General features: G+C 29.3%; 10 protein-coding genes across 12 annotated transcripts in view; 3 read left to right on the forward strand and 7 right to left on the reverse strand.

The window, feature by feature from the left end:
- The window catches only part of LOC105851843 (NADH dehydrogenase [ubiquinone] iron-sulfur protein 5-B), a 3,851-nt gene extending 387 nt beyond the window's left edge, over positions 1 to 3,464 (reverse strand). Inside the window, exon 1 of the mRNA XM_012714177.3 lies at positions 3,259 to 3,464. Coding sequence (XP_012569631.1) covers positions 3,259 to 3,408 — 150 coding nt within the window. The 5' untranslated portion in view covers positions 3,409 to 3,464. The remainder of the gene's footprint in view (positions 1 to 3,258) is intronic.
- Positions 3,465 to 9,460: 5,996 nt separating this feature from the next.
- LOC101513776 (pectinesterase inhibitor 6-like) lies at positions 9,461 to 10,637 on the forward strand. Its single transcript, XM_004494319.4, has one exon. It carries the CDS (start codon positions 9,576 to 9,578, stop codon positions 10,200 to 10,202), a length of 627 nt encoding a protein of 208 aa, XP_004494376.1. The 5' UTR covers positions 9,461 to 9,575; the 3' UTR covers positions 10,203 to 10,637.
- A 190-nt stretch (positions 10,638 to 10,827) lies between these two features.
- Positions 10,828 to 16,530, reverse strand: LOC101514116 (caffeoylshikimate esterase-like). Of its 2 annotated transcripts, XM_004494320.4 has the most exons (8): positions 16,205 to 16,530; positions 15,964 to 16,054; positions 15,828 to 15,860; positions 12,983 to 13,129; positions 12,778 to 12,908; positions 12,421 to 12,558; positions 12,185 to 12,283; positions 10,828 to 11,415 (listed from the first exon to the last, which is right to left on the reverse strand). In XM_004494320.4, the coding sequence occupies exons 1-8, from the start codon at positions 16,229 to 16,231 to the stop codon at positions 11,032 to 11,034; spliced, it is 1,050 nt and encodes a 349-aa protein (XP_004494377.1). In that variant the 5' UTR covers positions 16,232 to 16,530; the 3' UTR covers positions 10,828 to 11,031. The 2 variants fall into 2 exon arrangements, with proteins under 2 accessions (XP_004494377.1, XP_004494378.1); XM_004494321.4 differs by lacking the exon at positions 16,205 to 16,530 and having other exon boundaries at positions 12,421 to 12,562.
- A 5,331-nt stretch (positions 16,531 to 21,861) lies between these two features.
- On the reverse strand, positions 21,862 to 27,938 carry LOC101491846 (uncharacterized protein C57A7.06). The gene is made up of 11 exons (XM_004494870.4): positions 27,521 to 27,938; positions 26,678 to 26,819; positions 26,082 to 26,566; positions 25,364 to 25,585; positions 24,953 to 25,276; positions 24,286 to 24,642; positions 24,112 to 24,192; positions 23,924 to 24,001; positions 23,461 to 23,844; positions 22,608 to 22,739; positions 21,862 to 22,393 (listed from the first exon to the last, which is right to left on the reverse strand). Exons 1-11 carry the CDS (start codon positions 27,788 to 27,790, stop codon positions 22,235 to 22,237), a joined length of 2,634 nt encoding a protein of 877 aa, XP_004494927.2. The 5' UTR covers positions 27,791 to 27,938; the 3' UTR covers positions 21,862 to 22,234.
- A 5,917-nt stretch (positions 27,939 to 33,855) lies between these two features.
- On the reverse strand, positions 33,856 to 37,722 carry LOC101514663 (U1 small nuclear ribonucleoprotein A). Of its 2 annotated transcripts, none has more exons than XM_012714111.3 (5): positions 37,480 to 37,722; positions 37,219 to 37,391; positions 35,348 to 35,441; positions 34,750 to 34,838; positions 33,856 to 34,392 (listed from the first exon to the last, which is right to left on the reverse strand). In XM_012714111.3, exons 1-5 carry the CDS (start codon positions 37,562 to 37,564, stop codon positions 34,099 to 34,101), a joined length of 735 nt encoding a protein of 244 aa, XP_012569565.1. In that variant the 5' UTR covers positions 37,565 to 37,722; the 3' UTR covers positions 33,856 to 34,098. The 2 variants fall into 2 exon arrangements, with proteins under 2 accessions (XP_012569565.1, XP_004494379.1); XM_004494322.4 differs by having other exon boundaries at positions 33,856 to 34,383; positions 37,480 to 37,720.
- Positions 37,723 to 45,488: 7,766 nt separating this feature from the next.
- Positions 45,489 to 46,291, forward strand: LOC101514990 (indole-3-acetic acid-induced protein ARG2). Its single transcript, XM_004494323.3, has 2 exons — positions 45,489 to 45,671; positions 45,770 to 46,291. The coding sequence occupies exons 1-2, from the start codon at positions 45,598 to 45,600 to the stop codon at positions 45,984 to 45,986; spliced, it is 291 nt and encodes a 96-aa protein (XP_004494380.1). The 5' UTR covers positions 45,489 to 45,597; the 3' UTR covers positions 45,987 to 46,291.
- Positions 46,292 to 49,288: 2,997 nt separating this feature from the next.
- Positions 49,289 to 49,979, reverse strand: LOC101515317 (uncharacterized protein At5g01610-like). Its single transcript, XM_012714113.3, has one exon. It carries the CDS (start codon positions 49,933 to 49,935, stop codon positions 49,420 to 49,422), a length of 516 nt encoding a protein of 171 aa, XP_012569567.1. The 5' UTR covers positions 49,936 to 49,979; the 3' UTR covers positions 49,289 to 49,419.
- A 1,415-nt stretch (positions 49,980 to 51,394) lies between these two features.
- On the reverse strand, positions 51,395 to 54,132 carry LOC101515642 (exocyst complex component SEC15B). Its single transcript, XM_012714107.3, has one exon. It carries the CDS (start codon positions 54,017 to 54,019, stop codon positions 51,602 to 51,604), a length of 2,418 nt encoding a protein of 805 aa, XP_012569561.1. The 5' UTR covers positions 54,020 to 54,132; the 3' UTR covers positions 51,395 to 51,601.
- A 9,943-nt stretch (positions 54,133 to 64,075) lies between these two features.
- LOC101488396 (large ribosomal subunit protein eL18) lies at positions 64,076 to 66,195 on the forward strand. The gene is made up of 5 exons (XM_004494326.4): positions 64,076 to 64,229; positions 64,325 to 64,414; positions 64,496 to 64,624; positions 65,131 to 65,313; positions 65,831 to 66,195. Exons 1-5 carry the CDS (start codon positions 64,227 to 64,229, stop codon positions 65,987 to 65,989), a joined length of 564 nt encoding a protein of 187 aa, XP_004494383.1. The 5' UTR covers positions 64,076 to 64,226; the 3' UTR covers positions 65,990 to 66,195.
- Positions 66,196 to 69,596: 3,401 nt separating this feature from the next.
- The window catches only part of LOC101488724 (epoxide hydrolase 3), a 2,941-nt gene continuing 448 nt past the window's right edge, over positions 69,597 to 72,089 (reverse strand). Inside the window, exons 1-3 of the mRNA XM_004494327.4 lie at positions 71,947 to 72,089; positions 70,376 to 70,617; positions 69,597 to 70,088 (exon numbers count right to left, since the gene is read on the reverse strand). The exon at positions 71,947 to 72,089 is cut by the window's right edge and continues 448 nt beyond it. Of these exons, the coding sequence (XP_004494384.1) occupies positions 69,842 to 70,088; positions 70,376 to 70,617; positions 71,947 to 72,089 (632 nt within the window). The 3' untranslated portion in view covers positions 69,597 to 69,841. The remainder of the gene's footprint in view (positions 70,089 to 70,375; positions 70,618 to 71,946) is intronic.

Genomic DNA, 72,089 nt, shown 5'->3' on the forward strand with positions numbered 1-72,089 from the left:
TGGGTAGTACAATGAAACAATTTGTTCTCTTCCACATAACAATATCTAAAAGTAGAAAATACCCAACACTATATTTCTTTCTCGAAGCCTCCTTGGTCAACACGCCTTAATAGACACAACTCACACAACAAAACCATCCTGCTCGTACCTCAAAACTGATAGTGCTAAACATTGGACATCGTATAATAGACAAGACAAAAAACCATATATTGAAACTCAACTACTCATTAAGTTGTGTTACTTGCCTTTTCTTCAAGGCTCAAGGTGCATCAAAAGCACTGGTGCTGTAATAGTTTGCAAAGGAGTGTGAAACAAGCTTGATATATACATTAATTTTCTCCACAAACATTAAATTTATTTTAACTAAGAAGCTACCATCTGCCAAAAGCTCATCCACAGTGGGAAGTATATATGGCATTCTCTACTGCTTTTAAGGCCCGGACTAAAATACCAGGATATAATTTTGTCACCAAAGTAAACTTCATGGATAACATATCAAGGATGTCTAGGCAATCATGAATTCTTGATACATCAAAGCTAAATACTCCAGTCATTTTCAACCCTTCCCATACAGGTTTTAGTTTACCAAACAAGCAGGTACCTTATACCCCCTGATTTGACTCCTACCAAAAGCATTATTTCCGACTCTCAATTGCTCTCAAGGGGAAGGGAAAACTAAAAGATTTTTCGTAAAAAAAAAAAGTGCAGTTTGAGAGTATTATTATCTACAACTTGTTCCCAGAGATATATTAATTGTTAACTTAATTAGAGAAAGAAAGAGAGGAATTGCCTAAAATGGACCCAAATAACCTGATTATAAGATTAGCATACAAAATGATAAGCTTGACAAAACAAGGTAAAAGACCTTCAACCAGATAAAAGAAACGAGAAAAAAATACAAATCCCATATTACTCTTGTCATTTCCATAGCTAATATTTTTGTCAGATACATAGCCATCATGTTTATGTTGTGTGTTTGACTGAAAAGGATGATTATCTACTCATTTTTCAGCAGATGTTTGGATGCACTAGAGTAGACTAACTATTTGAAGTCCAACAGTCCACATGAAAATTTCCAACCTCTAAATTAAACAGCATTGCAATACCAAATGCCTGAAACTAACCACCATATTATTAATATCACCCACAGGACTTTACATCCTTAAAACTGTGCCATGACCATGACTATAAGTTATTGATTTGTGCCAAATATCAAACAGGTAACAACTGATGACCCATTATCCGTGGGTAATTAATTATAATAATCACTGTATAAACTACAAAATGATGTATAAATAAAATATATTGTGAAAGCAAGAGAAGACATTAACATAAGAAGCTTAAAAAAATCTATAGTTAAATTAAACATTTAAGGTCTAGCAGCAATTGAAAATGTACAGTAATCCATAGCCTAATTCTGCTGGGTTCTAAATTGTGCTCTCCCACTCTATAAAAGTTTCTGTAGACAGGAATAAAAGGAAGCGTGTAAGAAATGAGAGTCTTGTTACAGAATGTTAATTCTGTCAGCGTATGTTACTTGGTTAGGAAGTTAGTTAATTCTGATTGTATTATCCAATAAGCTCTATAAGTAGACCACCGTAAATCTTTTTTCTGTATCTTTGAACATGATTCCATTTGAGAATTTCTTTTCCCTTCCCAGCTTTCAAGCTTGTTTGTTCTTTTCCCCGCTTCCGGTTTACTAACCAGTCTCAAGAAATCAGAACAAACCTTGGGTTGTTTTCAGTGGTCGACTGATAGACTGAAATGGAATGCGGGTTAAGCAATGATTGCTACAGGGAGAAGACATCACTTTTTAGAAAAATAGAAGGGGGTGTTGGGAGGAGAGAAATTAGATACACATAAATTTTTCACCCATTTATCGTGGAAAAAAATCAAAGACCAAAAAAACTAATATGGGACTCATGTAAAAGTTTTCTCTCCTCAAGTGGAGAAAAAACAGTACTTTGAGGCGATCCACTCTTTTCAATTACAACCATCAAATTATCTCATGACTAATATGGGCTCTGCTAGCTTTTCTCATCTTATCAAAGTTAAAGCACTTTACATCCATCATTCATTTTGTTTTCTTCTTTTTTTTCACTTTTTCATCCAACAAAACAACTGGAGAGAAATAAATGCTTTCATCAATTTCTATCCATCCAAACAATATACAAAATTTGTCCATTTTCTCCTATTTGCTTCTTGCTCATTTTCTTCCCACAGTTAAATAAAATAAAGTTTGGTAATAAAGAAATGTCATTCCTGCACTTCACTCACTGATATGTCCTTATGGTTTCAATTGTTAGCGACAAACATGGGTCGAATAGAGTGAGTGGATGGAATGAAATTAGCAACGCATTAGCATTTTATATATTACTATCATATTCTTTCATTCATTCCACAGCCGCATCGTCACTCCCATTTTTACAATTCATTTGTCTCATGATACCACTTTTACAATTTCCAGTCAGTCGGCTAAACATTTAACAAGCACTTAAAACTACATAAAATTATCTTACAAGGACTAGAGTCTTCTAAATAATAGTATCCCAGTTCCCACATAACCTCCCTTGTTGATCTTTTAAGGGCTTTTATGTTGCAACATGCAAGTTAGGAATGTAATACTTATTCAATTGACAAGCTTCCACAAGCTAGAAGCTAATCCAAACCGGACACAATTAAACAACTAGACAATATGCCCAAAAATCAAAGATAACAATGGGTTGTTACTGTGTCTCTAATCTCCAGCTAACAGAAAACGAGTGCTTATTTGATCGAAACAAGATGCCTTTCATTTCTTATGAGCAAAAAAATAATAATAATTAAAAAATAATCAAATTCAACTAGTTTTAGGCTTTTAGCTATGCAGAAAATTTAGACAACAGATAATGAGCAGTGGCTGAATGCAATCATAAGCATTATGCATTCACAATTTCACAATACTTCTAATTCTTAAACCCTGCATTTGTGTCCATTTTCTTTTCCTCGAGATCCAAAAGCATATCATAAATTATTGTCCATAGAACTAATACATTGAACCGATCATTAATAATAGTAAACAATACTATAAATAATAATAAATAAATAAATAAATAAATAAAGGAATTGAAAATGAGACAATGGAAGCAGATAGGGTTTGTAAAGAAGATGATTAGAATATTTAGGATTTCTAAAAAATGAAATCGAGTGGATGTAAGATTGATGAATTAGGGTATTTAAAACTGAAATCGAATGAATGAAAGGGGGAATTGGACAAACCTCTTTGGAATGGTGAAGGCACTCGAAGTAATCTTCACGGAGGAGAACACAGTCTTTGGGTTCTCTGCAGGTAGACATACACTCGCTGAAGTCGACCCAGAAATCGTAGCAACGACCTTTGTTTCCAGAGATTCCCCAACCTGACGCCATTTTCTCGACCTGCAACTAATTTCTTCCGCTTCGCCGATCTCACTGATTTTTGCTTCCAAGTTCTAAGTTCATAACCACATTCAGTCAATGCTATATTACCATACTGCCATCACTCTTTTCCTTTTTTCCAAATATATCCTCGGTTTAATCCCTAAATATAACACTGTTGATAAGTGTTTGCAAAACACTTTTTAATACATATAATTTTTTTTTTATTCATTAAAATTTTAACTCAGTTTAGTCCTATTGAATTATGTGAATCCTCTTTAAATTTAGTGGCACACATCTGAATTTCAATTTATAAAATAAAAAAATAAATTAATATCATTATTTAACTCTTTTATTTCTTAAAAAAAAAAAATACAACTATGTTTTCATTTTATTTGTTGATGTAGGTAGAGCCAGTTTTTTAATTAGAAGAAGAGGGATTTATCTTTTTATTATCAATATGCATAATGTTATCAAATAAAACAGAAATTCAATCAAAAAATATAAATTCAAAGGACACACGTACTTTATTTTGTTAGAAAATCCGCAATACCATTAATTTCATGAAAGTTGGAGACATGTTGGGGTTGATGACACACATCTAACCATATTAATTATATGCATGTGTTTTCAAATATAATATTTTTAAGTACATATTCTAAGCTACTTTGATAAAATAAAAGAGAGCATAAACTTATGCAAAACGAACATTTTTAGAGTTTAGGTTACTATAGTAGCTGATTTATTATCATCGCAAATGAGCCCAACAAAAGAGAAATTTTGGGTAGTAGATTGAAAGACACCGTCAACATTCATCTTATAATAGTTATATGGAGATTCTTTCAAGTAGTCTCAATATTAATGTTCTTGTGTTTCTAAAACTTATGAGTTTACTAGTCTCTTTAAAAATGTGATGATCGATAAATTTGTTGCTAGGTTTTAATATTGAAATCCGTGTAAATTTAGAATAATTCAAAAACACTATTGATAAGACTACAATCGATATTATCATTAGAGAATAATTCTCTATAATGCTATTTCAAAATTTGAAAATTACTATATTTTTTTTTTGCATATAAAAGTAAATAGTTATTAAAGTAAATGAAATTTGTCACGGTAAACAATTTAAAATAATGTGTCATTAATTTCTAATATCTTAATATTAAAAAATAATTTTAATAGTAGATACTGTAATATTTTTTTTGAAACTACAGTGATAAATTTTATTACATAAAAAGTGATTTTATAAGAATTATTTAAATATAAAATCATACAGCAAATGATAGTTAAATACTAAATTGAGGATTTATTTATTTTCTTTTGTCAATTTTTTATTTACTAATTACCCAAAACATTTTTCACTTAGATATTTAACTCAAAAAACATTACTGCAATGATTTCACTCACATCTTAACGTGTAGTATACATTTGTATTTGGATGGATTTTGTTGTGGGACTTGATTGGTCCAATATGCCGTGTAGTTGAAAATCAAATCTTTTACGGTGAAATAATGTATGAGATCACATCGTGGTAAATCACAAAATCACTATAAATATGTTAAACTAAATATTTGTAATACATATATCTATAATATTAAAGGTGTTAAAAGCAATGGATCGAAAAAAATCTGTGAATCTAAAATAAACGAATGTAACAATAAAATTAAAAATTAAACAATGAAAGAAAAAACTATTTAGAGATGTATTTAAAAAAAAACATAAATTATCTATATACGGTGGATGAAAAATACGAGAGATATAAAGAATTAGAATGTGACACTTAGATCTAAGAAGAGAGGTGTAAATTTCATATTATTCATATTTTATCAACTTAAAGCTCTTCGTAAACTGATTGAATTTGAACTATTTCAAGTTTAATGGCCTTGAATGACCATTTTGTAAGTGTCAGTGGCTTCTTACTTTTTATGGTAGAATTTATAGGCAACACACCGATTACATAGGAGAAAGCGAGATCTTATAACAACTAATTGCTACATATTTATTGATTTTTATTAATTCTTTTCTTAGAGAAATGTAGAAACAAACATAACTTTTGACACATCTCCCTCCATAGGAATGTGTTTTGCAGAAATTTTATTTCCCACAAACTCATAACTATTTAACTATCGATTCACATTCATTAGGTACTTCTAAAATTAATATAGGACAATTAGTCTATCATCACCAGAAACTTTGCACACAATAAACTAAAAACAAAAGCAAATCATATAGTTTTATATATGGATCGATTAAGTCTTGGAGAATTCATCATTCGATTTTTTATCTATCTCTTTTATGATACACTAAAATTATCAAATAATAAAAATAAAAATACAATTTTGGATAATTCATCATGTGGTAATCTACTAAGAACTTGTTTGGTTTTACAATAAAATTAACAAAATCAAGCTGAACCACAATAATTTTGTAAAAATTACATGTACATTTAATTTCATAGAGAGATAAAAAAAAACATGTTGAATGAAATGAAATAGCTTCTATTTTCACCGTAATTTTATAAATATTACTATAAAAGAAACATATTTTACGTATATACTTTTACAAAATTATAACGAATCACTGTAATTTTGCGAATCATATTACAAAATTAAACACACATAATACAAACCATATATTGACATGAAGAATGATATATATATATATATATATCAATTCAACACTTCCTTTTATCTATATCAAAATATTACATACATTATATAAGTTTGTTTTATGTGTATGACTCACAAGATGTACATACTCATTACTCAATGACCAAACACTTTTCTACCGGCATAATGTGCCTATGGCATAGGGTGCCACCATGCCCTAGTAGTGAATCTAGTTTTTGGCCTTTCATATGGAAGTAAGTGTCTACTTCTTCTTCTTATCCTCTCATTTGTCTAAAAGAGGCATGAATGAGAGAGACACCTCGTGTAATCAAGTCAACATGAGATATACTAGTATGTGCCAATCAAGCTAAATAATTAAGTTCTCATTCGCCACCCATCTTGCCGTGATGGTTTCATTTTTTTCATTAACATATTTGGTCTCTGGCATTAAATGGTTAATTGGACACAAATTAAGTTCAACTATAATACCAACAAGACATACAATTAAAGATGGATGGATATAAACTATACATTATCGATACGGATCAATTACTTAGCTAAAAGTTTTTTAATATCTCAAAATGTGACAATAAAGATCTACAAAACGCTAACAATTGGTGTAATGTCCGTTATGTTTTTCATTTCACTTTACAATCGTGGATAGTTATGGATAATTATGATAGTTATGGATATTAATCATCATTGATTCCCATTGATTGAATCATCGCGAGCTATATCAACATACAAGGAAGAAATATTCACGATACTACTAGAAAATTAAATAATTGATATATTATCTCCGATCCTTATTACTACTATTTTTAAAATTCTTGCTAATAAATATTTTAAGGACATTTTTCTATGGATTCTAAACAATAAAAAAGTTACTTATTAAAACAATTAAGTACTTTAATTTCCAATGCATTGATTATTCAACTTCCGACCCGATCAGGACTATTATCTTAGATTTATTAAGCAATATTTTTAGGATACTCATTATTATTTGTCGTAAAATAATTGTTGGTGTATTTTTTGTGTCTTAAATTATAAGAAAAAAAAATCATTTTAAGATATATTAGTAGTATTATTAGTATTTTATTTTTAGAATTAAATTTTATATTCTACATTTTGACTTCTACCCCTCATTTTACCATTTTGGTATGTAAAATTTTCTCCATCGTTTTTTGACAACCAGAAATTTTAATTATTCAAAAATTTTGGTATGTAGAATTTTTCTAATATTTCTTTTTGAATACTAGAAATTTTCAGTAGATAACATTTTTTCTCTGTATTTTTACATATTAATTTGAAATTTTTACTATATCAATTTCTAAACCGAATTTTTGAAGGAAAAAAGTTCATACAAAAAATTTCGTGATTTTGTGGGGTAAGATGGGGAAAAAATTCAATGAGAAGGGATGAAAATAATTGGAGTAAAATTGAATTTTTGTAAAATTATAAGGGTAGAAGTCAAATTAAGGAGGTATAAAATTTAATTTTCAATTTTGTATTCTCCTATTTAATGTGAAACATATACTAATTAATATTTACATAAATTTAGTCAATTTTTTTTTCATCATAATTTGTAAATATTAACATCAGTGTAATGAGATAAAATCTTCTTAAGCTTTTCTTTTTCATTTATAATCAATTTGGACTTACTTTACTTAGCCGTGAGACTAACCTCAAAATCAATCATAAATAAAGAGAAAAAAAATTAGAAATATTCAATTGTTTGTGAGACATGTATAAATCTACCGCAACATGACTTCTTTTTAATAAAAGATATATCAGACATTTTTTTTTCTTTTCTAAAAAATATTTCAGATCTTTCATATACTTAATAACTTTATATAGTATATTACATTGTGTAAAAAATATTATATAATATACATTGTATAAAACAAAAATATTTCAATACGAATTAGTAATTACTTTTGAGAGGACAGAGTTAGCTGATAATAATTTCATATTATATATATGCATTGTGTAAAATAAAAATGACTTTATATATAATATTTTCGCACACATTAATACTTAACACAAAACAACGTTTTGGTTCTCTTTTCCAAGTTGCAAGGATCAAATATCAATTCTTAATATGAGGTTTTTTCTTTCGACTTCTTTTAAGAAATTATGATACTCTCTTGATATTTTGGATCACTTGTTCACTAGAAAACTTTTTCCTCTACTCTCATTCAAATTTTTTTTGTCCCACTAAATTAGAAAAGTATTTAAAAAAGTTTAAATTTTGAATTTTTTAAAATATATTCGTGTTCTAAAAATCTTTTATAAATTTTTTTTAATGATTTTTTTAATAAAAGAATAAAATACATGTTTTAAATAGAATATAACGTAAAAATTTAATGTGGTAATAGAAAGTAAAATATTTTAAGTATTTCGATAATAAAAATTGTTTAACGAACATACACTCTCAGTATAAATTGTATTACACTAATACTAAATAAAAATCGATGATTTTATAAATTTTAAAATGATAATTATCAATCATGAAGTATAATGATAAAATCAAAAACAGTTATTACCAATTGTGCATGATTTATTTCCTCTTACGATAAAAACTACTTAGGCCTAAAGTTTTTGGTTAGTGGCCTCTTTGATCTATGCTGGCTTGACACTAGAACCACAAATATTGTATGTTATATTTTAAATACAATTTTAATTTTGTAAAAGAAGATATACGTGCCTTGATTTTGAAAAGAAAAATTTGTAATTTTTTGTCACACATTTTGGTTTCACGTGTTACTACTCACTTTCCCCACCTATTTATTTGAGTCACCCACATCACAACCTCTCTTTAATTGCATTTAGTAGCTTCTTGCCTATATGCAACAATGCAATACACCCTACCTTTCTTTAATTGAACTTAGTAGCGACTTGCCCACAACAAAGCTCCAAAAAGTGAGACACAAACATGTTGCTTTTTTTAACCCTACTTCGTAAGCTAAACATGTGATCGTGGTGTCTACAATATTATCAACAATTTCATATTTTATCTCTATAATCAACAACGTACAAATATTTTTAAAGAGATAAACATATCATAATTCAATTTTAAAAAACAATTAACTCATAATGCAAAAAAAAACATATATTTGTATTTTAAAATTAATACATATTATGGAAAATAGTAAACTAAATTGTATTTTAAAATTAATACATATTATGTAAAATAGTAAACTAAATCAAATATCGAATAATATAGATCAAATTTTACATTTTAAACTCAATTCATTGTAGAATTAAAAATTCTTAAATTATCTATACAACACAAAAGTTGTCGATTTTATTAGAATTTACATAAACTCATAAAAAAAAATTATTCAAAATTAAATAATTTTTGTTATTTAAAAACGTAAATTTGTAAGAAAAATTCAGAAGTTAACTAAAATTTTTGAAGCATTCTGAAACACACTTCTCAAATTCCACTAAAACACAGCAACTATATATTTCATCCCTAACTCCACTTCTCTTCTTAACATTATTACAACCAAATTAAAGTTCATTTCATCTTCTCTCAACATCTTAGTCATCATTCTATACATAAAAATGACCATTACATTTCCCCTTATGTCACTATTAGTATTTTTCACATTCCTTTCACTCTCAACAAACACAAATCAAATGACATATGCAAAAGAAAACAACAACAACAACAACAATGTTAAGGAAGCTTGTAGTGTGACAAGGTACAAAAACTTATGCTTCCACACACTCTCACAATTCTCCAACACAGCAGGAAGAAATCCAAGCAAATGGGCACGTGCAGGGGTGTCAGTAGCAATAGGGGAGGTTATAAATGTTCAACAATATCTTACAACATTAAAACGTTACGGGAACATGAAAGGAAGAAACAGAGTTGCGCTTTTGGATTGTATTGAAACTTTTGATTATGCAGCTGATGAGCTTCATAGATCACTTGTTGTGCTTAGGAAGCTAAGCAAAAGCACGTTTAGTACACAATTGGGGGATATTAATACATGGATTAGTGCAGCACTTAGTGATGAAGATACTTGTATTGATGGATTTGAAGGGAACAATGAAAGGGAAATTAAATTTTTGCAACATAAGGTTCAAAATGTGTCTTGCATAACTAGTAATGCTCTTGCTCTTGTTAATAAGCTTGCTGCTATGGGTATTGGAAGTATCATTGATCCACAGAACTTCTCGGATTAATGGGTAAATGAAATATTATCTTACTCTAAATTAAGGTTACATAAATAAATAAGATCTGAGAAAGCGTTCTATTGATCGAGATCAGACGGTTTAGATTCAAGATCGATATTATATCTTATAAAATTAAAATTTGTATTTAAACTGACTGGTCTCGATTGAACAGCTCACAGAAGAAATTTGAATTCTTATGTGTGTGACTTTATATCGAATATGTATATATATTTTGTTTTTTTTTTTTTTATCATGATCCAAAAATGTGAATGTGGGAAAGAATATTTAATAAACAAAGTCTAGCAGTTGTGTGATAATTCTAGTAAAAAATGAAAAACATATGTCTGAATGGTGATTTTTGTTCAATTGTGGGTTGGAATTTGGATGCTGTTTGCTCTCTGTACATATGATGGCATGCAATCCTAAAATCTTATTATAGTTTCACCTCCTCTCCTCTCTAGTCTCTAAACTTATAATTTATACATATGTTATATGATAAACATTTTTCCTATAAAAGACTAATTAAACTGTTTATTAAAACATGAGCTAAGTGTTTGATTAAGCTCTAGATATCTATCACTTTATATTATGCCGGTTATTTCCCTTGATAGCTATATATTGTTAGACAGTCATGAAATGCATAAGAAACATTTCGTAGAGAAACTCTTGTAGGATAATGTTTCTGTATGAAAGATCTTAAAAAAAAGGCCTAACAATCAATTATTGAGTAGTGATGCAAAAGGCAATAAAACAAAGTTAAAAAGTGAATAACACGACAGCTTATACTCAAAGTGAAAATTTGAAAAGGCACACTTTATATATGGAGCATTGCAACTGTCTAATTTGCTGAGAGGTTTGTGAAACGGCTTCCTTTCAATCCACAAAGATAGCTTCTTCTTCTTCTGTTTGTTTGCTTTACTATCTTTTCCAGTGTTGCAACTGGTATCAATTTCTCAATGTCATTGTCATAAATCTCAACAATTGGTTGTGAAGATTCATTATAAGCATCATTGTTGGCGTGTTTATCAAGCCATGTTATGATATCTGCAAACACTTTTTCGATGTTATCATCAGGCTCACCAGATGTTAAACCATGCCACATTCCAGGGTACAATTTTATTGTCTTATCTTTGCTACTTGCTCGTTCATATAATGCTCTGCTTACTTCTGGGTCTGTTACTGTATCTGTTTCTCCATGTAATACAAAAAAAGGCAGGGTCACCTGCTCAAAATTGAGCCACAAGGACCAAACAAATTAGGTATGATATGATTAGTAGTTACATTTAAAAAGTGTTAGTTTGAATATTTGTTGGTAAACATAAAAAGGAGAACTTGCTTTTTTAGAATTTGGGTTGCATCAACCTTAACTCCTACAAAACAGACTTGTAAAATGAAAAGTGTATCTCATTTATAAACACATTTTTTGTTCATATTTGATCGAATATGGAACTTTTAACACACTTTCTACGCAAGTATGGATATTTGGAGTGTGACCCAAGTGGTCCGATAACAACAACTTGATAACACGCAGTCAACTGATCTTGGATAGACTCTAATACTATCTTATAATTTACCTTGAGACGAACTCAAGCCATACAAAATCATCTTGTAAGATGAGAAGTGTCACCAATTTATAAACACATGTTCATATCATATCTCATTTCATGTTAGACTCTTAACATGATTAAGATCGAGTTTGGATAAACAACTTAATTAAGAGTTTATAACTCAAATGTTTATCATACAAATGTTTATATATAAATTATTTGTATAACAAAAGATAAAATAAATTCAAATTATTTTCATATAAACTATGGTTATCTTCAATTTTCATAAGTTATGTCAAAAAGACTATTCTAAAAAGTTATGGAAATAAGTTGAAACAACTTTATTTATTTATAATAATAGTTTCTCAAATGTTTTTGTTAATAGTATAAATGAAAGAAGTGAATCCAAATATTGAATAGATGTAAGCATAGATAGATAATAACCTTGTATAAGGTGTCTTCAAGACTCATGCTGACTCTTAACATTTCTAATGCTGTTTTTAACCTTGGTTTGTCCTGGTATATCAACTTGTTTCTCCTTATCTGCAACCACCGTCAAAGGAAGAGTCATATATCAAATCAATTCACACTTGGGGCTATATGTTTCATGTCATTTTAAGATATAGTATAAATAAACTTGAGATATATTTATATGAAATTAGGAGATAAGGAAGCCTCACCCTATCTCTTTTGGCTGGGTCTTTGAAGGCTGAATTGATGACATCTTTTGTGGGAACAATCTTCCACTTTGGTATGATATCTTCTACTTTAGTCAACATGTTGATCACTACAGGGTGTGGCTTCACCTTCTCTGATATCTGGCTTATTTGTTTCAACATTTGCATAAAGCCATGTTTACATTTTTGAAAAAATATTAAAACTTTATGATATTTTATTACATAATTTCAAATGAACTTATAATAAAAATTTAAATTTATTTAAAAGTTTGTATGTTAGATTATTAATATAATAAAAAAAAACTTATTTTGATGGTACTAAGTAATAAATTGATAGATAAAATGGGGTTGTGTAGGTACCTTACACATGGGGGCGACAAGAACGGCACCATCCCAAAATGAAGGGTCCTTTTGATGCAAAAGTAGGGAAACTGCTCCACCCATGGACTCTCCGTACAAGAACCTAGCCTTTCCCTTATACTCTTCGAGCACTAAAATTAATGAAGTTAGTTGTTAGCAGTTGAATGTGATATATAATTAAATAAAGTTTTGAATGTGTACTTACCACTAATTGATTTGAAAAAATCATAACAGTCATTAACAATGTTATCGAACTTTTTAATGTAACAACGAACACCTTCAGAACCTCCATGTCCTTCATAATCCACACCATACACTCCATATCTCGCACAAGCTAGACGCACTCCACATTCTGCACCCACCCATCATGCAATCTTATTATTAAAATATATTTTAGTAACACCTATACTCAAAATAGACACATTAAATTTACTCTATATGCCTCTGCACCCCTGACTTTTAAATATTTGTATATGTCACTAATCTTCTAAATTTTATTATGTTAAACACACTCACTTTTTAGTTTTGCACCATGAAAAAGAGGGAGTAGTAGACATTAAGAAATTAAATTTTACCAATTAATACATTTTAAACTTTCAATTTTAAAAAAATACAACTTAAAAAATGATTAATTGAATATATTTATATTTAGTTGCTTAACAAATATCTCAAATCACTAGAAAGTATTTGCTTTATTTTATTTATATAGAATTAAATGCAATTTAATACATATGTTCATGTAATTGACCACACGAAGATAAAATTATTTTGTTTTATCGGAATGAGAAATCTACTGTACATATATAACCGTAACTTTAATTATAGATGGTTTAGATTTTGTATTTCTCTCTCTGATTTAATTTTGTTTAAAATTTTAAACAATGATTACTTGTTGAAAATCTCTAATGACTCGTGTCATGAATATTGAATAGACTCTTCTAAATAAAGTTAATAAAATAATTAATAAATAATTCATAATTGGATTAAGTTATAAGTTTATTTTATAATCGATTATTGGATTAAGTTAGCGAGATATGAAGTCTCTTAGCCGTCATATCATGATGCCAAAAGCCATGATACCATTATAATGCAAAATGACAGTTGAAATGTACTATTATAATGCAACAATCCATGGTATTAATTACTCCGTAAAAAAGCATACCAACCAACTCATTATAGATCTCGATTTCCCAGGTTTCGTTTTTGAGGACTGACCAAGTTCCACAAAAACAAACTGATGTTGACACTTAAGATTTTTGGTCCACAATTGCTTCTCTTTTCGTCGCTTATAAACAATTATATTTTATATACTTATATTTTCTCCATCTCTAAATTTCATTTTTATTAACAAAATAGTTAATACGTAGAATTTATATATGGTTAAATTTCATGAGTTTTGTCAGGTTTAATTTGGATGTTTGTTTCAATGTGGCTGAAATACGATTTTTAATCATTTGGTTGGTTATAGTCCATTTGAAAATCAAAGAACAAAGTAGATTTTGATAATCAAATATAAAACATCAATCATTGTCTTAAGAGCATTCATTTATCATCTTGAATTCTTGAGGATTTGAGAACACGTATAAAGGGTCATGTTTTAAATTTTACCTGTTGTGTAGTTAACAAAGAAGTGTTTTGATTTGGTACGGTGTTAAAAGTGATGTGATTGTTTTTTTTTCCTTCATTATTTTGTAATCTTTTACACATTCTCCTTTGAGTAGTCTATTTTGAATGAATCGTATTTGATTTTTATTTTTTATATATATAGATCTTCATTATTAAATTAAAGAACTAATAATATTCTGGTACTCATTTAATTCATATTATAAGCAAGTTTAATGTGAAGATGTTTTTAAAATACATTATTTTCGTGAATGTATCTAATTTATGTTTTTATCTTTCAAAATATATAAATATATAATAAAAAGTATGTTTTAAAAAATGAATGCATAATTTATATCCAGGATATATTTGTTGGATTTAAATGAGAGTGATTAGATTTTATATTGAATACGAATTATTTAAATATTAGATATATATAAAACAGATAATTCATATATTTAATAAATCTCTTTGTAGTACTAAGGTGTTTGGTTCGTTGTTGCTCTCATATTTCTTTAAACTCTCCACTTAGTGGCATCAAAACTTTGACATTGATTGGTGAAGAAGTAGAAGTAGGTTCTTATATATTGAAAAATTGTTTTCCATATCCCACTAGTAACGACGTTGATACAAATATAGCGTGTTAGAGAAGAGAAATTATAAAATTCATACGTGAGTGACAAAATATCATACTCATGACGAACACATTAAATATAAAAAATATAATGCGAGTGACAAAATATCATTCTCATAACGAACTACAATATTGCCAAATATAAGCTTATAATTAGTTTATAAATTTTAATTTGTGAGGTATAGTATGTGTTAATTATGTAGTGAATTTTTTCTAATAGCTGGTTTAACCTAACGCATTAGTATTCATGTGTTTTCTTTTCTCGCTAGAAGGTTCAACCGTTCAACCACCTGCTACAAAAATGACAAAATCCTAGATAGAAAGGAAAAAAACATGTAATGATCCCACTCACAAGCTATACAGATTTAAGTCTATGTCAAATCAAGTTAGATATTGGTTCATATATCATAATACAAAACTTTTTGAATTTTTTTTTAACTTTTCATACTCTTTAATAAGATCATTTTTGGCTGATATATTCATCAATAGCCTTAACCTTTAAGTGTATATATTTAAATTACTTTTTTGTAAACAACAAAATTCTTATACCATTCCAACTTTACCAAACAATAAAATTTATACTTTTTTATAAATAAATAAAATTAATTCATATTATATCATAAATTAATACAATATTTTTTTTGGTGCAGCAAATTAACACTAGATTAACACGATTGATATTGCGATTTGCCAATATCACCACAAAAGCATTTCACAATAAATTTTATGTATTTAATTTTTTTACTTTAAACCGACTCCAAATTAATTAACACAATAAAAAAAGATAAACAAGTTATGGAAGAACATTTATTACCTCTCATGAAACGACTGCATTCCATGCCATATCCTGCAATAAATATTTATTAAAGCAAAAGTAAAATCACAATTACTAAGAAAGAGAAGGAAAAAAAGTGATCAAGGAATAATTAACATAAAGTAAATTAATTAACCATGGCAGAGGAAAACCAGAGCCTTTGGAGAAGACAAAGGTAACCATTTGCAAGTGAAAAGTTGCACTCCCCTTGAATTTCTCCAAAACTCCTGATGCATGTCATGTACATAGAACATTAATCTCCATAACATCAACATTAACTTTTTTTTGACAAAAATATTAGCAAATAATAACAACATAGCATACTATATAATTATATAATTAAAGAAAAATGAATGTGTATGAAAAAAAATACTTACTTCTTGATATTGAAACTCTAAATCCATAGAAACCAATAAATGGATCCGGTCGAGATGTTAAACTAATAAAATTTAGTAACCTTTGAGCAAGTGATGGATCTACAAAGTGAAAGGGACACTTAATCTAGCTCTTAATAAAGGTTTATGAAGAATTTAGTGCATGTGAAGTTGATGGTGAAAGTTGTTAATTTTATGAGGAAATGAAGCTACAAAAGTTTTGTTTAGTGGAGAGGAGAGGAGATGAAGAGAGGAAAAGATTGATGATAAGAAAGCTTTAATAGAAAAAAGAAGAGATAGAGAAGAGTTTGTCCTAAAAAAGAAGAGAGAAGAGTGTGAGTAAATAAAAGTACCATGTTCTTTTAAAAGAGAGGGTGTAGGTGTGTTTCTTAAATTGTGAGTCAAAAGAAAATTCCAATTTAATTCATATAAAATTATAAATAATTATTTAATATTTATTTTTATGGGTTCTCGATGTAAAATTATTTTAAGTGTATAATTTTATATATATATATTTGAAATAAAATTATGGGATGGTTGAATAGTCTATTAATTCTAAGTCCGAACTATCTGATCCGATTATAAGTTGAATTGTATGGCTAAAATAAAATCCTCTATGCTAATGGTTAATTTTTCTCAATTTTTTTAAGGTTTTTAACAACTTTACAAACATGTTTATTTGTATGATGAAAATAAAATTATTTAACAGTTGTCGTTTATTTTTACGAGTATATAAAGTTTTTTGAGATGTTATTTTATTATCGTTTGAGTTCATTATTTTAGATCAAAAATTATTTTTTAAATTTTATCTACTATATATTAATCTATTTCCGCTATTTTATGGGACATTTGCTATGTAGCCTAATCTTATAATTTGATTTAATTCGATGGATACGTAAAATAGAATTATACAATCCCCACATATAAATTAATATCACATCAATATATAGAAAATATAAATAATATTAATCTATCCCTTTTTTTATAAGTACCGATTACATATTTTATATATGTTAAAAAAATTAATAATATAATTAACATGTATATTTTATGTATAAATATTATTAAATTATCAATATAAATATATATAATGTTGATGTTGACTTTTGATTTTCAAATAAATTTTAAAAATGAATAATAAATGTATTTAGTAAATAACTCTCTCTGTTCTATAATAATCTACTATTTTGTAAAATTAATTGTCCTAAAATAAACGACCCTTTTAATTTTAAATATTTTTTTTAGTTGTACTATTTAATTAATATTATTTTTATCATTTTCAATACAATATATTCTGTTATGCATTTATAATATTGATTTATTCAATAACTAATAATAATAATTTGACAAAAAAATAATATTAATTTTATTTTTTAATAATTTTTTTAATATATTTAAAATGATAAAATAGTTTAATTATTTTGAAATGGAGGGCTGTAAATTATGAAACAGCCTGTATATATTTTTAGAACCTATATTTAGAGAGAGAGAAAATGTCTAGAGGGAGCTCATAACTATAAAGAGATAAAAGTGATCCATATATTATATTTTGATGCACAAGTCGGTGCTTATGTTTTTTTAAGGGGAAAAACGTAGGTGATCCAATTATGAAAAAATGATATTACATTAGGTGGGAAATATAGAAGTGCTTTTCATTATTAAAAAAATAATTTATTTTTTAGTATATGAACTTTTGAATTATTTATCGATAATATTTTAATTTTAATGGTGAACTGCTTGCTTCTTTTATTGACTGGATATCAATGCATATACGCAGATTCCCCATACTTTCTTCACATTTATTTTGACTATTTTTTAATAAAAATCAAAATATTCAATGTATCCAAAAATTAAAAATAGTATTTGGAGTATAAAATAGTTTTACATTTCAATTATGTATTAATAATGACCAGTTCGCCGGTATTGCGGTTGAAGCACCCGCTCTGGTGATGTTCATTAAGAAAACAGTAAATGTGTTTTAAGTACAATAAATAAATATCAGAGTTCGATGCTATCCGATTCTGCATACTCCCAAACATTATTAAGGGTTCATTTCATACTAGGATAAATGAGACTTTAATTTCATAGGATAAGACCATCTCTAATTGGGGTGTCTTAAATCACTAGATTTCAATTATTAAAATATTAAATACATTTATTTTTGTTTTTTTCTCTTTCTCTCACCCAAATAAATCCTTAAATATTTGAGGTGTTTTCAAACTTTCATATGTGTATAAAAAAATAATAGATTTAAGTTGATTTTTTTAACTAAAAGCAAAATTATCATATTTTTTAGTTATTAAGAATAAAAAGAATTATTAATCATTAATTATATTTTAAAATAAAATGACCAACAAATCGAATATTCCCGTTGAAAGAAACTGAATTGTTTTTTAAGTATTCTAAAAATACGATTTCTTCGAAGATACATATAAGATACGGTTTCTTCGTCTTAAATAAATCATTTATTCTGTCAATGAACCGCCAATCACCAACTTTTGAGTATACAAAAATTATTAATTTATTAACGTAGGATTTTTAAGGCTCCATTTGGTATTTCACGGAAAGTGTCTGAAAAATACGAAAGAGGAAAGAGAGAGTGAATCAAATGTAGTCAGTCTCCTAAATTGGGGGAGCTCAACAAATAAATACATTGGAGCAGGAGTTTTAAGTGTTTTGGAGGAATGATTCAAATTCTTCAAATTATTTTCTCTCTTTTAAATAATTTCAAATTCAAAAATTTATTAATAATATATATACATCTTGCTCTCATTTTCTACAAAAATTCCTATATTATCTCATTATCACTATCCACCTCTTCTTAAAGTTCATACATTCTCTCTCCTCTAAAATCTCAAATAAATTTAAGAATTAGATTTACTAACAAGTGTTTAAAGTTTAAAGGTATATGTTAATAAATTAAAAATATTAATTATTTTAAAAATATTAATTTATAAATTTGTAAAAAGTTAAATACACAAATTTTGAAACACTATTTTTATATTTAATTCCTACTTTATATATATTTGAGTAAATTATGTTTGAATTGCTTAAATGCAATGTGTAATCATAGAGATTATTTATTAAACTAATTTTAGATTATTTTTATGTGTTATTAGAAATACTCTCAATTATCCCATTTTATCTTATAAAAATAATTAATGAACATCCGTACAGTTAATATATTAATTAAAAGAAAAAATAATTGATAAATTAATATGATAAATTTGATATATTAGTGATATAAAAAATAAATAAATTAACCTGATAGATGTAATATATTAGTGATTTTAAGGAAAATAAAAAATGTAAAATGTTAATTGAGTATTTAAAAATTTAAATGTGCACATATCATCCCTCATTGTTTGAATGCACTTTTTGATGATTAGAGATTACCGCTTCTCAAAACAAAAAAGAAAATCATTAACCTACTCCTAATTGCAGATCACCAAACACCAGCTACCTTTGGCTGATTTCTTGCACGGGCTGATTATAAAATTCGTAACGTGTTTCATATAAGTTTTTTAATCGTATGAAAATTTCAAAGCTGTGCAAAACTTGCTAACAGCTTGACAGCTTTAGATTCTATCTGTTTATAAAAAATATAGATATATAATTAGATATTTGACAATTATTCAAAAGAATAACAATTTGCTCTTTACGACATAAAAAATCTCTAAATAATTTATTATACATTAGTCCTTGTCAACTACTATAATTTTATTTTATTCACTTAGTTCTTTTAAACGAAATTTTAGTTAATAAATGTAATTAAGTAATGTTTATTTTACAATCAAATGAGTTATTTATAGAATTCTTTTATAGTAATTTTTTAAATTATTATCTAAGACTTAATTGTCTTATTTTAATTATTGTTAATAATTTAATTATTTCTTTATGACGATTTTTGAAGTAGGAATTAAGTTGTCCAAATCTATTTTTCTCTAGATTTAAAAAATATTTTTATGTTTCTCAAGTATTTAGGAACAAACATGAAAAAGTATTTAATTTTTATTTTATTTAAAAAAATTGGAGATGGGAAAATTATTGATCATGAAAGTGGACATTTTACAATTGTCTTAAAAAGGGATTTGAATTTTGTCAATAAAAATTAGAATATCATACTTTTACCATTTGAGAGAATTTCGTGAAAACCTCTCATTAGCCAAGCATTATTCCCATGACAAAATACCCTATGAAATAGAATAGTTAACGAGTGAATTTATAAAGAGGTTGAAACTTCTATCCACAATTCATACCTCCATTATATAACACTAACAACATATTGAACAAATTAACATTTATCAATCCAAACTTGCAACTGTGGGATCGATAAATTTCCTATCCTCCTCGGCGTAAACAATAGCAAAAATTAGGTGACTTTCATTAACAAATAATAATAGCAACAGCATATCTATAATCTAGAAGGGATAAGTTAAGTAGATGAATTGCTAATGTTCTTCTAATCAAAATATATATTCATGATGTATTTTTATTTAGAAACAGGAATTAATCCTTAGCGGTGAAATTCACAATAATCATAAAGAACGAATCTGAAATTTGAATTTACGCTCAAAATATAAAATATCTCAAGCTTTCATCTCATAATGACTTTATTTGACTTAAAAATCATTGATGTTATTTGCTAACAATATTTCAATAATGTTTCTGCATGAATTTGAAAACAAATTTAGAGTAATAACTGGACAAGGCTTTGTTTATCATGCACAATCATTTTAAGTGGTGCACCTTACACTAGTTTTATTAACCGTTAAATTTTGAAGTTCCATTAGATTTTATTATACTTTTCTATACGAGACAAATATATAAAACTACTATTGTGAATTTAAGAACCAAGTTCCAAACAAATATGAGACATGGGATGTTGAACTAAAATATTTAGGTGATTAACTTTTTAAAATTTTAATAGATAAATAAAAAAAAATATAATATTTTACTTTATATTTGAATTTTAAGTTGTAAATTTACAAAAATATTTTGAAGAGAGGTAGTGAATCAATTTTGGTTGTAATTTTTAATAATTAAAAATCAATTGAAATTTAAGTTGAAAAATTTATTTTATTTTATAGTAGTTGTTATTGTAATTTTTTTTTATACATCTAAATTATAATTTGATCTATAAAAATTAATATATTTAGTTCAGAGTCTACACATACAAATCTACATTATGCAATGAAGATCTACACATATAAATATAGTTCACATGTGAATTAAGGGTCTACCCTGTATTAACAAATGGTAGGAAAGCCAACGAGTTCACAGCATGTGTTATTTCTTCTTTGTTTTACATTTATTTATTTTTTTCAAGCACATTCAACAATTTATCAAACGTCCCCAAAATCCATGGCATTTGTGTTTTGAAACGGGGACCATTTTTTAAAAATCCAAACCAGATTTGTTAAAACATTTGTTATGAAATGGACTCAAGGTGTAGGCTTCATTGAGGGAGAGGAGGGGAGAATGATGTGTGAGAAATAAATCAAGTGTGACAGATCACGCTGTTATCCTAAGGAGCATTTTAAACCCACGTTAAAATTTGATTTTGCACCGTGCACCACATGTCTCACTTTTAACATTAGCATCGGCATGGGACAATTGTGAAATTGGTAGCGATGATGATAGACATTTTGATAATCTCATAGTTTAAAACAATCTGATACAAGATTAAAAATCACATTTTTGTTAAACATTCATTGCCACTAACTTAGCAGCTTAAACACTAAGAAATAAAATAACATTTTTGTTAAACATAAATCAAATAACAACCTTCAGAAAAATACTTATAATATTAATTAAATAACATTGGTCATAAAAAAAAAAATTAACAATTTAACATGTGAATACCTATAATACACAAGGGAAGCTCAAGCTCCCCTCCCTTGTTCTATTATTTCTATTGGATGCAAAAATCTACCACCCTCAGCAAAAGCTTCCGTCTGCAAAAATCTGTTTTTCTCCTTTTTCTTTCAACCTCCAAAGTACACTGGATCATTAGCAAAATTCACTGTCCTACTAACTTTTTCCCTTGACCTTAGACTTTTTAATGGCTTTGCTATCACTGCCTTTGGCTTTCTTCGACTTGTTCTTAACAGTCCGTTGCTCAGGTTTATCATGAGGATTCACTTCCTCAAACTCCACTGGTTTTATAATAACACCTGGTTTCTTCACCACCTGCACATACAAGAATATATTTACATGACAGTTTATAATAAAAAAATGCAGGTGCATATCATGATGTATTTCAGCCAAGTAGTTTCATTTGGTACAAGAACCCACCAAAACCCATTAGAAGTATTCAAAATTCAAGAAAGGCTACGGCATGATGATATTTAAACACAATTTCAACGATAGCCAGTTCCCAAAGGAACTGTTCTGAAAAACTTACTTCAGGTCGATTAAGAGATCCAATTGCAATAGCTGGGTTAAATTCAGGTCCAATGGGCATACGCATGCTCTGATCATAGACCTCTTTCGATGTAAAAGGATAAGGCAGCGATTTTGTATGGAGTTTCTCAGCCTGTCATATTCAAAATAATAAACTTAAAACCTGCTCAATTACATGACTGAGAAGAAAAATAACCAGTGCATAAAACAAAATAGTAAGTACTGTATTAGCCAGAAGATAATAAAGGAAAAAATGGTGGTTGGCAACATGATTAAAGCCCACTAAATTAAAAAACTCAAATTGTGTATCAAAATTCAGTTCTCCCATCCAAACGGCATTAGACCAAACCAAAGCAACCACACACAGGTATACAATACGGCAATGTTTTGCCCTAAGATGAGCAACATATAAACTTTCAAAATATATGAAAATATAAAGAAAAAAAATATGAAACATAGATTATATTATTATTTTTAAAATTATTATAAAGTTTGGTAAAGAAAATCCTAGTAATAAACAAGAATTGTTGACCGAAGTCTTAAACTGGTGTAAGATGCTCCTAGTAATAAACAAAAATCATATTATATTCAAAAAATTAATGGTGTAAGATGCCGAAGTCTTAAACTGGTATAAGTCGATTCCTCACCAAAACAATAGATAATAATAGAAATATTAATATTAACAATACTCTAAACCTTAATAATGTTGACTGCAAAGCCCGAAGTTAAAACATTCAATCAAGAATAACTCCTCAAATTTCTTACCGGAAACAAATTATCGCAGGCAACTATGTTGATGTCTATAATTCGGATGCATATGAAAGGTCCCAAACCTTGTATGTAATATTACTAACCTTCTTACTTAGTTTCTCGGAGATGATCACATTTTTTAGCTGAGCATCCTTTCTCTTCTTGAGAGCTTCTTCCCTTTTTCTCTGGTCGTCTTCGTGTTTTTTGAGCATCCAGGATGGTAAGCCTTTCTTTTGCTGTACATGAGTCCATTGGCCCCAGCCCGGAAGTAATAGAGGCTTTTCTGGCTCAGGATTTTCTTCATTGAGGATTTCCTGCTTATCCTTTTCAAAATCATTCTCTACATCATCCGCAGCAAAAGCTTGTCGAATGAGCTCCTCTTGAGATGGAAGTTCATAAGATGGCTTAGATGCAGAAGTCAAAATTCCATCCACCATCTGTCCTTCATTATCTGTATCGCTATCCTCTTCCAATTCTTTTTCAGTGTTCTATGACATAAAAGGAAAACATAATAAGGCAAAACTAACAATACAGTTTATATTCAAGGAAAATTCAAGGAGTTCATACCTTTATATTGTGACTAACAGGCTCTGTAAACTTCGGAGATTTCTTGATGTCTGTGTCTATACCACTTCTGTTTTTTGCCTGCTCATTATCAGACAAACAAAAACCCCCATTTATATGAAAGATATAAAGATATTTTTTTTATAAAAGGAAGAGATAAAAGATATAAAAAACAAAGCAATATATTACACCTTTTTCCATGTATCTGAGGCAAATATGGAAACTTCATATGTAGTTTTCGGCCCAGGGTTTTCTACAATCTCATCAAAGTTCTGTGATCAAGATTCAAGAAATGCATAAAATGTGTTATACTCATCAAACAAAATATAAACGTCTGAAGAAACTCCAAGAAAAGAGGAAATTACCTTAAAAACAGATTGTTTGCGTGTATCAACAACTTCTTGATTTAAGACCGAATTGTTGACGACGTCCGTTTGTGCTAGATCACTTCCCCCATTCTCAAAGTTACCACTTTTGCGGGCATCCAAGTCATCCTCACTATCACTGTTGTCATAAAATTTATCTAATTTCACCTTATTATTACCAGCATCAATTGTCTTGGCTTTAGCCATTCCAAATACTCTCCTGCCACTGGTAGATGCATCTTTTGGATCCTCTGAGCCACCAGAATCCTCCAGCTTCTTCATGGAATCTTCATATTCTTGAAGAGTAAGGTTGACGTCCTCAATAGTTTCTGCTCTTCTTTTCTCCAATCCACGCCTCTACACCAGAACAAATCAGATGGAGGTCGTAAACTACTAGCAAAAAAAATCTTTTGACAAATTACAAGCTCCAAATTGGATCCCAGAGTAAATATTTAAGAAACCATAGATATGTAAAAGAAGTCTTCCTCGTAGTTGGAGATACCCCTTTCGAATACCAAGAGAACAAATCATTTAAAAAGATAATAGTTCATATAAAATATTTGAAGTCTTTTTAGATATTAGGAACATATAAACACCATCAGAGGTTCGGTAACTATTATTTCTTTCAGGAAAACAATATAACAAGAGAGGAAGAATAGATAACTACCATAAAAGGTAAAGATAGCAATCCCGACTGGGGAATTTCCTCGTCTTCCTCCAACACTTTCATCGTCTTTTGTTTTGCTTTTATCAGAAGCTTGTTAGCCTTATCCAGATCAGAATCAACGGTGTTCTCATCGTCATCATCGTCACTGGTATCTTCGCTGCTGCTGCTGCTATTGTACATAGAATGTTGTTTTCTAGTCAACTCACTACGTATTTGACCAAGCTCTTTCACGGCAGCAAGAGTTCCTTCATCTTGCTTATCTAAACCACGGTGCTTAATATGCTGAAACCACTTATTATTTTTGTGTCTCAGAGTCATGCGCTCCTAAAAACAAATTGGAAAATGAGAAAAGGATTAATAAGAACAATAATCTTCGTTTATTCAACAAGACGTGTGTGTGTGTGTGTATACCTCCACCCTCTGGCGATCTCGTTTTATGGCATATTCCTTAGCAGCTTCATTATCCATTTCCAATTGAGAAGACTCTGCCTTCAATCTATCTTTCTTTAACAAACGATGATAAGTCCTGGACTTTATCTTTTTAACGTGTTTTGCCTTCATTTCATGACGAAAAAGAAGGCTCCGCATCTTTGCAATCCGGTTTTGCCGATCGGTCTCATCTTCTATAGAAACCTATCAAGAATCATTATAACAAAAAATAAATGGAAATTCAGCAATGATAATGAAAACTTTGTAAACAGATTTTTAGGAATGTAGTTGTTGCTATTAAATTTGGAGATAAATAATTGAGTATAGAATTTTCCCAAGGCATTCTATTATGCTATTGATCAATGTTATTATATACTTCCACATAGTTTAATAAGAGGAAGAAGAACAAAAATACTGACAAGAGGAGGGAGGAGGACTAAAAAGATGACATTTCAATTCAATAATTTGTTAAGACATTATCGAAACCCAAACTAAAAATCATTTTAGAATATATGTCATGTTGTTGAACAACAATATCTAACAATCATTATTAACTTAACCCACAAATTCTCAAGTTTGAGTTTTGAAATCATGGGAACAAAAAAAAAGACAATCGGATTCCACATTTGACAATCCACTAATGTAAAATTTGATTATCATAAATATAATAAAATATAAATTATAAACAACATATCCATACCTTATTCAACTCAAGAAGCCTAGAACCATCATTCTTATGAGCTTCCATAACTTTGTCATCATGAACTAGTGCAGCCATTTTCTTCTCAAAATCAGTTCTGGGTTCAAATTCAGAAGCTATTGCTCCTATAGTTGAAAACCCTAGATTTATTTGATCATCAAAGTATATAGTAGGTGCCTCTCTGTTTCTCTGAATAATGGGTTGCCACTTTGTGACTTGTTTCTTCGATATTTCATATGCTACCTTCCTATCTACCTTTGCTTGATCTGCCATTGGTAGTGGTGCATAAACAGTTCTAGCATTATTCTCAATTTGTTGACTTCTCTTCCGAAGTTTGTGATAATCAGGGTTTTCACGAAGGGAATTAAGGAGGTCCTCAATGCTAACGTGTCCATCACCATCCAGAACATCACGACTGGGATTATATTCGGACTCTGGATATAGCTCTGGAACAGCAGTATTCTTCATCATCGTCTTCTTATTCCCTGTATTATTATAAAAATTAAAAGTGTGTCACAGTTCTGATAACAAAATAGAACGGTAAGATTCACTATGGAAACTGTTGATATGCCAAAATCGAACATTAAACTTCTTACCTTCAAAAGTCTCAGTTGGCATACCAGTAATTCCCTGTAGCATCCTTACATGTCTCCCATCATCTTCTTCTCCAGAACCATCGTCCAGGGCATTTTCATCGTCATCATCCCCAATTTCATCATCAGATTGCACATCCTCATCCTATAATACAAATGGACACAGAAGGAAATAGAAGGGATGAGCTGATACATGAATTTAACAAAAGGAAGCAAATACATTTGAACAATGACGTCAAAGAAATTAAGGAAAAAAACATAGATACACACCGTTTAATCAATGTCATGGTTAGAAAATAACAGGGATTCAGATAAAATAAACACACTTACACGTTCACCGAAATATTATTTGATCTAGGCAGGTTTGAATTGTCTTATTTGAATTTATCCAGTGACATAAACACACTTGTGATACTATTTAGGAGAACTTACACAAACAATTCACCACATGTCCAGTATTCAGCTTATTTGCACAAGCCTCCAGGTTAAACACATTTGTGATACCGATTAAGAGAGTGTATGAATACTTCCGACATGTTCATTAGCTGTTTTCAGTTTATTTTCCCAAACTTTCCAAGTTATCTTGAGAAAACAGCTTATAAGCCATCTACCAAAACATGGCCTTTTGACATAGAAAATAACAGCACTTACATGATAACATATACATATAAACACTTATATGATAAGTGTTAACGCAATAAGAGATTGATTAAGTTTATTATCGAAACATGGCCTTGTAACATAGAAAATAACATATAGAAATAATGCATGATAAGAAATACGGTTCATGAAACTAATATACAACTAGAAACTCGATAAAAAGCGTAAAAGTAAGGAATGGAAAACCTCGAAATCAGAATCAAGGTCGTCATTGACAGAGACAGGGTCGTATCGCTTATTCTTCTTTGACTCTTCTTCAGGCAGATCTTCTTCATATTCGTACACATCACTGTCGACATCATCGATATCAACATTATTAGGGTTTAAAGTTTGAATCTCTTTTTTCAAAGACGAAGGTAAACGGGGACCGGTCTTCTTGAGTCGAATGTCTGAACTCTTCGACTTCTTTTTTGCGCGATTGGCGTTGGGTCTCTCCTTCCGCTTCTTGTCAGCCATGTCTGATTATGGCAGCGCGGTTGAGAATAGCAACTCAAATCAAATCGGTGCAAGCGCCGTTAGGTTTAGAGCCAGAGAAGGGTTTAGAGCAACAGATTCGACTGAGGGAATGAGATGGTATCCTACTTACCTACAAATAAAATATTTTATTATTGTAACATTTTCTTCACGAATATCTCTTTTATTTTATTTTTACACCAAAATACTCCGCTCTTAATTTTATATTCAAGATTATTTTACTTTTTCGGCCTAATAAAAAGTCACTGGCTCAGAGTGCTAGGCCCAATAGAAAGTCACTGGTCCAGAGTGCTAGACAAAACTGAAATGGACCGAGGTCGCTGGCCCAGAGGCAATCTCACACTAGAGTTTAAAATTTTTTTTTATCATTTTATGCATTATTATATTAATTTAATACATTAATAAATAATTAAATTAATAAATAATAATAATTATTATTATTATTAAAAATTATTATAATTAAAAATAAAACTAAATTATATTTGCGGTCCCTTAACTTAATTTCAGGTAACGTGTTAGTCCTTTATATTTTTTTTTCCCGAGTTGGTTTTTTATTTTAACTTTAAATGACAATTTGACATTTTATATTTTAAAATGTCAATAATATTGTCCTTTTTTTTACAAAAAAATCATCAAATTTTTCAAACAAAACCCATAAAATTCATTATCATCTTCAATAAAATATAAATTTAATCAAATTCATAACTTAAATCTTGAAATAAACTCATATTTTCATTCTTTATTTGATGTTGTTGGAGATGAAAATATGAGTGTATTTGAATATTTGAGTTATGAATTTGATAAAATTAGAATTATATTGAAGATGATTATTAATTTTATGGGTTTTGATTGAAAATTTTGATGATTTTTTTTTTGAAATTTTGTATAAAAAAAAAAAGATAACATTGTTGAAATTTTAAAACATAAAATATCAAATTGTCACTTAAAATTAAAATAAATGACCAATTTGGAAAGAAAAAAAAAAGATAAAGGACTAAAACGTTACTTGAAATTAAGTTAAGATGCCACAGATGTAATTTAACCTAAAAATAATTATAATTAAAAATAGTAAATTATATTATAAATTTAAAAGTAAATACATTAAAAATACAATTGGACAATTGTTTATTTAATAAATTAAAATTAATTATAATATTATAAAAAAAAACAAAATACTAATAAATAATCATATTATTTGCTACTTATCAAATTGTACAATTTATCATTACTCAGTTTGCTAAAATTAATTTGATACTTACTAAATTAGACAATTTACAATTAATCAATTTGTTACTTGCCAAATTATATAATAGATTAATTTTCTCATTTAATGGTTAAATTAATCATTAATCACAAATTTCTAAAATTAATTTTCTCATTAAATATAATTTAGTAAATTGATTAATTTTCTCATTAATTTATAAATTGATTTGTGTGATTTAAAAAAGTAATAAAAGTAAAAAATGAACCTAATCTAATCATTTTATATATAGATATTTTTAAAATACCTTTGAAAGATTAATATATTTATTTTGATTTTATCTTTTGAAATAAATAAACAATATATTAGTATAAAATATATTACCTGATTTTATCTCATTATATCAAAAAAATTGATTCGTGTGATTGGTATGATTTTTTTTTTTCTGGAATATTTTTTTTCTTGTAATACCAAAATACCTCACTCTCACTTTTATATACGAGATTGTCCTATTTTTTGGGCTCAATAGGAAGTCGTTGGCCTAAGGTGCGACCAGCTGAAAACCACTCTGACCTTAGGTTACTAAGGTTTAATTTTTTTTTTATTTTTTTTTTTATGCATTATTATATGAATTTAATATATGCACTTAGTTGGAAATCGCTGACCCAAAAACGAACTCTTACTAGGTTTAATTTTTTATTTTTTTTCATTTTATGCATTATTATATGAATTTAATATATTAATAATAATAATTAAATTAATAAATAATAATAATAATAAATAATACATTAAATAATAATAATATAATAATAACAATAATAAATAATATATTAATAAATAACAATAAACTCATAAGCTACTTGAATAGCTTATCAGAAAGTGCTATAAACTCATGAGTGATTATTAACAAACACAATTTATACCTTACAAACTTGTATCTTGGTATTGTCAAATAAAATCTTAAAGCAGCTCATCATTTGAAGTAATATTTAAATTAATTTCAAATTCTAGTTTTTTTTTTTAAAGATATAACACAGATGATAATTCTTAAAAATATTTTTTTAAATAAGTTATAGCAGACGAATATAAATTTAAATTTTCAAATGACGGTTGATAACAAAAATTGATTATGTCGTAAAAGGTAATGTACAATATTTTTTATTTGAGTATTATGAATGGATAAAATGTGGTTGAGAGATAAATCCACTAAAGATAACTCACAAGGTTTTTTTGATATAGATTATCGACAAAGTTAATTGCTACTTTACAACATGGTTAATAAAAAATCCACATTTAATTTTGCATTCAAAGTAATTAGAACTAGTAATGTTTGCATAAACACTTTAATTAAACAGTTATAATGCAAGTGTTTTTGTATACATTATTTATAAAATAAAAAAATAAATAAAGTCAAATTATATTCATATAAACGATTAATTATTGTCCTTGTTGGACTGTATAATGGATATTGTGTCTACATCGTCAACTAAAGATAGATCCACAAAAACAATCGGCTTAAACCTCATAATTTTTTTTTTAATATAAGTTTTATGTGGTCAAACAATAAGTTATTGACTTTAGAAATGAAAGTGATTTTAAAACTAAAATTAATAAAAATTTATTGGTCTAAATTTTGTTTGAATAAATTGACATTGTTATTGAGTAGAAAATAAATATTAAACAAATTAACTATAATAATTTAATAAAAGATTTTGCATTTGTCTTTAAAACCTAATTCAATTATTAAAATATCAATAATTTTAGATTAAACATAGTATATCATATTTAAAATTGAGATTTCGTACTTGCGTAAGTTTCTAATAGTAATTATATAATTCATTCATAAAAAAAGAAAATAAATTTGCATTCTGAAAATAAAATTATATTACCATATTATTATGGACATAAAAGAATGTCTCACCTTAAAATTCAAATATGTGTCTGTACATATTGGGCTGAAGTGCATGTGCATAAAACAAACATAAAAGACAAAGATCGAGTTGGAATATATTGTTGATAATAATTACAGGAAGTAATAAAAAATTGAAACAATTGTCGTTGAATTGTTTATAAATGAGACAAGGAGATAAACCACATCGAAACGAGATAAGAATATAAGTGGAAAAACTATTTAATGTTTGATTAAGGATATAGTATTATTATCAAACAAGAAACAAATTAATTTCGCTAAAACATCCTACAATATACTTATAAGATAGAGAGAACGTGAGAAAAATAAATATTGTAAACATGAAAATAAAGAGAGAGACGAGTAATTAAAATTCCAGCAAGTGAGAGAAAAGGAGAGAAACCCATCTTGGAGATACAGAACACATGCAAATGATTAAGCATTTGAGTCCCAACAGATTTGCACGTGTCCTGCTTCTCCAACAAGGAGTTCTCAGCCTATAAACACCATTCACACCAATTGAGTTTGGTGAAAGTGGAAGTGCAAGTTGAACTACATGCAGGGAAAATGGGCACTATATATAATCGATGCAATTTTAGAGAGAGAATAGACATAATGGATTTTTATGTAATTAAGGAGCACTTTTTGCTGTTTATGTTTTGGTCTCAAAAAAGGAAACACTATTCCTGACCATGCCATTACCTCATGCAAGTACACACACAAAATTCAAAGTTGCAATGTTGAAGGAAACCCAAAAGGAATCATAACCAATTAGTAGCAATTAATGATTCAAATTGCCGATTCAACGTCATTATTTTAATGAACTTAATTTATGCACTTTGAGTGTAATGTTTGTAGACAAGCATCCAATTACAACACCACATGTAGATAAATTAATGTTAATATTCCTTTTATTTATTTGTGCTGGTAATATTTTTTCAATTAAATATATTAATTTTTATTGATTGATATGTATTTTTTTTTCTCTTACAAAAATGATAAGAGGTAGTATATAATATTGACATTACTCTTTCATTTCTAAATATAAGTCTCGTTTAACAAAAGCTTGTTTCTAAATATAAGTTTACTCTAAAATTATCAGATACATTTATGTCTTCTTTTTCAAATAAATCTCTAATTAACATCAGTGAGTATCTTAGAATATAAAAAATCAAAACTAATTATATATAAATATAAAAAATATTTTAAGAGACGGATAGAATATTTTTTATTAGAGCTGAAAATCAAACTCGAACATTTCTTGTCACATCATTTTCTAACTCATACAAAATCTAAATAGTTGATCGTGATAATGTGAAACTTGTCATAGTAATGTTAGAAGCTGTTAATTTGAGGTTGATTGTAAGAAGGAAAAAAGCAGAAATGATTTATGGGTCCCACGTGCTTACGAGGTATTGTGTAGTGGGTTAGCACCGTTTTGGATTGCGTAGAATTGTTGAATTGGAGGGTGGGAGAAGAATAATGTATGAGTGCACGTTGGGTTTGCGTGTTGGGCGCAAGTTTTTGAGTATGGCATATGCATATGCGTGCGCCTCTATAAGTTTTAGAGCAAAAAGTTCCAACGCTCCATTACCTTTTCCCCCAAAGTTTACGGTGGTTGTACTTACTAGCATACATCAATTTCAAACACACTAATAATACTCGACAACATCTAAAGTAAACAATGAAAACACTCTGCGAAGGACATATTACTTCCACTTTATGTCGCGCTTGCTACTCACCCAGCAAGCATAAATAACAACGGTTGGTCAAGCATATAAGTTTTTTTAGTTAAATTAGTTGAAGTTCTTCATACATTTTAATTATAAACTATTGTTTAGATATTGGACTATTTGAACTATTCGGCTCCATGAATTGTTTGCTACCATATTAAGAGTGAATGTTTGGTTTAACGGTGAACAACTATAATCATAAATTTAAAATTCTCCCACTATTATTTTTAGAAGTTATAATGTGTATTCCACAAAGAGTTTATGTAAAATATAAAGAGTATTTTCTAGTGTCGTTTTGATTTATTATCTCTTTAAGATGGTCATCCTATTTTGTCATACTTTTAGGTTGTTTGTGCAAGAATAGAGGGTAGATTATTGATGAGGTCATTATCAAATCAAAGGACTTAAAGCAATAAATATTGGCGTGTGCATCTTGTATGAAGCAAAACCTTTATGCGGTGATGTACATGTTCTCATTATTCAAAGGCTTTTGAAAACTTAAGCATGCTCCCCAAAACAGCGAAAGATCTACGGCATTGGATGTGTGTTTTTTACCGTGCCATTTGCCAGAGAAAGGAACATCAACCCACAAAAAGATAGTCCCTTTGTTGTCCATTATATTTGGGAATTGATAAATTTTCCAATTCATTTGCTCGGATCCAAAACCAAGTCCCGTGAAAATGCAATATAACACTTTTTTTAGGAGAAGAAAGTGTTTTTATTAAAATAAAAAAAAACAGAGGGAATTCAGTTAAAAAAAAACATTTATAAAATGGATAATATGATCTACCCCATTTTGAATAATAACACTAGGATCTATAAACAGTTGCACACTATGCCTTCGACTCAAGTATGGAATTCCACAATTAATAAGCTATACATAGTAATTTTGATTATAAATCCTCAATGAAGTTAATAGTTCTTGCTAACCTAGCATGAGGTGCATCTCCCTGTTCTAAATTTTATCATTATGTGGGATTAGAGTTTATGATAAACTCTGAAAAATCTGATTTTTATTCTATTTTTGGCCAATGTAAATAGAAAACATACAAGAGGATAGCAGTTCAATGAGGATAACTAAATAATTGTAACAAAAACGGAAATCATGATCAATTCATCGACTTTTCATCCAGCAAAAAATTATGGGGAGTCTTCATCAAACAAGAAGAATGCATGACAAATCTAGATAAGTTAAACAAATATGTGATGGATAAACTCGAACCAGATAGTAATTTACCATAATAAAAAAGATAGTAATTTTTCAAATACAGATTTTTATAATAAAAATGTAAAAGTTCCTACCCTAACTACAATCATACACAACCCAAGGCTGCCAAGGATAAACACCAAATAAGAAGATAAACTATTCCATTAGATGATTTAACAACTCTATGCAAAAATATATGATTCTTGCCCTTCTTACACCATAAGTTGGAGAAATTGCGGTCTATTTCTTGGCATAAGTTATCAACATAGGGTTTTGTGGGGTTATCTTGAAACCTTGCAGTGCCTGCATAGCCACTGTGGATTGCATCTCATCTCCATATTCCACAAAAGCAATTCCTGGCTTCGTTTCAACCATTCTAACTTCCTTGAACCCAGGATATTGAAGAAAGAGCATTTGAAGCATCATGGGAGTGGTTTCATTGGGAAGATTCTGAATAAAGAGAATATTATTGGGAGGTGCCGGAGCCTCAGGTACCATGGATTTTGCACCACCTGGATAAGGTATCTGGGATAGCTGCATTATTAGAAAGGGCGTGTAACAAATGCAGAATCAAAATTGTTTGTGCTTCTGTGTATTTGAATAATTTGCTTTGAAACAGATAGTGTCATCTCATCTTAATTTTATGTTGATGATATAATATCTTCCAACTATCTCATTTTTTAGAACAAAAACATTTTCTTTTATTAGAAATTCAAAAAATATTTTTCAAAGGCAAACCGATGAATTAAAAAAAAAACTTTGCAGTCCGAGAAATATCATAACTCTAAGAATTAAGAAGGTGCTAGATTAAAATGAAACAAAATACTAGCATATTAAGATGCCTCTAACATGACCATTGACTAAAACAATTACAACAGCAGAGAAACTTACAGCAGGTGTTGCACCATAAGCACCGGGATAAGAAGGATTTAAGCCCATTCCAGCTAAATTAGCATCGTGTTGGTCCTTCCGTTTTTTGCCTGCCACAAAATGTAATTTCACTATGTATATTTATACGGCGTATATTATGCAGCTTTTCATTTTTAAAAGAGTTGCATCCATACTAAATGCTAAAAAGTGAAAAGTATAGTGTGACTGTGTAAGTATTTTCTTTGCCATTGGGTGCATAAAAAATATAACAATTTTCTCAAGGTCAATAAACACACTTCCCTAATTCCCTTAGCCCTCAGGTGCCTAGAGGCAGGCATGAGTCGGAAATTACATTTATTAGAAGTTTTCTTCTTCAATATTATCAGTTACAGAATGCATGGCCCAAAAGCCTCCTCGTTGCCAAACCAGAAAAAAACACCACCACCACCAAAAAAGAGAAAATCTATGGGCCGTTTTTTGCCATAACTAAACATTCAGTTACTTGGGCCCTCATTTTCAAGAAGAAATGAGCTTAGTTTAGTTTGCTTATGATCCCCTATGGGTTTAAACTTACAGTGCAATATCCTTAAAAAAGAACAGAGAGTTTAGAGATTTATACCTTTGTCATCGTGCCTCTTCCGTTTTTCCCGAGGAACAAAAGTACCATCTGCTTTTGCTATTATATCAGATTTAGTCCTGGCATACTGTATTCTCTGCATTTATTGCAATATCCAATTCAATTTCTTGCAAGAGAATATGTTCTGTCTATGGAAATGATATAAACTAACAACAAGGAGAAAGGAGACGAGGTACAACAATGAGCAAGTTGTTTACTATACCCCAAGATGTGTGATTATAATCAAATTCATTTCTCAAAAAATATTCTATTTTTTTACTGACTGAGCTGTATATTAAATACATCTACTTTACCATTTAGAAAATAGAAAAATGGATACATATAAGAGTGGAAATTTATGAAATTATGCTAGAGATTTGAAACAAAAATTAACAGATATATCCAGCACGACCAAATAAGGAACCATATCACAGATTAGCAAGACAACCATGTATATCACCAATTAAAATAAAGCTCCAACAGCACATAACAAACAACTTTCATTGCAGCACACAATGATATAAAACACCTTTTATAGCCAGGAAACATTCAGATAGAACTAATTGCAAATTTTGTCATGCCACGCATGAAGTCAGACCATGCATCACCGAAAATAGTTTTATTTTGGTGTGTCACATAAATCTAAAATATATAATTTCATTTACACACTTGTGATAAAGCTAGCTCAATTGAACCTAATAGTGGTTGTTCACAACAGAAGTGGACTGTGACTTCAAGCAAATTTTACCCACAATGTCAGAGAGTTAAATCTTGGAGTTGAAACTTCTAGTATGTTTTCCCCCAACTACCATCAGGGGTCAGTGCAATGCCGGAGCTTGGATGATATTATTGAGAAGGTCAAATAAATAAGCTACATAATAATGTTAATGGGTTCTTGACATAGTGGTTGTTATGATATTTTGGACCCTCATGTACTGGGTTCAAACCTTGTCAGTGCATGTTGGAATTGATCCCAAAACCTCTGAGAAGAAAAATATATTGGGGTGGACATTACATTTCCCTGTCCATGAGAAGATCCACCTCTGGATCAATGGTCGATCTCATGGCTATGCTTGCAGGATACTCAATCAAAGACAAAACAAGAAGCTAATTCAACTAAATTATAGTGAAGGAAGCCAATCTCATGGCTATTCTTACAGGATACCATTAAATTACATTTATACTGAAGGCCTATGACGTAGTTAACTTATCTCAAAACGGTAAACCACTGACAAGAATGTGTTTAATTAATCACAATTGACAATTGTATTTGATGAATCCTTGACATTGTAAGACAAGTTGTACTCGGCCAGTCCTTGGCATCAGTTTTACTACTTCCTAGTGTCCTAGACTATTTCTTTCTAATATCCATTATCCTTCCAAGATAAAGATTTTCCTACTTTGTTCAGCGAGGATAGGGGAGGAGGGACTCGGAGCATATATGATAAAGAATTTATTCCACAAACAACATAGCAAACACGATAGCCACTATTGCTTCCCGTCACAAGACAAGTGCAATTCCATGCAACATTTGACATGTTTTGGGTTCTTCCTTCCGCACTTTTCCATTAATAAGCATTACTCTATAACATTCTTCTTTGTTTTCTCTAATCTAATGGACGTTAATTATGCTAAATTTCCAAACAAGTTTCTGCCAGAGAAACTTCTGTCAAGTTAAAGATTGTTACACATTCCATTCCATGTTTAATAACTAGCATTATAATCAATTAGAACAAAATTACACCCAAAAACTCTAACTAGAAAACTAAATCCTAATCAAAACGAAACCTAAACACCTCAAATTAAAATGAAAATACAAAGTAAATGTAAAACAAAAAATTGAAGAGTTGAAAAGTGAAATTGAAGATATGTACCATGGGCTTATCGTAGAAAGGGAAACCTTGCATTTGCCTAAGTGCATTAGAAGCAGAAGATACATCCTCAAAAATCACCCAAGCTTGACCCTTATGTTTCAGAGTTTTGAAAGCCAACACCTCAAGTATCTTCCCAAATTGGCTGAAAACAGCGTGCAAGGACTTCTTCAACTCTGCATCCACATTAACATAATTAATAAAGAGTATATAAATGTAGCTATTGAAATTGTTGTAACGGAAAAATTGAAATGATTAATGAACCTTCAATCTTGATTTTTTCGTTGAGGTTGTTGATGTAGATGGTCATGTTTTGAGGGGTTTCGGAGACTGCATTTGTTTCGGACATCTTTTAGTTGCGATTTCAAAAATGGAAGAGTGAGCTTCTTCTTCTCCACGACCGAGGGTAAGTGAAACCCTATAAGCCACTGCCGGAGACGCTGCACCGTGAAAGCAGAGTGTTTTTTCAAAGCGAATGGGCTTTAGGCCTTCTTATTGTTTGGGCCTGAAAAATTATTCTCAACTATTCAAAGCCATTTCAATTCAGATAAATTGGATTTATACCCCAATACCCTCGCAACTATGAAAAAAAATTCAATTTTCGATATGAAATTTTATTTTTTTAAGAATCTTTTTTAGAAATTTGCGTATCTGATATTTTAAATTTAAAATTTTTGACATTTTAAAATATGAAAAAAAGATTATATATTAAAATTTCGTTTTCAAAATTTTCTACATGGTAAATAAACCGAGAAAAGAAATTTCATACTGAAATTTTTTAAAACCCCTAAAATTAAATTTAACATATTGAAAATTTTGAATAAACTTTAACATATTGGAAATTTTGAAAATTAAATTTTCGATATGTAAAAAACATAGATGTGAGGTTATAAAAACAAACTGATTTTCTTAAAAAAAATTGTATTTTCTACAATATTATTTTTGAATGTTTATACTAAAAATGATAAAATGTGAAGGTATGAGTTATAAGTGGAATATGAAATCCAATTCTCTAGTTTAGGTCATCTTTCATTTGGCATAAATTTTAATTTCAATTAAGAGTGTGTTTGTTATAGACTTTTTGTTGTACAATAATTATTTTTGAAAGTCTGTTACGATTTTTTAAAAATCATTTATAAATTATAAAATACCAAAATTTCTAAAAAATAATTCTAAATTATGGAATATCAGATTTCAAAAAATATATATGCAACAAATAGGCTCTAAGACGGAGAAAAAATATTTTATGTTTGAAAGGGTGATTACGGACCACGTAAAAACTTGGCTTTTTCAATATGTATTTCTGAAGTGTTTTTAGAGGGTGAGATAAAAATCATCCCTTATAATTCGTCCTCCGATAACACTTGATTGGCCCAGTAAAAAATGTTGAGAATCTGTTAAAATGTTTGAAAAAACCAAGAGAAATGTTTAATTTTTTTAAAAAAATCATCCCAAAATCACTTTAGGTGGGTACAAAGTCTCACGCACATCGAAGTCCATTTTCATTTTTCCCTTCTAGTTGTGGTCGTCCACTTGTTGCAACTTGCAACGAATTGAACTGGGAAGGTTCTCCGTATGTATGTCAACACCTGTCGATCAAACAATTATTATTGTCCACCCACAATTCATACTTCATTCCAAGACCGTCTATAAGAATTTGGATGTTATATATAAGTATAAATTTAATATCTTATTTTTTTATATATTTTTTATTATTTTTATGAATCACCTAATACTAATAAATTTTTCATTTTTAAATGATATTAATTAAATGAGGCATATTCTGTATTAAGGGAGGAGTTTTTTTGCTAGTATCAATGCACCTTTATTTCAATATCTAGTGTGACATTCTTTTGTCCAAGCAAAAGTATCATTATTTATGTGGAGGTTGTTTCAAGATAGGTTGCCTAAAAAGGAAAATTTGTTCTGTCGATGAGTCATTTCTGTTGAAGATCAACAATGTGTAGCAGGTTATGGTATGATGTTTTGAATTGATTTGGACTATTTGGTGTATTTCATAAGGATGCAATCAATCACGCTAACCAATTTGATGGTCTTTTTTCATGTGGCCGTGTAACGCGTCAAATAATTAATTTAGTTTGGTTTGCGGTGATGTGAGCAATTTGGAAATCAATAAATGAGGCGATTTTTCGTTCTCGTGTTTTGAATGCAAATCTTATTATTGAGCATGTCAATCTTTTAACATGAAGGTGAATCAAATTGCATGTAAAAGAATTTTGTTATGGGTATAACCAATGGTGTTCTCAACCTTTAGAGTACATTGGCATCGTTTGTGATTAATTGTTTTACTTTTTGTTTGAGTAATTTATTTTGTATTTTTGGTCTGTTTTGATCATACAATAGAAACATTGTAAAATTTATTTTATTTTTGCTGCTTATAACGTTTCTTGAATATATTTATTTTTTATCTGTTCAAATATATATATATATATATATATATATATATATTTACATATGATTAAAATAATAATAACAAACTTTATTGTGTTTGATATGATTAATATATTTTTGCATGATAAAATTTCATTCAACAATTTTGTCAATAAAAGAAAAATATTTGAGACAAGATATGAATGAATAATTGTGGCTAAATGAAATTTTTATAAAAAATAACATTTTTTTGTTCTTCTTTGTAAACTTGAGAGATCAAAAAATATCAAGAGTATGATAATTTTTCATAAACTTGAGTGATCAAGGAGTATCACGGGTAGAAAAATTAAGACATTATATTTTTATCTAGTAGTGTTCTAATTTTAGTATAAGAATAAAATGAAAGATATATTATTTTTTGGATTTTGGATTTATAGTTTTAAACAAATTAAACCACTAAAATTTTAAAAAAATATTAACGGTTTTTTTTAAGTACCTATTTTTTGTAAAAAAAAATTATAAACATACTCTCTTTTAAAAAATTTATACAAAACTATCAAATATTTAGGGTCAATATCACATTAAAATTGAAATTGACATGTCATAAAAATACCAATTATGTTAGATAATGGGTTGAAATCTATATAATTTCAAATATCTAATTTTTTGTTGAAATAGATAATGGGTCAATGGTAATCTATTCAATTTATATAATTTTTTATTGTAATTTTGTATTTTAAATAATTTATATGAATTTATATTATTATTAATTTTTATTTTGTATGTTTTAATAAACAAATAAAAATAAGTACTACAAAGTCAGCTTCACAAAAAGGTGACTCCCTAAAAGAAAATATAGAAAAAATTAAAAAATCATTTCAAAGTCTAAGTTTATAACCACAACTTCCTATTAATATTTAAAAGTATGATATATATTGGCATTTAATTTTGAAAGTTAAGTATATCAGAATTTTATAAATAAAAAATATTTGAAACAAATCTTTTTTATTATATAATTTTTTATAGTATATTTTTTTACTATATAATTTTTTATAGTATATTTTTTTACTATATAATTTTTGAAAGCTATAAAAAAATGGATGTCCCTTAAATTTTGAGTTACTGTGAAATCGTACACCCTAATTAAAGTCGCCGTTGCTTTGTTCTACTGTAATGGGCCATGAGGGGAACACAAGTAATCATACATTAGCCCACTGATTACATAATTGGTTTATACATCATATTAAACATTGAATTTATTCAATATGACATTCTTTTAATCAAGAATCTCGTCTCAAGTGTAAGTTTGTTTGTTTGTCTAAGCATATGACTTTCTTTTAAATAATTATTTTTCTTCTACATATTAATTTTTGTTTTTGTGTTTTTAAATGTTTTTGCCATCGAATATATTATTGAGATAAATTGTATATTAGGTTGTTATATTTAAAACATTTGACGACATTGTTTAAAATTATGTAAACACACTATCAACTACAATGTCGTTGAGAAAAAAAAAAAACTAAGTCAAAATTGTATCACATTCTCTTTGCACTGTAGGATCCATTATATAATTATACTACTAAACATGGCGCTTAGACCACTTGCAAATCAAATGGACTATGATACGAAGACACTTTGTTATCGAATGAACCATGGATATAAACTGCGAAGAGATTACAAAATAAATGGAGATTCGACTTGAAAATTAGTCAGTGTGTTTTTCCAAATGGCTAAACACTTTATTTATAGCCTTGAAAATAAAAATTACCCAGAAATGGAAGGCTCGTATCACTCAAATGATCAAATTGAGCTTGTGGGAGGCGAACATTTGAAGGTGGAGGATACACGCAGGCACATGTGCCATATACACTATGACTGGACTGGACTGCCGAACGGCGACACTCACATGTGGTGGTTAAGTTATATCCATAGATCATCTCCCAATCAAAAATTTTATACCTTTAGGACACAACTCAATAGTCTCACCCTACCTTATTATAACTACCATTGTGTGTAAATTATCCCACGTGAAATAGTCATTAAATTTTAATCATACAAATAATATCGGTGTACGATTAGATAAAAACAAAAAACCATCGCATTAGACGAGAAACACTCATATTTGGACATCATAAAACTAATAATTGTAATGTTATAATACTAACGTAACATTTGTTATTTTTTCACTATTATACTCCTACGTAAATAAAAATTACCCAGAAATGGAAGGCTCGTATCACTCAAATGATCAAATTGAGCTTGTGGGAGACGAACATTTGAAGGTGGAGGATACACGCAGGCACATGTGCCATATACACTATGACTTGACTGGACTGACGAACGGCGACACTCACATGTGGTGGTTAAGTTATATCCATAGATCATCTCCCAATCAAAAATTTTATACCTTTAGGACACAACTCAATAGTCTCACCCTACCTTATTATAACTACAATTGTGTGTAAATTATCCCACGTGAAATAGTCATTAAATTTTAATCATACAAATAATATCGGTGTACGATGAGATAAAAACAAAAAACCATCGCATTAGACGAGAAACACTCATATTTGGACATCATAAAACTAATAACTGTAATGTTATAATACTAACGTAACATTTGTTATTTTTTCACTATTATACTCCTACGTAAACAAACGTTATTTTGAATTTGCATAAAAAATTGTGTATTTTATCTTTTAAAAGATTAAAATTTGATATTTTCAAAATAAAATATTGTTTTGTGGTAGTTAATAAGTGTTCTAAACAAAATATTCTATTAAATTTTATCCAACTATTCTACTAACTATAATCAATAAAAGTATTTTAGCAAATGATATAAATTTTATTATTAAAATAAACTCTTAAGAATCACGTCCAACTCAAATATTAAAGTCAATTTTATTTATTTTTTCTTTAAAAACAGTTAAATTGATTTTGTGTTGCTTGTATAGTGTTCCTATTTTTTCTTTAAAAACAGTTAAATTGATTTTGTGTTGCTTGTATAGTGTTCCTATTTTGACTTTTGTGGCATTGACACCTTTATGAAAAATGAGTAAATGACTCTAGTTTAGATATTAAATTTGATTTGGAGTGTGAAGCATGAATATGTTAATAGTGAATCAAATTCTCTTGTCGTCATTGACATAGTAAAAAATGGAGTTCATTCGTCTCATCCAAGTGTTCATGTAGATGATGGGCATAACCAAATTCAAATGTTTTACAATAGAACCTCTCTTTTATTCATACCTTTAAGGAATCAAATTGACTTGCTGAGACATGAGGTTTCACATGATTATTTCCTAATTATTCCATCTCTTGTTATTTATAAGGAATCAAATTGACTTGCTAAGACATGAGTTTCACATTATTATTTCCTAATTATTCCATCTCTTCTTATTTATGAGAAACTGTAAGTTAACAAAAGTGGATATATCTAATTTAATTTTAAATTAAATATATTAACTTTTATTAACATACATTATGAATATTCTTTTTACATGTATCCCACTTTTAAATTTTGTTGTCTTTCATAATATATATATTCGAAACTATCATATTAAAATGTTTTATTTTATGGGCGAAGATAAAATTTTGAGGATGTAATCATATGAATATGAAGAAAAAAAAATCGGCATAGTAGTTGAACGCATTCTTGGGAATAATGTTGATACATATTTTTATTAATTGATACAATATATAAAAAATAATTAAAAATGTTAATTATAATATAAATTTAATTTAAACTAGTTACAACAATTACATAGATATAGTTCAGTTGTGAATAATGTTTTTCTGTTTTGAAATATGGTAGAGAAGATAACGAAATAGAGAAAGTGTTGTTGCAAAGCTATTTTTTATTTGATTATAAACAAATACTACTAATGTCTAAGTGCAAGGTAAATAGAAAACTAACTTATCCAATAGCAACAAAATAATAGATGTTTTTGTTTTGATTTATTTAAATTAAATTATAGAAAATTAACTAACTTTTTGCTATCCTCCAAGAACAATATTTTTGATTATTATTGGATTATCGATATAATATGTGCATTTTATTATTAATGTCTAATTTATTTATTATATAAATAAATTTATTTTTATTTAAAAAGAAATAAAATTTGAATATATCATATACAAAAACAACATAAACATGTTAAAAAAATTGAATTTACACCTTAATTGTTTAAACAACTATATATATACTAATTTATATTTTAATAAATAAAGTTGATCTTCATCATAGGAGGTAGTAGACCCATAATAGGAGATAGTTGGTTGCAAAATAAGAGAAAGTTTCTAATTAATTTATAATAGGCTGCAAGATAAAAGATAGTTGTTGAAATATTTATTTGTTATATGATATATTTAAATTCAATTTTTTTCTTTAAAAATAAAATATATTTATTTATAATATTATATATAAAATAAACACAAGAAATTAAACGAATGACGATATTCATTAACTAATTTTAGTCTAAAATATTATTCGAATATTATTGATAACTCTATTAAATATTTAAAAAGTTTATATTATTAATTAATAATTAATATTTTCAATTATTTATTATTTTCTGTTTATTATATTAATTAATAATAAAATTTAAAAAATATATGCATAAAAAATTACATTTTTTTTGAAGAAAATAAATTTAACAGTGAGATATATATAAAAAAATCTTAAAATAATTAAATGTGTGTTCACCTACCATTAATCATCCAATTCTATTAGACATTCTCAAGAAAAAAAGTGTCCAACATATTTTTTTTGATGTCAAATTTAATTTGCGTTGAATAAGTAAGCCAAAAAGCTTTAGTATATGAATCCTCCTGTGATGTTGCAATGATGGACAAGGTTCGTGGAAGTTAAGAGAGACAAGTCAAAAAAGCAAGTCTAGGTTCAGCTCATTCACTCACTTATTCATCGACCACCATTGACTCCATCATGACATGACATGACTTATGTCCTAGGACACATCATCACATGACCGGGTCTCCCTCTCTTTCCCATTCACAAGCCGTCGCACCCCAACTAAGCTTCTCGATCATTCTTTTCTTTTTCCCACTGAAATCAAACTTCTCGATTATTCTGATTTCACACCATCCAATTATTTAGGTTGCCGCCGTTAATTTCCACTTTAATTAATTCAATTAATTTAAATTAAATTTTTTGAGTCAATAAAAAATCGATTCCTTCTTTTTTTACAAATCAAATCCAATTTCTAGTCAAAAGAAAATCTGGATCTAAGTATATAATTTAAATCTTATAAAAAGTAAATGATTTAAAATATAATCAAATTTTTAATTTTTGAAAAGGATTTAACGAAGTGTTTAAGTATAAGAATTTAAAATATATAATTTAAAGTATGAATTTACATAATCAATTAATTATAATTATTAAATAATTAAAAATATTTAATTTTAATTTTAATTATTTTTAAAATTATATATAAAAATTATTGTGATTTTCTTATATTAGATTTATTAGGATTTATTGACCTTGTAAAAATTCATCCTAGTTGTATATATTAATTAAAGTCTTAAAAGATAATTAAATCTTTCGTAATGGATTTTTTTTAATAATGAAGTATTTAATTTAATTATATTATAGTAAGTGAAAGTAAATTGTTTAGCTTTATAATAAAAAGAAAGAAAAAAAGTAAATTATTTGTCATGATTCGAAGATAGAAAAATATGTCCCTATGATTTCACGCCAAGTGGCAACAAAAGAGATTACACGTTGATTGGTAATGATTATCTGTTATTTGACGCGGCTAGTATTCTGGCTTAACTAATCACGCACATAAATTATCCTCTAATCACGCGTGACGCGCCCCCTCTAACCCTATTATCTCACCCTTATAAATAATGCCCCCAACTCACATCTTAACATAACTCAATATCTTTAAAACTGTGGAAAGCTTATTTTCTCCAAAATTCATATATTCACATCAAACATTAAGCTTTCCATAGTTTTATCATACAATTGCAATGGCTCGCTCTTTCGCCAACGCTAAGGTTCTCTCCACCATCCTCCTTAATGGATTTTCCAACACTCTCACAAGGTACCGTAACATTATTATTGTTAATTTAATTTTAATTTTAATTCCTCTTATAAAAAAAGTTGAATTTTAATATATGGTTTTTGAATAAAATAAAACAGACGTGGTTACGCTGCGGCAACAGAAAGTGCAAGCAAGGTGGGTTCAATTAGTGGGAAGATAACAGCACCAAAATCAGGAGAAGAAAAAAGTGGTTCAACTTATAAGGTTTCGTGGGTTCCTGATCCTGTTACTGGTTACTACAAACCTGAGAACATCAAAGACATCGATGCTGCTGATTTACGCGCTAAGCTTATCGGCAAAAAAATCAACAACTAATTCATTTCAACACATTCAAGAAATTTTGGTTTAGGTTACATCAAAATTATATACTGTATTCAAGATTGGTAATTTAAACGGTGGATCTGATGAACTTTCGGGATTTGACGTTAGAGGGTTTAACGATGATTCTGTTAATGGCGAAGATCCTACTCTGTTAGGAGCATCTGTATTTGTTGATGATTATTGGTGTTATAATGTCTTCCAATCTTATTTAATGCAATTTATATTTTTAGTACCGATCAGTTTCTGTTTGTGTTGGGAGTTAATAGACACTATTATAATAGTTCATCAGTTTCAGTTTACGGTTGTTTTGAGTTTTACTTCATTAAATTCTTAAAAAAAATTCACTTCAGTAAATAAACTAAGTATTATCAAACAATTTAGACCCTTTTCTTAATCCAAGGACTAAAACGTCCAAAAACTGAATTATAAGAAATTATTTTGTTTCGATATTATTAAGGACACCCATACGAATTGTCTTAAAGAAATAATCAAATATTTTATATAAAAGATTTTGACAATAAATTTCCATCTAAAATTGATTTTTAGTCAATAAAAAATACTAGCCAATTTACTAATTAATATAAGAGTTTTATTGTTTTGCTAAATTTTTTTAAAATTATCACCATTCATGGAAATATTTTTATAGATAGTTTAAAAAAAATCAAATACATAATTTAGTTGTTATGCTAATTTTTTTTAAATTATAATCATTCATGGAAATATTTTTATAGATAGTTTAAAAAAAAGTCAAATATAAAAATATAAATTAAATTATTAACTTATATATTATTCAACTTTATTACGAATATCATGACAAATTTTATTTGATTGTTTTACACATCTATAGTTTGATATAAGTTTAGTCCCAATCTCTCAATCATCTAATAGGGATTTTGGGATGAGTCTCTTTGGATTTGATTTTATATTTGCTTAAATTTGGGAGGTTTTAGTTAATTTTGTTACGTAATCTCTAATTTGATAGAGATTTGCTCACAATCTTCCATTTATCTATTTGAACTCTTATTCCTAAGACTAAAAAAAGACTAAATATCAGCACTCAACTATGTGGTTTGTTTTTTTCTTTCTCGTCACACTTAGGACTGATTTTTAGTCCTTTTTTTTTTGTTCGAAATCACTTTTTACTTGGTTTATTTTCTTTCTATATTTAAATAAATGATTTTTATATAGATTTACATTTTTTTTACCCAAAATTTTGACCCAATTTTTTTTAGCATAATGGCTTGTTTATAATTTCATATCACACATTAATACATAAAAGTTTTACTTATGTGGAACATATAAGTTATAACATTTTATACATATGATGTGATATACACTAATAACACAACAATTTCCAGTTTCTTGTTAGAAATAATATTTACATAAATCAATGAGATAGATAATCTACACACGCGAGTTTTATAAAGGATGAAACATGCGTGACAAGTGAGTACTTTAACATGATAGTGAATGGCTGAGGAATTTTCAAATTGATCATAGATTCCGGTTTGCACGATACAAACCAACAAAACAAACATTATTCAATATAAAATAATCTGGGACATATGGTCTTGCAGGCATAAATTGTTGGTTGTAACCACTTATTATACTCATCTTTACCATAAGTCGCCAACGCAATAAACAAACCCGATTATTATAGTCTAGTGGGTTCCCTTTTTTCTAACACAAGCATGTGAATAAAGTTGTACTTGTTGCCCAAGCAATCAACCATGTGTGAACACAGCCAACAAATGTGAATATCTAAAGCATATTTGAAAGTAAGCTATTCACAACTTTGATTGAATCTTAACATTCAATCAAAGGCCATTTTTATGTGTAAATCTATATTGTTTATTTGTATTGGTTGATTGTGATACTATTTTTACAGTATTAAACAATGTACAATTAAATATAAAATGTATTCATATGATTTATTAATTTTAAATTGTATTAGTTAATAACAAAGAGGTTAAGGAAAATGTGAAATTAGTACTGTTGAGTTCAATTTCTTGTTTGTGCATACAAAAAAAATTATATTGAAATAATATTAATTTCTCATATGAATTTTAGTTAGTTACAAAAAAAAAAACATATAAGCAACGCCATCTAATTTAATTACGTAAGCATTGAATGTTCAATTAAGCTGCCAAAAATATTTCCAATACATTTATGTTTTTGTCAAAGTTTGTGATAGGATCTCATTTGGTGTACCCAACCCACTCAACCTAACTTTGGAGTAGAGATAAATTAAAAGACACTTCAACGGTCACCATTCAATAGAACGAGAAATTAGTGACCCAATAGCCACCACCACCGGTGCAGAATTTTCATGCTATCTATGAAAAATCTTAGTATATCACCCAAAAGTTATGATGGACATCTACCTGAAAAGATTTTTTATTTGAACAAACTTAGGGGATCATATACTGTTTGCCTGTTTGCACAAAGAGTGAAGAGGAAAGTTGAAAGCCATAAATTGTGTTTGGGGTGTACTTGTTCATTCTCATCATTTTGAGTAAATTTTTTGACAATAATTTATTCTAAATGATGATATATGATAAAGCAATTGCAATTTGTTAAAAAGTATTTTTATTTTTAATAAATATTTCATCTAGTCTTAAATATAAGTAAAAATGAACCCAAGAAAGTTAATATATTTAATTTTAATTTTGAATTAAATACATTAAAAATTTTTTTGACAAATTTTTATTTATATTTAAAACCGCATTATGTATATATTACAATTGGTCAAGCCTAAACCTGATTAAGCATGTGCATTGTCTAGTAAGAATCACACTATGATGGGACTTTGTCAATCTTCATATGGTTTTGAACCTCACCAAACGGCAAAATTTTAGTTAGTCTTCTATCATTGAGCCACAAAAACTAGAATTGGACAACCACGTGTGTAGTTAATGTTTTGTTTTTGACACGAAGATGATTGAACATAAAATTGGTATCAGCTTTGAGTTCTGTTTCAAATGCAAGAGGAGAGTATTTTTACGGTGGACTAATGCAAAGAGCCAAAAATTACGTTTTGATTTACTTTAAGAAAATATTGTATTTTTATTTTTCAAAATGTAGATCTACATGATTAATGATTCGCTCACACATGATTCGCTTACCAAAAGAACATTGAAAATTGAACTCCTGAAAAGGGAATTTCAGAATCTATTTATTTTGTGAAAATGTTTCTCTTTTCATTTTCTATATAATATAATGGGCACCGTCCAATTTCAACAACAGACAAAGGATAAGACTTGTGCCGGCTAATTAAAATAAACATTTATCAAATATATGATAGCCAAATTAATCTTTTTTTATACTAATAATCTTTTATTCATTTTAACAACTGAATAATGCATAGACAAAGTAGTAGATCTGCATTCTGCTATAGAGTCCTAAATTAAATAAAACTAAAATAAATCTAAATAGAAGAAAAATTACCATCTTTATGAAAACCATAGCAATCAAATCCACATCCACATTGAGGAATCTCTAGAAAGTTTTCAACACTAAATTCAGCAGAAGCAATACCAACAGAGAATTGAAGGTCATCGCCACGACGAGTGACCTCCACAATTTTGAGCCACAAGAGTTCAACTTTGACACTAACACCCTTCAATTTGCTGAGTTTCCCTTTGGAGATAACTCCTTTGATGGTTGACTTGTATTTAAGATCGTATGATTTTATACCAAAGATACATGTTCCATCAAAATACACTGTGAACTTGCCAGTTTTTTCGTTTAGTTCGTAGCTTGTGGCACCTTGTGGAAGAATACCAACTGGGAAATCATATTGTTTAAGGATTTCGTAAACTGATAAATTTTCCTTTTGGATTAACGTGTTGTGTGCAAGTGTTGAGTATACCAGAATACAAAGAAACATGATTGAAGATCTCATTGTACCTTTGTCTTTCTTAACTTTCTTTGTTTGATGCATATAAGGACATTAACCATTCGCATTTGACTTTTGGACTTGCAAGTTTTCGTCACGGTATGATCAGAATATTCTAATAATAATTCGTGTAACTCGTGCACCACGTGGCAAAGAATTTCAGTACATTGGTGTTAATTAAATTAAGAGTAATTCTCTAATTTAGTTCATAAATTGTCATTCTCTCCTATGTGGATCATGAACTATTGAAATATAGTAATAAGTAGTCTCTAACCATTGTTAAAATGTATATCGAGTTTTTTTTTACAAAATTGTATATATCAAGTTAATCCTTCATTTGTTTTAAAAATAGGAGAGATAAATATAATTTAGTTATTAATTTGATAAAATGAAAATAGCCTAAAGACTACTCAATTTATATAGTTCAAGTCTAAATAGTTCCTTTCATATTAGTTATGAATAAACCAATTGTAAGATAGTATTTAAATTTTGGTTCAACCGACAAATATCGATATTGATATTGTTAAGTTTGACATACTCGGAACCTCGCAATAAGTTATATTACCATTTCTCTTAGAGAGAGATAAAAACTAGATGTTGGATATACAAAGTCTCTTGTGAGATTTGAATATACAACACACATAACTCATACTTTTCATTTTTGGGAAGAGATGTGTTAAAGTCTCTTATAATGTTAAAGTATTAGTATATTGTTACTCCCTATCCAACATTCATGGGCCAAATAGGCGAGGGAATGATGGTTTAGGCAGGGAGCTTACCACGAGCAGTTCATTACAGTGTTGTGGGCTTTGTATCAGCAATGAATAGTAGATTTGTTATTGCAAAAATTATAAGACGTCACTTTTATTGTAAATTCATGAATGATGATTTTTTTCTTACACGTTCAATGTTTCTCAAAAGCTCTCAAATATACATCCAAATTGACCAATCTACACATGTATTTCACTCCTCCAGATTGATTAATTCAGACTCATTTAAAGACTTTTGAGAATATTGGGACTGGAAGAAGAACATTGTAAAATTGGGATATATCAACAAATCTAAGATGATTTAGCAGGTATTTGAGAACATTGTAAAATTGTGATATATCAACAAATCTAAAAGATGATTTAGCAGGAGTGCCGAGACCTAAATCAGTAAAAGTTTAATAAACAGAAGCCCGCACTCATAATTCATAAAGTAGCATCATGTTGCACACTAAAGACATCCTTTTAGTAAGAAGAAATCTGCTAGGATAGAGTCAGATTATGGTTTCAAAAACATACTTATGAGGCCAAAGTAAGCATTGCTGGGCTCAAACCAGCGCTTTTCAGATTTGACCCAGATTTTCTCCGATCATGAGTTAAAAAAAAATACGAGACATGGAAGTTGGTGCCTGGCTCCATACCAAGCGATTCTGGCAAGTTCCACCAGTTTGGTTAATCTTTCATTCTTGTATTCGTAAAAGATACAATAACATGATATGATAATATAAAAAATCCAATGGAAAAAATGAACATACCAATTATACATTTCAAACAAATATGGTAAAATCTGAACAATGCAGTTGGAAGACAGTGATACGCTGCCTAAACCAAATAATTTCAACAAGAACTAGCAATGAAATAATTCTGATTCAAAATGAAACTAAAGACAAAACAAGAAAATTAACAAGAGGGAGTACCTTTACATACAGATATAAGCATAATAATTAACTAACATCCCTTAGTCTTTTTATCAATGTATCCAGTGATTTCTTTTTTGGGTTCTGCCTAGACCCTCGACTACCAAAGGTTCCAAAGAGTCGATCCGAAGGATCCTTCAACTTCTCTGAAACAATCACCACTTTCTTGTGGTCCAAAGCATTGTAACTCCTCTCCCTGATCACTGGATTCAGGAAATTCTCAGGATGATTGCTTGCTAGCAAATTAATCAGTTGCCTTGATTCGGCAAGTGACGATTTCAACTGATCAGCATCCCCATCAGAGAAAAGGGTAGCCTGATTTTCAGCAAATGATTCTAAGAGCTTGATGTCTGTATCAATTCCAGTAATGGCACTGACATTAAACCTCTTAACAGAATCACTAGCTAAAGTACCAACTATCGTCTCCGATATGTGACAAAGAACATCCTGTAGAACTCTTTTAAGGACTTGAGTTGGCAATATCTGCGATGCAGTTGAAACCAAAATTTCCAAATAAATAATGACCTCATTTACATATTCATTTCCACTTTGAGGTGGATCATCCGTCATCCAATTCACATTCTCAATCAAGGTCATAAATCCATCAACTTTGGCTTTGAGCAACCCAGACAGCATCTCTTCCGCGGCATCACGAGCTTTTCTCAGAGGGAACTGCCTCCTACTTCTCTCCACCATTCTCAAGGGAACCCCTGAAAGCTGAGCCGCATGACGGAAGAAAAAATCACATGCACGCTCCATAACAGCCATATTTGCTGCCATTTGCATTGCCTGGGAAACACCACTAACTGAGGTATTAATAAGCTTTAATAAAGCTTCATCTAAAACCTCACTCAAAAGCTTATCTAAATATTTCTTAACAACATCATAAAACTCAAGCTGCCCGCCATACGACATGAAACTAACAGAATCCTCAATGAAGGACCGCACAATGCGACAACAATCCGGTACTGTAGACGAAAAAGGTGCTAAATAAGGAAAAGCAGGTACAATATCCGACGTCTGAATCTGAAAAGAAAGCACATTCATGGAATACTCATACTCTTTCTTCATCAACATCTGTTCAAACTTATCACCACCTACAGCCTCAGCTATCTGCTTCCTACAATCTGACAATAGCAATTCATGATACTTATCCCTGTGTTTGCTTAAAACATCAAGCAATGCATCAATTGGATAACCGAATCTCCGCAATGTTACTCCTAATAAACTCACATAATCCTTAATCAATAAAAGATGATTAGCAGTTTGCATTCTGGAGAATTGATCCTCCAACACAGAACACATTTTACTAACAGCAATTTCCCAAAGATTCTCAACTTCCATTTTCGAAATCAAACCACCACCAGTCCTTAAAACACGATCCTCCACCACAAAGAAACCTGCAATCTGTGCAAAAAACGTTTGATGCGATTCAAGAAAAGGCGTCATCGACGATACCTGAAAATCTGAAGTCAACTGAAGCTTCCGATTCTCAAAATAATATTGCTTAAACCGATCCTCTAACCCTAATGTCTGATGAATATGATAAGCTTTATACAACGGAGTCAAATCAAATCCTAAAACTCCACCACCGTTACCGTTTCCATTACCGTAACCGTCATCTCCGGTTCCCGCAGAGATTGCATCTTCATCCTCTTCCTCCAAAGCATAAATGCAATCCCTAACACTGAGCCTACTCTGTTCCTCCGCTTGGCGCTGTTTGATTCTGAGATCCTCTTCTCTCTGTCTTGCCGATGAAGCTTGACCAATTGCCAATTGACCTAAATTGCGACTCACAACACGGATCTCAACTAACCAGTCACCAAACTCTTTGTTCACTTTTCTCTCTATGTAAGAACGAATCTCTGGAATCTTCTTCTCAAGCATCTTCTTCAAAGTCGACGACGCCGTTTTATCCAAGAAATTTCTCTCGATTGTATCAACGCACTTGAGCGCCATGTAGAAGTTGTCACCGGAGAGGTGACGGTTAGCGCGGGAGCAAACTTCCATAAGGTGAACACACGCTTCGACTGATTCGATTGCAAGGTTAACGTTCTTCGAAACGTTTCGCGTTTCGACGAAGGAGTCGAGGGAGGAAAGGAGAGGACGAGCGACGGATTGGAGTTTGGAGTTGGAATCGGAGAGTGATGACTTGAGGGATTCGACGTCGGAGAGGAGGGATTTGAGGTCGTCGACGGCGAGGATGAAGTCTTGGTAGTGTGCTTTGCAGACTTCTTCGATCTCGGATTCTTTGGAACGAGCGAAGTGCTTAAGGTGGTGTTGGAGGCTCTCTGGTTTGCCTGAAGCGAAAGCTTTGCGGATGAAGGGACCTAGGTCTTCGTTGTTGCATATGGCGGAGGAGAGAAGGAGTTGGTCAAGTTTGTCTCCGGAGTCGTCGCCATTCGCCGGAATAACTTTCCGGCGCGGGGGCTTGGAGGGGTTCATCGTCGGAGTAGCCGTGTCAATAGGAGAAAATTTAGGGATTTATGAGAAAATGAATTGCCGTACAAGTATTTTTTGGACACATCATAGGGGTCTTCGTCGGGAACTCAACTTGTATTCTTTTGGACTTTAATCAAAATTTATAATTAGCCAAACAAAACAAAATTTGTAATTAATTTTTTATCTTTACATTTTGAAAATGTTTTCTTTTTTACTGATAAAAGTATTTTTCTAGACCTACTATTCTACATTTTGTTGGGCATATAAATTATTTTAGACTTTTCCAAATTACATTTTCTGATCAAGTAACAAAAAATATTTTGATCTACAAATTTAATATTTTATTTATAAATATAAATATATTGTTAAAATGAATGTAATTTATAAAGTTTGAACTAAAATATCACAATTTAAAAATTTATTTATTATTTATAGAGATAAAAAATGATAATTGTTTTATTTTTAAAAAACTAAATAAATTTTAATTTTACATTATATATAAATCTAGTAATATGAGTTAGACAATTAAATAAGTTTTATTAAAGAAATTAGAGCAAAGATGTTAATAAATTTCTCTTCTCTTAACGAATTATAAATCACTCATTATTGTTTTTAAAATAGATTAATTTTTATTTCACAAATTTGAAAATTAACATTATAATTGTGATGATGTTACAATTTGTATTATAGTTGTAAAATAATCAATTTTCTGTTTAAAAAACATAAGAATCCCTTCTTCTTTTTTGTATTTTGTTATACCCCATACTTTCTTGTCAAAAATAACCCATTTCACATTTTGTATTTGCATATATCACACAACTAATGTGAGATCATCTATTCGTTTTTTAATTCAAATGACCACAAGACTTCCTAAATTAAATAAATCAACGTGTCTTGTTATAACACACACTTTTATTTTAATTTTTAACAAGTATAAACACACTTTTATTAGTTATACAAAACTAAAATTAATATGAAAAACATAAATGTTCGCAAATTTGAAAAAGTAAAAATAATTCTATTTAGTATAATGAGTAAGTTTATTTTACATATATATTATTTATGTAACTCAAATTTATTAAATTCAAAAACTAATTAGGCTAAAATATATTTTCCATCCTTTATATTTTACTAAATATTTTTTTTTATTCTTTTTTGTATTTTTATTCATTTTACTCATCCATCGTTCGCAAAATTACACAAGTTTATTTTTTTTTATTAAGTATTAAAAAGGATATTGGATTAATAACTAAAATGAATTAAAAAAACGATAAATGACTAAAACGAATTAAAAAAATAAATAAAAGACTATAATGAATATTAAGTAAAAGAAAAATGATGAGAGGTATAGTTAAGTCTACTAATTAAAATAGTTGTTGAAATTTTAATAAAAAAACAAATATTGATATTCATTCATTTAAATTAATAGAGTATATTGATCGAGAACAACGTAGATTTAAATTTGCTAAGATACAAATGAATGGAAATGCACACTAGCTCAATGCACTCAAGTTAATAATATAAAATGACAAAATATACAAAATTAAACTCATCATAATATTTATTTGCAATATTTGACGACGCTGAAACCATAAATTGATATGTCTTTATTGAATCAAATATAATATGTTAATCTAACTAAAATAAACATCATAATAAGATATAAAATCAAACAAGAAACAACGTCGTACTTAAACGATTAAAAAATACATCAAAGCGATTGAGAAAAGTAATTCTAGATATAAAGTTGATTCAAATCATAGTATTTTTAGACAAAATAATATATCAAAGCGATAGATGTAAATTATTCTAAATATAAAACTAGTTCAAATCACTAATCTTTTATCTTTTATGACGAAGAAGAAATATATAAGAATAGAAAACTATTTGCTACAAATTTTATATCCATATATATATCACAACTCGAAAAAAATGTAACAAACTCCAATTAATTGGTATAATGGTGAAATATATCGATCACAACTAATATTAAAGAGATGAAAATTTAAATTCATTTGTATGTATTAAGTGAGTCAAAGGATCTTCCTTATATAACACCAGTGAATCATCTCCATATTTAATTAAAAAAAATAAAAAATTGACAATGCAGATATTTAGTCTCTACATTATTTTTCTCTCTTTGTCAATTTGTTATAAGGATTGTCGTACAAATCACTTCATCTGTAATAACTACAAATTTTATGTTTATCACGACTATTGTAATTCTATTTTGAATCAATGTTTGAACACCTCTCTCGACAAACATCTAAATTTATGCAGTAACTACAATATGATTTAAATAATCTTAAAAATTATTCATAAAGATATCATATAAAGACAACATTCAAAAAAATAAAAAATCCATAATGAAAGTTTAAATGCATTTTCCCTCTATATATTGTTTCATTTAAGACTTTGATTCCTCTTTTTTTAAATTTATATTTTATATCTTTCAACTTTTAGACATATGACTCTTTAACTAACAATGTATTTTAAATATGAATTTTAATTATTTGATGAATTATATATTTATATATAGCAACTCAAATTGATGACGTATATCAATTTGATAAAAATATATATAAATATGTCTTTGTTTAATAATTATTTATTTTGTATAGCTGCATGTGATGGGTGCATCAGCTCCACCTATTCAAATATTCAAAGAATATATATAATATCCACGTCTATTTGTTAAATAATAGTATATTAAAATACTATTCAAAAGGCAGAAAAAAAAAGTATATTAAAAAACTTATCAACAAAAAGTATATGCCGCATACAAAAGACAAACAGATAAAAGCTTGACAAACATTATTTTTTGCATTCACCAAAAGCTACACCAAAAAATAATTGCTTAAATTATTTTCATAAAAGAATTATAAATTTTTGATATTTTTTACAACGTGTAAGACAATTACTATTTATAAGCCTTAAGATTAGATTATATATGAATGTTTTACTTTTGTATTTTGTAATAATTTTATATATAAAAGTTGATGTAAATATTAAAAGTAGTTTTTTTTTTTTGTCATATAATTAATTTAATAAACTATTTTATAATAAATCTTATATATAAAACCTATGTTAATTTCATCCGAATATTTTTTCTCCAAAAATATTATCAACTTAGTTAATTTCAATTTTATTCGTCTAAAGTTTAAAAAAATCTATGTCATATCTTATATAAAAAAGTTGATTTCATTTTAATAACCAAATTCTCAAAAAACATTTGGTCAACTTAATCAATTATTTTATTATAAACAGTCATTAAATGGCTAAGATATGTTTTCATTAATACAAAAAAAAAATGTGTTGTTTTTTTGTTAAAAAAACAATTCGATGACTAATTATATGTATTTATTGACCTGAATATTTATTTTTTTAAAGCATGGTCAACTGGTCAACTAATTTTTTATTATAAAGAATATAAAAATATGTAATTTAATTATTTTTATGTCTTATATATAAATTTTAAATGTCGAACTTAAGCAGTATTTTTTTTTTTAAATAATATGGTCAGCCTAATCATTGATTTCCAAAATTTCACTCAAAGATTATTATTTCAATTATTGTTTAAAGGAAATATTTTGAACATGAAAATAATAACACCTTTAAAAAAAATATTTAAGTCTTATAATAACTATTTGGTTTGTGAAAGTATGAATGGAATAATGAAATATATTAAAATATAATTATTTTGTTCAATTTTTATAAGATATAGTGAGAGCAAAAACTTTTTATTACTTTTTGCTTTCTTTCAAGTTTTGGGGATTTACCAGGAAGGGATGACGAGTTATTAGAATTTGAAAGTTTTAAAAAATATATATTTTGTCATTTAATTTTTATCTTAACTTAAAATTTGATATTTATCGTTTTTAGTATTAATTAATTTAATATTGTACATTTAGTACAACAATCATCAATTTAGCACAACGGCAAATTACCTTCTCATGACAATGTAAACGATATACATCTCTATGTTTTTTTTTTTCTTCGTCTTCTCCTCCTTTCTTTTAATTTCTAAAACTTTAATATTTATCATTTGTTAGAATAGGTTATATATTTGAGAGGAATTGAAATTGAGAAGAAAATAGAAAAGTCAGAAAACGAATCTTTGTGGTCTAAAGATTGATCTTAGTTCAGTATTGGATTGATCCCATTCTGCATTACATTGATATTGGCTTTTATAGAAGCAGTTTTCTAGTGAATAGGTTTCAACAAACTTAACCATTTTTTAACTATATTCTAACTAACTTCTAACTATACTCTAACTACCTAATTACTAATCAATTTGAATTACATCTAACATTTCCTTTAATTCAAAGTGATTCAATTTGAAGTTAATCCAAGTTTGATCTTCATCTCTTTGAACTTCGCTCTCTTAAAGCCTTTTGTCAAGATGTCAACCTTTTGTTCATTTGTATTGCAGTGTTCCAGCTTTATCTTGCTCTTCATTACTTAATCCCTTATGAAATGAAATCTTGTTTCTATATGCTTGCTCCTCACATGGACACTTGAATGTCTTGCTAGGTCTATGGCTAATTTGTTGTATATCTTCATCTTCACTGCATTATCACTTCTCAGTCCCAGCTCTGCCATTAATTCTGATAGCCACACAACTTGGCATGCTCCCATAGATGCAGCCACATATTCAGCTTCACATATGGACAATGCTACTATGCTTTGCTTCTTTGAACACCATGATATTGGTGAGTTATTGATTGTAAATACATAGCCCGTGGTACTCTTTCTATCATCCAAATCTCCACACCAATCAGCATCAGTGAAGCCAATAAGTTCAACTTCCTTTTCATCTAGTTTTGTGGAATACATCAGACCCAATTCAATGGACTATTTTATGTATCTTAAGATCCTTTTTGCTGCCATGTAGTGTGATGTTCTAGGCTTCTCCATGTACCTACTAATCATCCCAATACTATATGAGACATCTGGCCTAGTGTTGCATAAGTATCTCAAGGATCCTACAATTTGCTTGAAGGTTGTAGGATCAATCAACTCATCATTGCCTTCTTTGGACAGCACCAGCCCTGATTCTGGTGGGGTGCTGCTTCCATTGCAATCTTACATTTTTAACTTTTTTAATACATCAATTGCATACTTCCTTTGATGCATAAAAATTCCATTTTTTCTGGTTTCAAATTCAATACCAAGGAAATATGCCAGCACGCCTAAATCAGTCATCTCAAATTCCTTCTCCATTCTGAATTTGAACTCACTGATTTTCACTTCATCACTGCCGATTAGCAGTAAATCATCAACATAGAGGCATATCAGCAGTGCAAGTGCTATTGCTCCCTTCTTGACATACACTTAATGCTTATTCACACACTTTTCAAATTGTTGCTCTATGAGAAATCTGTCAATTCTCTTGTTCCAAGCTCTAGGTGCTTGCTTCAGGCCATATAAGGCTTTCTTCAATTTGTAAACATGATCTTCTTTGTCTGTTTTCATATATCCAGGGGACTGCTTCACATACACTTCTTCATCTAATGAGCCATTGAGGAAGGCTGATTTAACATCCAATTGATGCGTAGACCAACCTTTGTAGCTAGCAATTGAAACTACCATTCTTACTGTTTCAATTATTGCTACTGGAGCAAATACCTCATCATAGTCCAACCCATGTTTTTGCAAAAATCTCTTTGCTACAAGTATGACCTTGTACCTTGAAATATGCCCATCCAGTTTCAATTTCAGTTTATAAACCCATTTCACATCAATAGGTCTTTTGTTCACTGGTAGGGTCATCAGCTCCCATGTTTTGTTCTTTTATATGGCTTCAAGATCCTCATCCATTGTTGTTATCCATCTAGGATCAGTTAATGCTTCTTCATCACTTATTGGTTCTGATTTAGCAAGCAAGGCAAAATGAATTAATTCTCCATCTGCATTGATGGTTGAGTCAGATGTCACTTCATATGGCTGCAATATGATTGAAAGTTGTCTAGCTCTTGCAGACCTCCTCATAGGTTCAAAATCATGCTGATCTGCTACCTCTGCTGGCTGGTCCTCAATCAGTTCAACTGCTACTGCACTACTGGCTGGTATGGTTGGTATGCCTGGGATGATTGCATTCATTGTCTAGTCCCAACCTCTTGATTCATCCACTAGTATGTCTCTGCTTATCACTACTTTGTTCTTGTTTGGATTATACATCTTGTAAGCCCCAGTGACATCATATCCCAACAACACCATTTGTTCAGCCCTGTCATCAAGTTTCCTCCTGTTTTGAGCTGGTACATGACTGAAGCACAATGAGTCAAACACTATCAAATGATTCACAACTGGCTTTCTTCCAGTCCAAGCTTCTTCAGGTGCCCTTGTGGCCAGTCTCTTGGTTGTACACCTATTTAATATGTACATTGCACTTGATACTACTTCTCCCCCATAATTTATGAGGCACTTTCTTCCCTTTTAACATACTCCTAGCTATGTTCATTATGGTTCTGTTTCTCCTTTCAACCGTGCCATTATGTTGGGGAGTGTATGGTGCAGTTACTTCATGAAGCATCCCTTCTTTTTCACAAAAACTATGGAATTCATGAGAGTTGTAATCCTCCTCCATTTGTTCTGATGATTTTCATACTAAAGTCACTTTGTTTTTCAGCCACTATCTTGAATTTTTTAAGTATTTCAAGCACTTCATTCTTTCTCTTGATTAGATATACCCAAATTTTCCTTGTAAAATCATCAATGAATGATACAAAGTAATGATTATCTCCTATTGATACTTCTTCAAAAGGACCACACACATCAAAATAGATTATCTCCATCATTCTTGAAGATTGAGTTGGCACTTTAGCCTTGAATGCGTTTCTGTGTTGTTTGGCCTGACAACATTCTTCACACAACTCATTTGGCATTTTAATTATGGTAATTCCTAGCACCATTATTTTGTTATGCAACATTTGAAGACTTCTGAAATTTAAATGTCCAAACCTCTGATGCCACAACCAATCTTCATTCAAGATTTCAGCAGCTAGACATTTGCTCTCATTGATCTGGATATCAATCTTGAAAGTTCTATTTTTTTTTTTATAGTGGTGCCTTCAAGACCAATCTTATTGAATCATCAAACAATCTCATTTCACCTTGCTCCATCTTCATAGAATATCCCTTTTCAAGCAGCTGTCCAAGGCTTAACAGATTGTTCTTCATGTTTGGCATATACAACACATCACATATGAATGATTGTTTACCATCTCTTATTTGAATTAACACTTTTCCTATTCCTTCTGCTGTTACAGAACTATTATCTGCAAATCTGATCTTCCTTTTCACCTTATCATCAATCCTTACAAACCACTCTTTATGGCCAGTCATGTGATTCGAGCACCCTGTGTCTAGATACTATAATCCTGGATAGTCATCCTCCATGCTTGTAGATGCCATCAGCAACACTTCATCTGAGTCATAACTGTCTGCCTAGGCTAATTGAGCTTCACCATCATCTCTTTGTACTTTATTGGATCTGCATTCATCTGCAAAATGCCCATATTTTTGACAATTATAACATTGAACCTTCCTTTTGTCAAATTTCTTTTTTCCATAAGGTTTCTTGATTTTTATTGTCACTGTTTTGCTGACTTCTCAAGCCTCCAGCCTCCCCATCTTGATTCTGTTTATGGTACCATTTTGACTTGCCTTTCCACTTCTTGTTTTTCACTCCATCTTGATTGGACTTCCTGTTGATCTGAGCTTGCAGTGCCTGTGTTTGTGTGTGTGCCTCATCTATTTCTTTTACCCTTAATTCATGAGCTTCTAGGGAGCTTTGCAGATCTTCCAGCTTCATTGTATCAAGATTCGTTCATTCTTCAATTGCCACCACTATGTGATCGTATCTTTGTGTTAGTGTCCTCAGAATATTTTCAATGATCATAACCTCTGTCATCACTTCTCCATTGGCTTTCATCTTATTAGTGATTGTCTGCACTCGATTGAAATAGTCAATCACATTCTCATTGTTCTCCATTTGCAGTAATTCATACTTTCTTCTTAGCATTTGAAGTTTGATCTTCTTGGTTTTTTCATCACCTGTGTAATACTTCATCAAGATATCCCATGCCTCTTTTGATGTAGATACCTTTGAGATCCTTTCAAAATTGTTTGAATCCACACTTTGCTGGATGTAAAACAATGCCTTGCAATCTATTTTCTTGCAATCTTTGAAAATTGTTTGTTGTCTTTCTGTTGGATCCGCACCAAGTTGTTCATAGCCATCTTGAACAATCTCAAACACTTCTTGAGCTCCCAACAACTATCTCATTGATGCAGACCACCTCTCCCAGTTCTTCCCATCCAGAATTGGCAAATTCGATGGAAATCCTCCTCCATTCATTTCTTCTTTCTTTTATTTCACTCACACTTGTGTTTCCCAATTTTGATTCCCCCTCACACTTGCACTCGTGTTTCCCAAGGTCTATAACTCAAGCTATTGATGCCAATTTGTTAGAACAATTGTATATTTGAGAGGAATTGAAATTGAGAAGAAAAGAGAAAAAAATAGAAAAGTCAGAAAACGAAGATTGATCTTCGTGGTCTAAAGATTGATCTTAGTTCAGTATTGGATTGATCCCATTCTGCATTACATTGATCTTGGCTTTTATAGAAGCAATTTTTTAGTGAATAGGTTTCAACAAACTTAACCACCTTCTAACTATATTATAACTAACTTCTAACCATACTCTAACTACCTAATTACTAATCAATTTGAATTACATCTAACATCATCAACCATTTGATTCTAAAATGCATAACCATTTATCGAAACTCTCTACTTAAATTGATTGCAAGCAAAAAAATCATTCTCACCTTGTTCTCATTCATCAAAACAAATATTATGACTAAAAATATATCCAAAAAGTGTCTAAAATTAAAAGAATAACAAATATTTCAATTAGAATAACGATCAAATGCTATTCACAAAATATTTTATTTTCTACACAGTAGTTATTTGTCTTGAGATTGACAAACTTGACGAAAAATGATATCTTCGTGTTCTTGTATAAATAATTATTTATCACTGTTGGATCTTACCATATATGATTTGAAGAGAAATGATAAGATGAAAAAGTTTCAATTCAAACCTTAGTTTTATGTATTTGTATAACTATATAAATTCAAATACAACAGGTGCCGTTTTTATGTTGTTGACTAAAAAGCACACAAGTTCCGGTCAATTAAATCATATTAACAATATACGGTGATGTTGTGGAATATGCTCAATCACAGTTGTTGATATGGAATTTGTCTCTAAACTAGTATTTATCATTGTTCTCGATTTTTTCTATTATTTTCAATTGAACAATTGTTTAGTTGTTTCATTGTCCCAAATAAACAAGAGACATGTAACTATGAGTCAGTATGGTCTGTGACGGAATTTTTATTTCTAGATTATATACGATGGATTATTAAGTATATTTTGTTCAAATACAAAGTATTTTGGTAATCAAAAAAAATTTGAAGGAAAAAAAGTTATAGAAGAAGTAGATATGTGTTGTTGTACAAAAACGTCATTTGTTGCCAAATAGTCTTTAATATTATTGTGTTTCATTCAACATGTATTAACATTTATTTTTAAAACTGTAACCAATAGTCCTCAATATTTGATGAGGTGTGAATTAATGTGCCAACTCAACAATCTTAACATTATTAGTTAAGTAAAATTGATTTTAAGATCAACTTGAATAATGTTATACAATGCCAAGAACTATTTTGAAATTATAATTAAGTAAATGACAAACTTAAAACAAGTGGTAAAATTTAGAAATCAAGTTAAGTTAAGTATTTACTTACCAACTATAATATTTGACAAATTAAAAACTAAAATTATTACTCGAATTATTAAAATAATAATTTAATATAAAAAAAGTTCTTAAAAATTATAAGTTCCTATTTTTATAGTTTACGACGATTATATAATCTCAAACTAAAATAACTGGCATTTTAATATTTGGAGGATCTCTTTGGAATTTTGGTTAAATTAGAGATGAAACTAATAAAATAGTGTTTTACCTTATTATTAAAACATTGGGCTTAAGAAAGAAAACGGGTTTCGAATGTGATCCGAGACGAGTCGGGTTCAAAATGGTGCGAAGAATTCCAAATAAATAATTCATTCAACCCTAATTCAAAACCCTAGCCCCATTCTCTCGCTCGGCCGCAGCAGCAACAAGCTCCCTCCACAATGGTACGTCCGTCAATCATCCCCACCGGCGTAACCTCTTCATCTAACTCCGACAGAGCTTAAATCTCACTTCATTTTTTTCTTCATTTGTATTGTAGGGTATCGATTTGAAGGCAGGAGGTAAGTCCAAGAAGACCAAAAGAACCGCACCCAAATCCAATGATATCTACCTTAAGCTTCTCGTTAAGGTACCTTATCTGTTTTACTCTTGTTAAGTTTGTTACCGTTACTGTGAATAATTGATTTGTATTTGATTTATCGGTTTTCAGCTTTACCGTTTCCTTGTTCGGAGGACTGAAAGTAGTTTCAATGCTGTTATCCTCAAGCGTCTCTTCATGAGCAAAGTCAACAAGCCACCACTATCCCTCTCTAGGTTGATTCGCTTCATGAAGGGAAAGGTATATAGCTATTTTCTCCATCTAGTAATGCATATGTTTGAACAAACAGCTTCATTAATAGCTTTTAGCAGAGATGTTTATGATATAATTTCTATTATATTGGCTATTTACATGACAAAAGATAAATTAAGTTCTTATTATATGTAGTGAAACCCATTTTTATAGCTTTTACAATAAGTGTTTATTATTATAGCTTATTGCATAAGCAATTATTTGCATAAACTCTTTCCAATAACTTTTAGCTTAAATTCGTATTTATAAAGTCAAACTTTATTATATAGGTTAAGTTTTTTTTCATAGCCTTTAGATTGTAAATAAACTGGAAATAACTTGCAGACATGTCTACCAGATGGTGGTTATGCGACTAATATAGCTCAAATTAGGCAATAGAAGCATTTTTTAATTCTTAATATACAATTACATACATGAGATGATTTAAATATTTGAAATGATTGCTATATGTAATTATAATGTTAATTTTTGGGTGCTTTTTTTTGTTGCAATAGGAGGGTAAGATAGCTGTAGTTGTTGGAGCTGTGACAGATGACATTAGGGTTTATGAAGTTCCTGCAATTAAGGTAACTGCTCTAAGGTTCACAGAAACTGCCAGAGCTAGAATTGAGAAGGCTGGTGGGGAGTGCCTCACATTTGATCAGCTTGCTCTTAGAGCTCCATTGGGCCAGAACACGGTATGTATTTTGATGCTACTCTTGTCTCCTTATATCAATTCTGGGAGTTGTTATTTTGTTGAAATTGCCAAATTTTAATGTTTGGATGTTCGCTTAGCTCGTGTGAGCTCAACTTTTTAAATCCATAGTTGTGTAATCTATCTGGCTACCAAACTTCATATCTGTAAATTTTATCTACTTATAACATGATGTGAATGCTATTTTTTCACTTGTATTTTCATTTTAGAACAAGTAGCCATTGCGTTTTCTCATTCTCCAAGTAGTTGTTTTTTAGCAGACCATAGATGTGCATGTTACCTTTTAATGTTACTATGTTTACACTTTCCTGATACTGTTGCTTACCCTGCTAGTGTGTAAATTTAGATCAATTTAGTTAATTATTTTTTCCCTAGTTTTTTTTCCCTTTTGCCACGATTGTAAGTGTTGGAAAGAATTACACGGGTTCATTTATTGGTTGTTTTTCGAGAACTTTAATAACTGTCCTACATCTGACATTTTTCTTGAAAAAATATTTCAGGTTCTTCTTAGAGGTCCTAAAAATGCTCGTGAGGCTGTCAAGCACTTTGGACCAGCTCCTGGTGTGCCACACAGCCACACCAAGCCCTATGTGCGCTCTAAGGGCCGGAAATTTGAGAAGGCAAGAGGAAGACGAAAGAGCAGAGGCTTTAGAGTTTGAGTTTTGGAGCTCAATTTTGAAGGACCTTTCCTTTTATCTCATGATCATTATGTATTTTCTTCCTGTGTTGTTGGAACAATTTGTTTTGTTTTTATTTTTCCTTCTCCCCAATGGAAAAAAGAATGAAGCGCCGTCCGAACAATTTTGTTTTAGCCCAAACACTGTTCTGATTTTTCTAGAGAATTAATGAGTAACTTTTTATTCAAGGATTTATCTTTACTGTACTTCTAATGTTTGAAAAGGGACGAATGAGAGGCCCGAGTATCTTTTCCGTTTATCTTTGTCTGGGAGTTAACAGGATCTTTTAATTCGGATTAATATTATATTTCATATTTCGTGTGCTTAATTGTTGGTCAATTGGTGCAATAGTGTAATTGAAATAGTTACCTAAAACAACATAACCGATATGTCTATGTTGAGCTTCAATGCAATTATTTTATTATTTTACTTTTTGGAACGGAGGTATAGGTATTGTATATATCCTCCATTCAATAGTATAATTTGCCCTATGGAAAGTTTTGGATAGTGGGTATTTCATTTTTTAAAATATGGACCCGTTTTTTTATTGGAAAAGAGAAAAGGGCCTGTGTGCTATATTAGATTATTAATAAATTCATTTTAACTTTGTTTTTAATATGATTTTCATAAAAAGTTACTAATAAATAGAATTTATTTCAAACTCATTTGTTATATAAAGTAAAAATATTTGTCATTTAGTAACTTAAATATTTATTATTATATGTTTTAACATAACATCACTTTTTTCAAAAGAAACATACCAGAAATAGTTTTAATGAATAATTATTCAAAATAGCTTCTCATTTTCAAATTTTAGTATCTAAAATAAATTGTAGCAAAAACATAAAATAAAGATATTTAAATTAAAATTTCATTAAAGTTGTTTTTTTTAAAGTTATACCAAAAGCTTAAATACTTTAAAAATCATTACTAAAAACTGTAACAAGTAGACTATGTATATAAAATATATGACTTAATTGCACTTTAGGTCCCCTTATTATAGGTGAATCGCGAAAGTAATCCCCCATTTTGTTTGTGTAAAAAAAAAGGGTTTAGGGTTTAGTTCGTGAACCCTTTTCATCAAAATCGACCACTTCCCTTTTCTTCATCATCATCATCATCATCATCATTCGATTTCATCTTCTTATTCTTCTTCTTCGTTGTAGTTCATCTTCCCTTTTCATCTGGGTTCTTCTTCTTCATTATCCTTTTCATCTGTTTCCCTTGTGTTCGTCCTTTGTTCTTTCGTTGTTTGTTCTTCATTTGTTTCGTTTTTTCTTCCTTTGTTCCTTGTGTGTTTTGGGAAACTAATGAGGGATTTTTTGGCACTTTCATGACTGTTGATTATTGTTCTTTTGATTATTCACAAGGCATCATCATTTAAGTTAAAATTAGATTTTTTTTTAATTTTTTTATTGTAAATTATTTTTTTTAAGTCAACTTATTTTTTTAATGTCAATAAAATTTATGAAATTTGATATATATATATATATATAAAATATAACCATTTATTTATTAAAATCATTGTTTCCGTGCGGCTGCACGAGTTACAAACTAGTTAAAATTATTGTAATGTTGAAGTAATTAAGGGTGTTTTGTAATGATATAATTTAGGGTGTTTATGGTTTAAATTGTAATGTAATTGTGTAATATAATCAAATTTGAATGAATAAGGTTGTTATTATGAAATGAAATTGGTATTATTGTAATTCAATTGTCTATTTTTACATATAATTGAATGAATAATGTTGCATTCATGTAATTAAATGACCTATTAGAGCATAATAATGCATCTATTGAATGCATATTTTACAACGCTTTTTCAAAAAAGCATTGTAATATGTGCATAATAATGCATCTATTGAATGCAGTTTTGGGAAACTAATGAGGGATTTTTTGGCACTTTCATGACTGTTGATTATTGTTCTTTTGATTATTCACAAGGCATCATCATTTAAGTTAAAATTAGATTTTTTTTTAATTTTTTTATTGTAAATTATTTTTTTTAAGTCAACTTATTTTTTTAATGTCAATAAAATTTATGAAATTTGATATATATATATATATATAAAATATAACCATTTATTTATTAAAATCATTGTTTCCGTGCGGCTGCACGAGTTACAAACTAGTTAAAATTATTGTAATGTTGAAGTAATTAAGGGTGTTTTGTAATGATATAATTTAGGGTGTTTATGGTTTAAATTGTAATGTAATTGTGTAATATAATCAAATTTGAATGAATAAGGTTGTTATTATGAAATGAAATTGGTATTATTGTAATTCAATTGTCAATTTTTACATATAATTGAATGAATAAGATTGCTTTCATATAATTAAATGACCTATTAGAGCATAATAATGCATCTATTGAATGCAGCTTTTACAGCGCTTTTTCAAAAAAGCGCTTTTTCAAAAAAGCGCTGTAATAGGTGCATAATAATGTAATTTACAACGTTTTTTCAAAAAAGTGCTATAATAGGTGAATTATAATGCATCTATTGAATGCACCTTTTACAACGCTTTTTCAAAAAGCCGTTGTAATAGGTGTATAATAATGCATCTATTGAATGCACATTTTACAGCGTTTTTTCAAAAAAACGTTGTAATAGATGCATTATAATGCATCTATTGAATGCACCTTTTACAACGCTTATTATGCATCTATTACAACGCTTTTTTCAAAAAACGATGTAAAAAGTGTGTTTAATAGGGAAGTGGTCGATTTTGATGAAAAGGGTTCACGAACTTCATGAATTGATTTAGGGTTCACGTTGGTGGTTCAAGCTCCTTTCACGATTTCATTTGGTTTTGATTTTGCTTCTGTTTAGGTTCATGATTTTATGTGTTTTGTTTTTAACTTTAATTTTGACAATTATTTTAAAATTTAGTATAATATAATGATAGTTTAAAAAAATATAAATTGTATTTTTTAATTTGAAATAATATAATAATAACTTTAATCCACATAGGCATCTGTCACATCACCATTTTTTTTTATACGTCATTAAAAATATGACAATTCATCATAATTTGGACTCATTCAATTTGGAGGACCAAAGCTGAACACAAACAAAATGGGGGGACTACTTTCATGATTCACTTATAATAGGGGACCAAAAGTGCAATTAAGCCAAAAGATATTGAGTTAAATAAAACAATTGAGTAAAATAAATAAGGGTAAATCAAAATATGTTACTTAAATTGACTATTTCTCAGTTCCTATATCTAAAATGACAAAAAATCAAGGATAAATAAATGGAGTAATAATAGGTTACCATCTAATTTATTTTTTGAATGAAATACCATCAAACTTTTTTGAATAGGAACACGAGCTTTTGCTTTTTTAATAGGTAACGTAAGCCGTCATTAGTTTTGAATTATTTTAAACTGATGATTTACTATGAACCATTTATAAAATAGAGTTTTTAAAAAGTTTTTTCACAAACTTAGAACGAGTTGGAGTTATGAATCTAAATTAGTCCGTTCTATAACAAGATTTACTTTTAACAGGAGAGAGGAAACTTGAAAAATGTATTTTTCTAAGTCTCTTGTATATCATCCTCCGGTTAGTGTGGCGGCTTCAGGCTTAAGAGTCGATAAATAATTGAACCTGAAAGAGGTTACAATGTTTGAGGTATTCAATATCAGGTTAAGTACGATTTTTGTCTATAACAGTAAATATCCAAGTTAAGACTAGAAATACTAGCGCCATAGCACTAGAAACTAGAAATTATGCAAACTTGGTACTCTTGAAGCCTGTGGGACAGTTCAATCCAAAATGAGAATTATAAATGAATTTTACTCGGCATTACATGTGAAACACGATGCAGATTAGAATTTCTTGATGAAGTCGTATATGTGTGCGTTGATCTCTTCCGGTCTTTCCTGATTTATGAAGTGAGCTACTCCTTCCATCACAACCATTTCTTGCAAGTATGGTACTTCTCTCCTAAAGCCACCATTATGTATATACTCCTTAACTCCTGGTGTGTTATATGTAAGGTCCAAGTCTCCCACAATAAATTTCACCGGTACTTTGATCTGTTCTCCGGTCCATGGCGCCATCAGTTCCCAGGTTCTGCAGATAAATCAAAATTTACCTTAATGTACATACACAAAGCTTAATAACAATATCTTCTTCCCAAATGAAAGAGTTTCTACTCTGAATTTCTTTTATAGATGCATGGTTACAGAAGTACAAGTCTGAGTTCAATTATTTCTTCAAATGTTACTTACATGAGCCATTAACTTTTGGTGCAATTGAATATGAAATAATATTAAAATAGTCCGAGTTTTAAATCCAAATAGAGGCTGTATTATAATATGCACAGTTATGTTCCGAACAATGAACTAGATGAAACTTACAGGTCGAGAGCGCGATAATAGTTTAGCCCGCCGGTGAAACCTTTCTGTTCATATTTGGTAGCATAGTAATTGACATCTTCTTCAGACAGCCATGATGGTAAAGTAATAGGAGTGTTAGGAGAACCTCCAAATCCTATCTCCTTTGGCACACAGAGTGCACGTGGATCACGCAGAGTAAGAAATGATTTTATTATTCTATTAGCGCCAGCACGAGCAAACTCTTCTTCAGCTTCCCCAGGTTTCTGCAGGACAATCAAATACCATATCACCTTGATATACATATATCTTTGAACTATCAAATCATCAATATTCCATGCAGCATATAAATATTATTGAAATTTGTGATCAACACTGAACTTAATAACAACTGTTCATGAAAACCAGGAATTGATTCAGAAGCTCTTGAATATGGAAGCAACAATAATTTTTTGATTAAAAAAAAGAATAGAGGAAGAAGCGAAGGTGAGAGCAACTGCACATACATACACACATAGATACTGCACCTAATAATGATTAACATTGTTAACTGAACACTGATCTCAAATGGGTAATAAAAGGTAACAGAACCCAATGTCTTGAGTACATATTGCCCAAATATCATTCCTTTGGTTTAAGAAAGACTGATTATACTTCAAAACCGAATTCAGATAAACCGCAAATCTGACTATTACAGATTTTGCTTTCACTTGTATGAAACTCAAACATTTTCTTATTTTTATTTTGTGAAAGACAAATGTTAATATAGGTTGTATTTTTTATGTTGGGAGTGGGGATCAAACACTCTTCCTCTTTACCATTTCATTCCTTAACTCTCGCGAACTTCAACTATTAAACCAACTTTATATCTCAAAAGAACTCGAACCAAAATTGATCTTGTATTTGGTGTGGAGAACAAGTCTATCCAAGAGTTATTCAAAAAAACTTCATGTTAATTTATCAAGTGAGAAGGAGACTCACCAAACTTTAATGCATATTGAATACAGCTAAAGGAAAAACAATTGTCTTCAATAGCCATTAACTGTATTTTAGGTCCAACTAACCTCTACAAAATCGATATGTAAAGTAGGATATGTTGACCTCTTATAACTACAATTAACTCTAGATCCTATGACTGTCAACACACCCTTCAGCAGCAACGGTAACCGATGATCCAACAAATCCCAAACAAACTCAAATATCATCAATGGATATAATTCAATCCTACAAAATTGTCGGGTCAATTGACAAATTTACATCTTATCATTTGACTTTTATACATGACCAAACTCATCTTTACAAAACCGACTTGTAAGGTGAGGGGTGCCAACACAGTACCAGCCTCATCTCTTTTGGACTTGGAACTTGGGTTTTTCCTAACATCATACCACTATGAAACTCTTAAAAAGAACTTAAAAGACAAATAAATTCTATAGCCAACATAATTCTCATAAATTACATGACACTGTTACATTTGAAGGAGTATAGTTAATTGATGTCGTATTAGGTTAGTTGATTGAATTAGCACCCTAAAAACCACCAAATAACAGAAACAGATATCCTGAATAGTAAATTAAAAAAGAAGTAAAAATTACCTGAAACCTGCAAATGTAATAATCATCACCCATCAAAGCCCTCATAGTTTGAACAGGCTTTCTAATAGGGTTCCTAGGCCGAAAAACAACACTCATGTTAACCAAAGCTTTAACACGATCAGGTTTCAACAAACAAAAATACC

This window comes from Cicer arietinum, chromosome 3 (assembly GCF_000331145.2).
Source record: "Cicer arietinum cultivar CDC Frontier isolate Library 1 chromosome 3, Cicar.CDCFrontier_v2.0, whole genome shotgun sequence".
NCBI lineage: Eukaryota > Viridiplantae > Streptophyta > Magnoliopsida > Fabales > Fabaceae > Cicer > Cicer arietinum.

Bases quoted from the DNA above. Each gene is read 5' to 3' on its own strand.
- LOC101513776 (XM_004494319.4), top strand. From the start codon at position 9,576: ATGACCATTACATTTCCCCTTATGTCACTATTAGTATTTTTCACATTC.
- LOC101514116 (XM_004494320.4), bottom strand. From the start codon at position 16,231: ATGGATTTAGAGTTTCAATATCAAGAA. The intron at 13,130-15,827 runs GTAATAAATGTT...GGGTGGGTGCAG, and splicing joins ATGCAGTCGTTTCATGAGAG to AATGTGGAGTGCGTCTAGCT. The intron at 11,416-12,184 runs GTTATTATCTAT...AATTTTGAGCAG, and splicing joins TTGAAGACACCTTATACAAG to GTGACCCTGCCTTTTTTTGT.
- LOC101491846 (XM_004494870.4), bottom strand. From the start codon at position 27,790: ATGGCTGACAAGAAGCGGAAGGAGAGACCCAACGCCAATCGCGCAAAA. The intron at 26,567-26,677 runs GTAAGAAGTTTA...ATAATAATACAG, and splicing joins GCCAACTGAGACTTTTGAAG to GGAATAAGAAGACGATGATG. The intron at 22,394-22,607 runs GTAAGTTTTTCA...TTGTATGTGCAG, and splicing joins GATCTCTTAATCGACCTGAA to GTGGTGAAGAAACCAGGTGT.
- LOC101514663 (XM_012714111.3), bottom strand. From the start codon at position 37,564: ATGTCCGAAACAAATGCAGTCTCCGAAACCCCTCAAAACATGACCATC. The intron at 34,839-35,347 runs GTATAAATCTCT...ATTTTGTGGCAG, and splicing joins GAAGAGGCACGATGACAAAG to GCAAAAAACGGAAGGACCAA. The intron at 34,393-34,749 runs GTAAGTTTCTCT...CTAATAATGCAG, and splicing joins CTTATGGTGCAACACCTGCT to CTATCCCAGATACCTTATCC.
- LOC101514990 (XM_004494323.3), top strand. From the start codon at position 45,598: ATGGCTCGCTCTTTCGCCAACGCTAAGGTTCTCTCCACCATCCTCCTT. The intron at 45,672-45,769 runs GTACCGTAACAT...AAAATAAAACAG, and splicing joins TTTTCCAACACTCTCACAAG to ACGTGGTTACGCTGCGGCAA.
- LOC101515317 (XM_012714113.3), bottom strand. From the start codon at position 49,935: ATGCATCAAACAAAGAAAGTTAAGAAAGACAAAGGTACAATGAGATCT.
- LOC101515642 (XM_012714107.3), bottom strand. From the start codon at position 54,019: ATGAACCCCTCCAAGCCCCCGCGCCGGAAAGTTATTCCGGCGAATGGC.
- LOC101488396 (XM_004494326.4), top strand. The intron at 64,415-64,495 runs GTACCTTATCTG...ATCGGTTTTCAG, and splicing joins ACCTTAAGCTTCTCGTTAAG to CTTTACCGTTTCCTTGTTCG. The intron at 65,314-65,830 runs GTATGTATTTTG...AAAATATTTCAG, and splicing joins CTCCATTGGGCCAGAACACG to GTTCTTCTTAGAGGTCCTAA.